At 35.1% G+C, this 72,089-nt stretch overlaps 1 non-coding gene across 1 annotated transcript; it reads left to right on the forward strand.

The window, feature by feature from the left end:
* Positions 1-24,288: 24,288 nt before the first annotated feature.
* LOC129400676 (U1 spliceosomal RNA) lies at positions 24,289-24,445 on the forward strand. Its single transcript, XR_008627863.1, has one exon. It is a non-coding gene; the product is annotated as a U1 spliceosomal RNA (small nuclear RNA).
* Positions 24,446-72,089: the final 47,644 nt, after the last annotated feature.

The following is a 72,089-nucleotide window of genomic DNA, read 5'->3' on the forward strand; positions in this document are numbered from 1 at the left end:
GATTATTTTAGAGGAAAAAAAGAAGGAAGAAAAGATATCAAAAAACGATGGTTGTGCCTTATTTCACTCAGCATTAAACTCTCCATGTCCATCTGTTTATAAGCAAGTGTCATGACTTTTTCCTGGTGGCTGTATAGTATTCCATTTTGTAAATGTACCATAGTTTCTTTATCCAATCATCTGTTCTTGGGAATGCAGGTTGTTTCCAGATTCTGGCTATTGTGAGTAGTGCTGCAATGAACATAGAGATGCAGACGGCAGTTTCTGCTGAGACAGAAGGAGAGAGACAGACGTAGAATGATTGCACTCATTTGTGGGATGAAAATAAGAAAAAAAAAGAACAGTTTGGGATTAATATCCAAGGACAGTAGAAATAAGCACCAGGAAAACTGTTGGGATTTGTCCTTGAGCACAGAGCTAGGAGTAGTCCTTAGCACCACTGGGTATAACCCCAAAACTATCACTGCCACTGTCACTGTCATCCCATTGCTCATCAATTTGCTCAAGCGGGCACCATTGTGAGACTTGTTACTGTTTTTGGCATATCGAATACACCACAGTTAGCTTGCCAGGCTCTCCGAGAGGGACGGAGGAATCAAACCGGGGTCGGCTGTGTGTAAGGCAGACGCCCTACCCGATGTGCTATGGCTCCAGCCCAAAACAAACAATCAAAAACAGCAAAAGTAGAGGAGAGAGTATGGTGAATAATAGCAGCTTTTGAGGTCTGGGAATATGTTACATAAAATAGATGAGATTTTTGAACAATTATTCTGTGCTTAAATTTTAAATCATAGGGTTTTCTTGATTTATATTTTTTAAATAAGGAAGCCATGAAACTTGATTAGAATTTTTAATACTGATCACATGATTACAGATACATAGATAGGAGATATAAGAAATCAAAAGTAGGACAGGTATTTGGGGGCATTTGCAATAATGAAAAGCTCATGATGGAAAAATAAAGACATATAGATACAAAGAAAGTGAGTGAAGTGAATGCTCCTGAGATTTGCAGGAGCTATGGGCCTGTCATCCAATTTAGACATTTTCAAAAGTTTTACCATAGTCTTTTGGGAAGACCTTTTTAGAAAGTTTACTAAATTCTTTCATGGTGAAACTGAGGATATATATATATTTTTAATTTGAAAAATATTCCAGGTATTTAAAGTGCCTAAATCTTCTGAGGATTTATGCGATTTTGTTACTAACCAGTATTATTTTTTAGTGAACAGTTTCACAGAAGTTAAAACTATTCTGTGGAGACAATATTCTAAAGTTATTTATAATAAATTTTTCCTTGGTGGTAGTTTATACAAAATTTCACACATTAATACGTTTAAATGCAAAAATTAATGAGACTCGGCATTCAGATGTAAACACAAATGTTGATTGTCATGAAATCTTAGGACAATAATGAAACAGTTTTTTTCTTAAAATCTATCTCCAGCTGTCCTTCCACAGTGCCTGAAAAACCCACTTCCCAGACTATTAAAGACTTAGTCCCCTTAATTAAGGTATTACATTTCTAGAACTGCATTCATCCGTGCAACAAACATTGATTGCCTACCGTGTGTCAGGACTCTGCAGGTTCCTGGGGATACAAAGATGAATGAAATGAGATCTCTGTATTCAGGGATCCATTGCCATACCAGGGAGACATGCATACTATTATTTCTGTATGACATGATGTATATTTCTATTTTCATTTGGAGTACATATGAAAATGTACTAAGAACGGAGAAAAGAAGGAGGTGCTAAAGGAGTCCGGGAAATGTTATGCTGATATATCCTGAAAAATTAGAAAATCCTCAAGGTTAGGATCAGCTTCATAGCTGGAAATGTATAGAATAAAAAAACATAGTAAATAATTGGAGAAATCCATAAATTTATTATTGAAATTAATAGAATAACTATTTATCCCTGTTTCCCTGAATCAAATCCAGTTTTTAATTGTTTCATTATTAACTCTAAAAAATCTGGAGAATAATTTTACTTATAAAGTTAGTGATATCTATAGTAAAATTATCTATGAACTAATTGTCACTAAGTCTGGTGGAATGTAAATTATCTATAAGGCAAGATGTAGTTATAATAGTAGAATTGAGAAGCAGTCAGTGGAAAGAAAAGAGAAAAAAAATTGGAAAGCCAAGAGAAAATGAATGAATACAAATTGACTGGGAGAAACTGTTTATCTTCAACATGAAGTAGTGTTGCTACACATTCTTAATGGGATTTGAAAGGAATAAAGATTTTGATTTTGAGCAAATAGAATATCACACTGAACTGATGGTGGTGGGGGTGCTTAGATAATATTAAAGGCCTTAATCATCATATTAAGGAACATCAAACAATAGCAAATATCTACTCTGTCCATTTTGCTCTAGATAGTTCAACAACATTTAACTTGACTTGAATATTTGTAAAATTCAAAATTTATATAAAGATAAATCATGACTACACAGAATGAGAAGTAAAGATCTTGGCAAATGAAATTACCATTCAATTGCTCAGACCTTAGTTGTCTTTTGATAGATTAGCCCATCTCAAAAGAAAAAAAAGCCCATAGAATTTCGTAATTACTTCGTATACAAATACATCTATTCTTTCTGCTCAATACATCATTTAAGTCTATAATTCATCTTTTTTTAGATGTTAATTATTTGTAGCTTACATGGAGCTTTTGTAGGAGTCTGGCAAATTTAAACACTAGGGAGTTAAAGTTACAGTCAGATTCATCTCAATAGTATTTAGGAGGTTTTTGCTCCAAGTAGATATGAAATTGTGACAGGATCTGTGTCTCTAACTCTTTGTACGACCAGACCTAGAGATTTGGGAGGCAGGTACCTGCTTTTATTTATTCATATGAGCGGTTATGGAATACAGATGCCAGTGCTGACTGTGAGTTAAAGAGAAGAGAAAAGTTTAGGCTTAACCTACAGGGGACCTGAGGAATAAAGAGCCCCAGAATCCAGCATGAAGAAGAGAGAAGAATAGGGAGGGAAAAAAAGGACAGAAAGATCAGGCCTAATGAACCTTTTCCTGAAGTCAATGAAAATGGGAAAATGGTGCCACATACAGAAAGACCATGCCCAAACAAAGCGGGGATGAAGTGGATCAGTCAGAGAATCACCATGTTTGGCAAGAGTTCAAAAACCAGCAAATCAAAAACTCCAGTGGAAGAGAAACATTCATGTAGAGCCATACACTATCTTCATTATTAAGGGGAAGATATGTCAGGAAATATACTACATCAACAGTTAGAGAAATCTGAGGACAGAGAGTTTTATGTTTACAAGTGAATCTAGGTTTATGGAAAAGAGAATGCTATTACACACTTTTAATTTTTTTAATTAAAAACTGAAAGGTCTGTCCTGCTAAAGAATCAAGTTGTAGAAAATGCTGGCTTTGAAATTAACTTAGGGAGAGGCAGAAAATGAAGAGAACCTGGGCAATGCAAGTGAAAATCTTCATTCTTACTCTAAGGATGAAGTAAATAGACACATTTGCCAGAAGTCAGCTAAAAACTCACTTTCTGTGGCAATTTTAATTATTGGGAATTGCCAACATGCAACAGTTAATTTTAACTAGAGAAAATGTACCTTTTTGTCATATTTGATTTGTAAGCAAATGGCAGTAGGTTTTTTATGAATATAACATTATGACTAAATAAATTATCATCCACTCATTTTTGTAGAGTTAAAAACATGACCATTTGACTCATATTTTTTTCTCTACAAAATGTGACTCATAGTAGAAATAAAATGCTCTTTAGTTTTATTTTTTACCATGTCCTTTTCCTAAATTATTTTTGAAGTCTTTATTGTTGACTTCATTGAGCTGGTCAGAGATTACACATTTGGGGATATAAATTAGAATTTACATGTTCATTCTTAGAAACTACATAACACCAAAGGAGCTCATGCCAAATGCATACAATATTGTATCACTGACACATGTGAATTTACTGGGAAGATGAGAAATTAGCAGGACAAGCAGTGGAAAGACCAAGACCAACTTCAGAGATCATCGGATTGAGCTGGACTTCTCTTAGGTGAGTATATAGTATTAATATTCCAGACGATATCGGGCTTTGCTTGTTTCACAGGTTCATGCTAAATATAATAAAGCAGGAATATTGAGCAAACAGGAAGAAGTAAATTCCAGTCCTGGCTTTACCATGCTCATTTAACAAACCAACTTAAGAAAGTTGGGCAAACCCTAAAGAATTGTTTTCTCATCTATAAACAAATCTAACAAAGATTATATTTAGAAACTAACAGTCTATAGTTTTAGTCATTTCTTCTATATCTTTACATGACTACTGTGATTTTTAAAGTAGCACATCTGAAATTGCTAATGTGTGCCCTTTTGACTGTGTATTTGGGAAGTCTGTGATGGTGTAAGGTCCCTGGACAGCATATATTCTGCCCTAAGTACTTTGACATAATCCTTTGTAAAAATCACTCTTTTATGTGTTCCCTTATGCTTTCCTTCTCACCACTCTATATTTACCTGGTACAAGGGAAGTCTATTTGAGATTCCAAGAAGATGGAGTACAGAAGAAAGGGAAAGTATTGCCTATTGTGAGATTTGGATTCTCATTTGAGAAAACACTTGGGCAAATAACCAACTTCATCCTTTAGCCAGTGCTCTACAATCTAAAAACAAACAAACAAACAAAACAATTTAAGCATATGAAGAGCAGGAATCCAGCTTATATTTAGGGGAATGTCTATATTTATCATAAGGGCATACATACTTTGGAGGCTAAAAGAAACCCCCTACTCTAGGGGAAAGCATTTCTCTCTTTCAAATAATAAAACCTCTTCTCTTCCAGTCAATATTGTTATTGCTGTGAAAGTGATGATTTGAAGATAGTGTATAAAGTTTAATGTTTTCTATACATGTGCAACTTGAGTTTTGTACACTCAACTCTGGTACTTGCCAGGGGTAGCAAATCACATTTTGACACACACACAGTTGGTGCTCACTGAAATTTGCATTCTTATTTGTGATGCTGGGGATTTCCCTCTCATCTCATATCCGCAGATAATGCTGTGGTACTCACTGGTTGCTGATGCATTACTTACATGCATGCTAGCCAGAACTTTTACTTCCTGGCCTAGTGCTTGCACACCTTTTTAGTTGCAGTGCCCTTTTGGGTCATACCCTTTTGTGGGCTAACATAAATCTGACGGTGGTACATCAGAAATCCCTTATGGCATCTGGAACTGGAGAAAGCAGCTTCTAGTCCCAAATAACAGGGCAGCAGGATTGCACTTAGTGTATGTAGAATACTAAATAAGTTGAATTTGTGACCACACACTTGCAAATCATGTGCTCTAAGACTGCACAAAATTTCCAGGTCCTGAATATCTTTTTTTTTTCAGTAACTGCAACTATTTAAAAATCTGAATAACATCTGAAGTATCTGTTAAGAATAGTATTTCCCAAAATGGATGGTACATTTACCTGGAGGATACTAGAAATATAGTTGAGGTGGGTGCTGCTGTGTCTTCAAGTGCAACTGGGCTGATTTTTCTTTTCTTTTATTCTTTTTAAAGTTTCTCATTTTATTTATTTATTTATTTTTTTAAATTTATTTTATTGAATCACCAAGTGGAAAGTTACAAAGTTCTCAGGCTTATATCTCAGTTACACAATGTTCAAACACCCATCCCTTCACCAGTGCCCATATTCCACCACCAATAAAAACAAAAACAAAAGCAAAAACAAAACAAACAAACAAACAAAAAAAGAAAACAGTATACATCCCACCCCTCACCCCCCAACCCACCCCGTACGTGAGTGATAATTTCACTTCCTTTTCTCTTTACCTTGATTACATTCCAGATTCCAACACATAACTCACTATTGTTGTTAGAGTTTCAAAACAGACTCACTATTTTTGTTGGAATTTATCCCCTAAGAATACAGCTCTATTAACAGGGAAATATTTGAGAATAAGTTTTCCACTGATGAGAATGAAGAGATAAAATGTCGCGCGGCCGCGATAGCAGCCGCGCGGTTTCCAATTTCTGTATTATAGTAATTAAGTCCGCGAAGATTTAAGTTTGAAAATGAATCATTACCCTTCCTGAAACAGCATGTAGCCAAAGTTAGTTCACAGTCTCCATACATGGGTGCAAGCACTTGTTGGAACCCCAATTCCTAAAGCTGTCTCTGGTTCCGGCTTGTTCCACATCCACTGGCTCTGCAGAGGCATGGGCACCCGGGCCGAAAACCCAGCCGGCCGGAGCCGAGCACCAGCCCCGGCTGGGGCTGGCCCTGTATGGGGGCTGATTTTTCTGTTTGCTTAAAGAAGGTAGGTTTTCAGGAGACAGAAAGGTGCTAAGTGATTTCTGAAAAGGGTACATCATGATTTGGGGAACTTCTGATTTAGAAACTAGAAATCCTCCTTTTCTATTTCCTAATTCAACTATTGATTGATAAATCAGTTTTGAGAATTTGCTAATAAAAATCATGACAGTAATAGCTACCATTAAGGCTGTAGCTTTACGTGCTAGGTTCAGGCACTTTACATAAAGGATTTCTAATTTTTATTAAAACTCAATAATATAAACATTTTACCCCTATTTTGTAAAAGACAAATTGAAGCCAAGAGAAGTTTAATAAGTTGCCTAAGGTCATAAGTCTTATTTGAACTTGCTTTTTATCCCTGATTCTATAGCCCGTGTTATTCTTATTGTTTTTCTTCTGTTCTACACTGACTTCTCACAAAATTACAGTTATATTTTATAAATAATACCTTCATAGAAGAACCTTAATAACATGGTTAACTTGATAGATAATCACTTAAACACTTTTTTCACTAGTAAATATTAGTCATCCTCAAAAAAATACTGAGTGCTTTTCATTTATTTCATCAAATAATATTGGCTACCTGCTCTGTACAATGTACTACTATTGCCATATTGGGAATATCAACTGGGAAATAAGCAGAACCTAGAGTATTGTAATAAAATAACTAAGCATTGCTACAGCAGTTATAATAATAATAATAATAAAAGGTGGTTGTATAAAACTTGCTACATAAAAGAAAGCAATCTAAAGAATTTTTGGCAAGACACTTTGGTACATGTATAAATCAGTGATTTGAGACTGCTAAATTGATAAAAATGAGTTGATAAAATAAACAAAAATACCTTAAACTTCCAATTAAATGACAAAAATTATGCTGTTAGAAGAGAAAAGAGCACTTTAAGAAGAAATGGTTGATTAATGAAGAGCTGAGAAGTTTTGAAACCAAAACAGCACAGTAGGCAAATTATAAACACAATGGAAGCAACAATTAGCTGACAATTATTTACCTAAGTGGTGCTTAGTTACTTCTTTCATCAGAAATATTTTTAGAGCTATCAGCATTTATTTTCTACTAAAGTTGATGAAATAAAAATATAAAACTAGAAATTATATTTTGCACATTTTCAAATTTGTGTAGATTCAGTCACAAAAAGCTTTGTTTCTTTGAAGTATTCTAAGAATACAGGGAAACCTTTTGTTATTCCCGTGCAAAAGACACAAATAAAAAATATCAATATCTGAGAAGCATTAGGCACTGTTGAGAGAGAACTAAATAATTTCCTTGTCTTATTCAGTAGAAAATGAATTTTAATAACCAACTACTATCCTTTACAAAATCTGTCCTTATGTTATATGAATGCCATTTATGTAAATATCAATCATTATGAAAAATAAAAAATAGAATGATTTTTGCAAAGGGCAGAGAAGAATAGGCTGTTCTCTTGCTGCATGAAGCAGTAGTTAGTAAGACTGTTTTCAAATTTCAGATAATGAAATAGTACAAAAACCTAGAATCTGCTTTCAGAAAACCATCAGAAGGGAGAGGTGTATGTAGTGAAAGACATTGCTTGCATTTTAGGTTATGATGTTCTGACACCTGTGAGTGTCTGACTTAGTGGACTTATTTTTTAAAGTGGTGCTTAAAAGTGTTAGTAGGGAACATAAGTAGATAATGCAAATATGTTACCGACCCCTACCAATAGTTGCAATTATGCAAATTTTAAAACCTTCATATTTTATAATTAGGTGTAGTGGGCTTATGTGCTTAAGTATCCACTGGTCAGCTCAAATTCTCCAATCTGCTGAACATCTTTTCCCATAAAAATATCATGTTTCAAAAAGACAAATAGGCAAATAGCAAAGAAATGGCAGAATGTTTATGATAAAAAGAAAAATATGACATCTTGCCTAATTTTTAGTGACAAATACCTTATTTAGCATATAAAAATATTTCTGATGTACTGAGATGTTTGACATTAAGCATATTGCTGAATTATATAGAAATATTAACTTGGATTTAATATCATTAAACTAAAAGAATGAACTTTTTTTAAAATAAAAGTCTAGAGGAAAGTAGATTGCCAATAGTAAAAAAAACTTAAAATCTAAGGTATTTAAATTTTAAATTATAAAGTCTAATTTTAAATTATACATAAACCAAAATACCTAGCTATTTTAAGGTGTTAGGTAGGTATTTTGGTTTACGTATAATTGGATGCTAAACTATATAGTTATCCACATACTAAAAATATACATTATATTTATTCGTACTTATATACCATGTATATGATTGTAGTTTTAATTATATGTGTATATATTCTCAAAACACATATTAAATCTTATATATCTACACAAAACTTAAGAAATTAAATATAAATCTTTTATTCTGTTATATTAAGTAGATTGCAGGTTATATTAAGTATGGGTGTATTTTTAGTTAAGAAATTATATTGACTTAAATACATTAGAATTTGTAGCTACAACTTCTCTTTCGATGATTAGATCTATCTTGTTCAACTATATTTTGAATAAATTGCATACTCTGTCTTTATTTATAATTTAATGACACGCTAAGTTTAGGAATTTAAGGGTCATTCAACAGGAGGTAAAGAAACGTACAAAAAGATTGGTCTTTCCAAAGAAGGAAAGGAAAACAAAATAGAAAAGAACTAGATCATTAACACAAGGTGGCACTATGGACCAGTTTCTTACAAGTGAGAGTACTTAACGTGTTTTCTATCTTTCCAAGACTGGTGTATAATATTGTCTTCTCCATTTTGTATGCGATATTGCTCTTAAAAATCTGGTGAGAAAATAAGATAAAGAAGTTCATTAATTTAAAAAATTAAAAAATTTAGAACCCTGTTAGACTTTTAGAAATATAAATAGTAGTCACAAATTAAAATGTTAGATATCCCTGCTTCATTGATTTTTCTACAAGAGGATACTGTGCATTTATTATTCTTATCATCTCTTTAATGCACTGCTCTTCTTTATGAGCTTTGCCATATTTCTAGTCTGATTTGGCTAAAAATCTAATTTTTGAGCCTAAACTCATCATTTATCGAGTGATGTGGATATTTTACTTAAAGGCCACTTTCATGTTACCACAATGCCTACAATGTTTTTCAATCTAGTATATTCTGTGGACAGTTAATTATGTAGTCATTTAAATACAAATTATTTTTTAACTTTCCACTCCTTTCCATCTTAATTACAAGAAAAGAAAGTGCATAGAATGTGAGAACTTATCTCTCCCTCTCTCCCTCTCTCTCTCTCTCTCTCTCTCTCTTTATCTATCTATCTATCTATCTATCTGTCTATCTATCTATCTATCTATCTATCTATCTATCTATCTATCTATCTATCTATCTATTCACATACATACACTCAGAGGAAATTTTGCATCATATTTCTATCCAGACCAATTCCATTATTTATTTTAAAATAATATGAGAACTCTTGTCAGTTATAAGTCTGTATTAATAACTCATGTGATATCTACTTCCTCTAGAATAATTGTTCACTAGTATTAATCAGTTTTTAAAAGTATCTTTAGAGGTTCATGATGAATAAGACTAAAATAAATCATGTTCCTCCAGGGAATAAACCTATTTTGTGTTACTGTCACAAACACTCTTTTTACATGAGATATTTAGAAAGTATTAATAAAAGAAGACTTTTATTTGCAAAGCATGATGCAATTTTGGTGAAGCCTCTTTTTTTAAAAATTAAGAATATTTAGCTTTACTGCTTTATAATTCCCAAACATTTTAACCAAATGGTGTAACACAGTTGGTATTTTATGCTACTTCAGGGAATGAGCATCTTAGTCCAACTCCTATAACAGCTTTAAACTGTTTGGGTTGCTATATACAGACATAAATATAAGCAAAAATTTATATAAATGTGACTTTTCTAATTCTATGAAATATTTATATTGTAATATAAATATAAGATACATATATTATGTAGGAATCAAGGATAAGCATATTTAGAAGTAAGTACAAAAGTCAATATTGTCCTTTAGCATTTATTGAAGTCCTTAATCATGAGTGGTACTCAACAGAATGCAGAATTAGATAAAGATCTAGTGAAACAAGATTCTGATCTTATTTCTGTGCTTCAAACAATAATGACAACATCAATGTCAATAACATCAAAGTGTAAAATATTTCAGATCATATACACTTAAATTTTATACATAATAAATGGCATAATTAGCACATGTACATACACAAAGATTTAGATACTGCTTTTAAGATTATAGATGAAAAGGTCAAATGCCTCTTAGTAGAATTTCCTTTAAATATTTAATTACATATACAAGTGAATGCCCATAACAGAAAATTATATTTTAATTTAGAAACAATTTACTCTCACATTCCATGAAACAATTTCATTTAGAAGCTACTAATGTATCTTCAATAATTTCTTTGATTTAAACTGTTAATCTTTGTTATTTAGGAATATTTTCTAGAAAATGGGCTTTTTATTCTGAAACTACATTGGATAAAGAACTTTTTAACCATTATATAATGTTATTGAAATTTTGATCTGAGGCTAGGAGTTATAAAAAATGTTAGAGCACATGGCTAGCATGTAGCAGTTCCAGTTTCTGTGGTACCATGTGATCTCCTGAGTGTCACCAGGAGGGCGGCTATATTCTCCAGAACCATTGGGCCTAGCTGTATTGTATTCTCTGGATTTAGCTGGGAATATTTCCTCTGCCCCAGCCTTCTGAACTCCTGAAGCTCTCTGGGAGTTCCTATTATTCCACTATCAAAGAAACTTTCATGAAAAGAGTGTCATTTGCATAACCTAAGGAAAATGCATATTTTTGTTGTTCTTATTATCTTTTTTATCTGCTGTTTTAGAAATGGAATTTTATAGTACATAATCTCTATAATGGAATAAGTTACTGTTTGACTTTTTTCAAAAGAAGCTTATAAAAAAAATATGTACAATGGCTTTAAACAAGACAAGGAGGCATTAGTCCCAACGGTAATAATTAAATCTGGATTTGTTCCTTATAAAATTATAGACATTTTAGCTGACCTCTACTAACATCCAAAGTTAACATTGATACTGGAATACTAGAATACAATTATAAAACATTTCTCTTTTCTAAAGAATTTTAATAGATTATTTTAATTTGTCTTTGGATACACTTGATTGTATTAAATCAATGAAATCACAATTCTAGAGTTGTCTTTGAAGAATGCATTCCAAGCAAAGGAGTTAGTCCTTTACATTTAGATGAAATTGGTCTTCAATGAATAAATAATTAACTATATTTAATTTATGTGCACAAACACTATTCATTTATAATCACCTGAAAATATGAAACTTTATATACATAAAGAAATGGGTATTTGTTGAATAACTATAGAAGGAATTAAGTACAGTTATCTGCTCAACTAATCTTAAATTAGTCTGCCTGAAATTGGGTAACACTTCTACCACTTTTTGTCCTCTGCTCTTGGGCAATTGTCACCTGCTCTGTGCATCAATAGTTATATCAGTGTCATTGACTAGTTACTTAGGAGATCATAATGATCATAATGAATACTTGGTTACAGTAAATGCTACAAAAGTGTGTGTGTGTGTGTATGTGTTTGAGATGCTGTGATTTTAAATACAAGACAATGGTCACTTCTTGCACACATCATTTCAGTACCATTCCCATCACCAAAGTGCCTGCTTTCTTCCACAAATGTTCCAAAGATCTCTCCCATACATTCCTCTGCACTCAGTTCTGTGGACCGATTCTCTATATTTGTTGCCTTTTACATTGCATTGGTTCCTGGCTGTTTGTTTATATTCCACATATTAGACAGATCTTTCTGTGTCTGTCCCTTTCCTTCTAGCTGACTTCACTCAGCATGATACCCTCTAGTTCCATAGAGACACACATAATATATATATATATATACATATATATACACATATATATATCACTGTATCACTGTCATCTTATTGTTCATCAATTTGCTCAAGCAGGTGCCAGTAACATTTTCATTTGTCCCTGTCACGTGCTAGTGTAGCCCAATGGTGTTTCCCCACTCCAGGAATACGAAGAGCACAATATTGCTACTGTTTTTGGCATATCAAATATATCATGGGTAGCGTGCCAGGCTCTGCATATACATATATAATATACGTATATATTCATATACACATATATACACATCATCATCATCATCATCATCATCATCATCCCATTAATAGTCAAATTTCTTGAGTGGTCTCAGTAACATCTCCATTCATCCTAGCCCTGAGATTTTAGAATCCTCTTTTTACTCATCCTTCCCAACAACGCCACATTGGAGGCTCTTTTTTGGGTCAGGGGAATGATACCCATCATTGTTACTGGTTTTGGCATATGAATGCATCATGGGGAATTTGTGAGGCTCTCCCATGTGGGCAGGAAACTCCTGCCCACATGGGAGCTTGCCAGGTTCTCCCAGAGAGAGAACTAGGCTATAAGATGTCCCTTTGGGGAGCTTGGTTTTATAGTCTCTGGATGCTGACGATTGACAGGATTACACAGGGCTGGGGGCAGTCCCTGGGTGTGACCGCCTAGCTACTGGAAAATGGGAAATCTGGGCAGAAGAGGCCCAGTCCCGATGCGAGGTTTGGAGGTCTCAGTCCTGGGTCCCACACACCTGGGTTCCTCTGCCGGTCCCTTCATGCGTCCGAACATGTGGAGAGGGGTCTTGAGCGTGACTGTCGCTATACTCCGGAGGTCTTTGGTCGAAGGAGATCTGCTAGGGATGGGGAAGGAAACTGAAGCCCACCCCCTCCCAGGGGTACTGGGGAAGACAGCCAGGTGCGGGGGCAAGAGACTGTATACATATACACATATATACACACATATAAGAAAATATAGACAGAACTATACATTGGTGGCCATTTACTGGATAGTTCTATCTCTATTTTCTTCAAAGTATTTATATATATACAAGTATTTTGTTGGGTTCTGGTCTAATCTCAAGTTCTTTAATCTATGTTAAGTTGATTTTTGTGAATGGTTAGAGGCATGGTTATGTTTCTTTTATTTTTACATTTTTACATATTACTATCCAGTTTTTGGCAGAGTCTCTTGCCCGTGAACCTGGCTGTCTTCCCTGGGGCACCTCGGAGGGGGTGGGCTTCAGATTCTCTCATTCTCTCCCCGCCCCAAGCAGAGATCCTGGTGGCCGAAGACCTCTGGATCCTAGCCACAGCCATGCTCAAGGCCCCCTCCACATGTTCGGACGAACTTCAAGCATGAAGGTACCGGCAGAGGAACCCAGGTGTGTGGGACCTAGGGCTGAGACCTCCACGCCTGCTCAGATTGGGACTGGGCCTTTCTGCCCAGATTTCCCATTTTCCAGTAGCTAGGTGGTCACACCCAGGGCCTGCCTCCAGCCCCGTGTAATCCCATAAAAGGCCAACATTCAGAGACTTAGAAGCAAGCTCTTGGAGCACGTGGCCGCTTTGCGGCCATGCAATATCTTATAGCCTAGTTCTCCCCCTGGGAGAAACTGGCAAGCTACCGAGAGTTTCCTGCCCACATGGGAGAGCCTTCCAGACTCCCCATGATGTATTCATATGCCAAAACCAGTAACAAGCTGGGTGTTATTCCCCTGACCCTGAAAAGCCTCCAATGTGGAATTGTTGGGAAGGACGAGTAAAGAGAGGCTTCTAAAATCTCAGGGCTAGGACGAATGAAGATGTCACTAAGACCACTCGAGAAATTTGATGATCAACGGGATGATGATTATGATGATGATCAAGTTTTCACAGCACCATTTGCTGAAAAGCCTTTACTTGCTTCACCCATAAATCTGATGGTTTATCAAAGGTCTCTCAATTCTGTTACACTGGTCCATGGATCTATCTTTGTCCCTGTACTGTAGAGTTTTTAATTATAATAGCTTTATATTACAATTCAAGAAAAGCATTACCCCCCATTTATTTTTCTTCTTAGAATTACTTAGGCTATTCAAGGAGTTTTATAGTCCCCCATTTTTTTTTTCTGTTGTTTAGACCACACCTGGCAGTGCTCAAGGCTTACTCCTGGCTCTGTGCTCAGGAATCAATCCTGGCAGGCTTAGGGAACCATATGCAGTGCCAGAGATCAAACCTAGGTTGACTGAGAAAAGGCAGTAACTTTACCTGATATAATTAGTTGTCCCAGCCCACTGTCTCAAAATCATTTTAATGAAGTTTTGTCCAAGTCCTTGAAGAATGTCATTAGGGTCTTAATGGGAACTGAATCGAACCTGTAAAATTATTTGTGTATTATCATTTTGACAACATTGATTCTTTCAATCCATGACTCAGAAATATTTTCTGGTTTCCTGGTTTCTTTTGCTATTCTTTTCAACAATTATTTATAGTTTTTACTGTATTAGACTTTCACCTGTGTTGTTAAATTGATTCCTAGATATTTGATGTATTTGAACATTAGTAAGGGGTTGTACTTGTTTTTTCTTTTTTGGGTCACACCCAGCGATGCTCAGGGGTTACTCCTTGCTCTGTACTCAGGAATCACACCTGGCAGTGCTCAGGCGACCATATGGGATGCTGGGAATCAAAACCTGGTCAGCCACATGCAAGGCAAACGCCCTACCCGCTGTACTATCGCTACAGCCCCTGTTGAATCATTCTTTGATGCCTAGAATAAAGCTCACTTTATTATGGTTCATAATTCTTTCAATACTTGTTGTATTTGCCTTAATAAGACATTTTTTGAAGATAACCAATTTTCAACAGGAATGTTGTTCCTATAACTTTCTTTTTTGGTAATAGTTCTGTCTGCTTCCGGTATTAAGATACTGTTGACTTTGTAAAATTGTTAGGGGAAATTGTAGTCAAAATAAGAAGTGTGTTTTGAAAATCACCTTATCACTATCACTGTCATTCCCATTGTTCATCAATTTGCCTGAGCAGGCACCAGTAATGTCTCCATTACTCTTAGCCCTGAGATTTTAGCAAACTCTCTTTACTCATTCTTCCCAATGGTGCCACATTAGAGCCTCTTTCAGGGTTAGGGGAATGAGACCCATCATTTTTACTGGTTTTGGCATATTGAATATGTCACAGGGAGCTTGCCAGGCTCTGCTGTTCAGGCAGGATACTCTCGGTAGCTTGCCGGGTTCTCTGAGAGGGAGAACTATACAATAAGTGGAGCTTTGTTTTAGTCTCTGGGTCTTGGCCATTGATGGGATTACATGGTGCCGGGGTGGGGGTGTTGGGGGGGAGTTTGTTGGTGTGACTGCCTAGCTACTTGAAAAAGGGGAATCTGGGTGGAGGAGGCCCAGTCCTGATTTGAGCAGGTTTGGAGCTCTTAGTCCCGGGTCCCCTACACCTGGGTTTCTCTGCTGGTTCCTTCATGTGTGAGGCTTGTCCGAGCATGTGGAGAGTGGCTTTGAGCATGGCTGTGGCTGGGTTCCAGAAATCTTCAGCTTCTGGGGCTCTGCTTGGAACGGGAAGGGAAGCTCAACCTGCCCCTTTCCCAGGGTCCCCGGTGAAGACAGCCAGGCTTGGGGGCAGGAGACTCTGCAGTGCTTTGAAAATAAATAAATAAATAAATAAATAAATAAATAAATAAATAAATAAATAAATAATAGGCAATGGAATCATGTATTTGTACCTGCTCCCTTCCTTAAAATTGAAAAGTTGTTATTTTGGGAGTATTGAAAAAATGCCAGAGAGACAGTACAATCTCTGGTAACAGCGCCACATGGATCTCCTACTCCCTGCCAGGAGTGACCCTAAGCACAGAGCCAAGAAAATGCTCTAGGCACAACCAGGTATGCTGGCTATTTCCTTCCCCCACCCCAAAATGATAAAATTATAAATAAGAGAGGTTAGAGAGGTTCCTTTTACTCTTATCAGCACAGCATATAAGTACCTTTTCCTCGTTGACTTTCAGGTCACAACTGGCAATACCCAGGGTTTACTTGTGGCTCTGCTCTCAGGAATGACTCCTAGCAATAGATAGGGGACCTTATAGGATACCAGGGGTGGAGCCTGGGTTGACTGGGTCCAAGGCGAGTACCCAACTCACCATACTATCTCTCTGTACTTTGTATATTTTAAATATTTTTAACTAGAATCCTAAGATTTCAACACTTTTAAAATCAAATAGTTATTTTTCTAATGTGACTTTATGTTGCCTTTGCTGTTTAGGGTTATATCTAATGTAGAGATTGAGGTGGAAACACATGTCTAGCATGTGTAAAACATTTGCCCTGAGTTTGATCCCTGCAGCTGTATGTTCCCCATACTCCTTATCCAATGACTGTGGTTCTGGTGTCTCTTACACAACCCTTGGCAAAGAAGCATGTATGCACAGACAGATAAGCTGAGCACCAGACTATCACATTCTGATAGAACAGACTCTCTGAAAGTGGCCCAGGCCCTCTGAACACCAGATCCTCTAGGAGTAACCACTGCTAAAAGGTGAAACAGCGTACCTTGTGAAAATGAATTTAGACCATGAACCTTATTTCTTTTATTGGCATAACCAAAACATGAAGTTTGATCTTTTTCTTTTTTGTCTACATATAATCACTGTCATTCTGTTTAAATAAATAACTCATCAAAACCATAAGTACTTCAGACACTTAGATAAATAGGTCACCTTTGCTTGCTACATTTTATTCTAACATCTTAAGTAACTTCTCCAAGCACTTTTCAATGATTCATTGTCTCTCTTATTTTTAATTAGCACTTTGTTATTTTTTTGTAGCCTGGATTCTACAGATTTTAAAAATAGCACTTGGGTTTTTAACTGTAGGCAAATATGCCTACCATACAACAGGAAAACTGGTAACTTTATCCTTTGGCATATTTGTATTGAAATAAGTTTGATATAGTTTCTAAAAACTCTTCACTACACAAGATTCAAAGTTGGATTACATTTGTAAATAAATGGCTTATTTACATATGTAAAGTGACAGGAACATTCAATATATAAAACCAGTGAATTATTGGTATGTGATCTTCTAGTTCACATACCACTTAATAGTTTTAAGTGATTAAAACTATTTACTGTCTCTGTAATTGCTAAGGAGTTAAAAAGTTTCTTTTATTTCTTTCTTTACCATTCATGCAGACTAAACTCCTACAGCTAAAGGGCCTTTAACAGGACTCTAGACAGCTCCTTAACTGTAGTCAATTGACTCTATGAACTGAAGCCATGATATACCACACACCATATGAAGTTGTAAAAGGGAAGGAGAGTGTCAGAAATGTGTCATCAATCCCTGATAATGCAACTGATTGTCTATCCTTACTACTTTTGTCTATGTTTGTAGGCACTCTCTTCAGACAGGCCAATTTACCCAGAGGGATTGATAGATATCTAACTAACAACTGTTCTGTATCTAACTCAGTCATAATTAAACCCTTAATGGCAATCATGAAAATTTCCTCTCACTGGTTAGGTAATTGCAGGCACAGAGAATGAAAGCTTTACTATAATTGTAGGCCTTTTTGCCAGCTGAATATTGAAATGTGTTAGTATTGTGATTATTTAATGTCCCAATGTGGCATGTGGCCAATGCTTAAAGTACACTCCAGAAAACTATAAAGAAAAGCATAAACAAAGCTTAACTCTCTAATAGTATTTTAATTCTGCTTGCAGTGAGAATGCACAAGCTTTGCTATTGTAAACTTAAGCCTTGGCAAAGGGCAGATAATGATAGAAACTAATTTTGAGCTAAATAAGTGTCACACATTTGGAAATGAAACCATCTACACATCCTGGCTCTATTTTTGCCTTTGCAAGTAACGTTTATTTTAGTTCATTTTGTTATTTCCTGTTAAGCATATGTTAATAAACTATTTTTTTTGTTTATTTAAGAAAACATTCCAAACTCAGTGGCCTAAAACAGCCATCATGTATTCTTGTCAATGTATCTGCCAGTTGACTAGGGTTTGCATGATTCAAGATAGGCCCAGTGGATAACTCTGACACATAAGCTCAGTTGAACTCATTCCCACTGTCTGATTCTTCTCGAAGTTTTCTTATTTGGAACATGCTTTTTCCAGAAGGTTGAAATGCAATGCCAAACCCAATCAGACAACTGCATTTCAATCACTTTATAATAATTCATCTACTAAAATCCATTGTCCAAAATAAGTACTAAAATTGGTCAAGACTAAAGTCAATGGTTAAAGAAATTTAATCTCTCTCGATGGATAAGATGAAAATTTACACAAAAATAACAAAAATTGGGGGATGGGTGAAAAACTAAAACCAATAACCTACACAAGGACTAGATATTTTTTTTCAAATTATGGCTATATAACCCAAGGTTATATAACCTTGCAAGAAGGTTACAAGATTTCTATCCATACCTAATCATAGTCAGATAATATGCATTAACTTTTTTTTTTTTTTTTTTTTTTTTTTTTTGTTTTTTTTTTTTTTTGTATTATTTTTTTTTTTTTTTAATTTATTTATTTTTAATTAGAGAATCACCGTGAGGGTACAGTTACAGATTTATACACTTCTGTGCTCACACTTCCCTCATACAAAGTTTGGGAACCCATCCCTTCACCATTGCCCATTCTCCACCACCCGTAAACCCAGTGTCCCTCCCACCCTCCCCAATCCCATCTCCCCCCCACCCCACCCTGCCACTGTGGCAAGGCATTCCCTTCTGCTTTCTCTCTCTAATTAGCTGTTGTGGTTTGCAACAAAGGTGTTGAGTGGCCGCTGTGCTCAGTCTCTAGCCCTCATTCAGCCCGCAACTCCCTTCCCCCACATGGCCTTCGACTGCAATGTAGTTGGTGATCGCTTCTCTGAGTTGACCTTTCCCCGGAACGTGAGGCCAGCCTCGAAGCCATGGAGTCAACCTCCTGGTACTTATTTCTACAGTTCTTGGGTGTTAGTCTCCCACTCTGTTATTCTATATACCATAGATGAGTGCAATCTTTCTATGTCTGTCTCTCTCTTTCTGACTCATTTCACTCAGCATGAAACTTTTCATGCCCATCCACTTAACTACAAAATTCTTGACCTCCTTTTTTCTAACAGCTGCATAGTATTCCATTGTATAGATGTACCAAAGTTTCCTCAACCAGTCATCCATTCTGGGGCATTCGGGTTTTTTCCAGGTTCTGGCTATTGTAAACAGTGCTGCGATAAACATACATGTGCAGATGTTGTTTCGATTGTACTTTTTTGATTCTCTGGGATATATTCCCAGCAGTGGTATTGCTGGGTCAAATGGGAATTCAATATCTAATTTTTTGAGAGTCGTCCAAATTGTTTTCCAGAAGGGCTGAACCAGTCGGCATTCCCACCAGCAGTGAAGAAGGGTCCCTTTCTCCCCACATCCTCTCCAACAGCGGTTGCTTTTGTTCTTTTGGATGTGTGCTAGTCTCTGTGGTGTGAGGTGGTATCTCATGGTTGTTTTGATCTGCATCTCTCTGATGATTAGTGATGTAGAGCACTTTTTCATGTGCCTTTTGGCCATTCGTATTTCTTCCTTGGTAAAGTTTCTGTTCATTTCTTTGCCCCATTTTTTGATGGGGTTGGATGTTTTCTTCTTGTAGAGCTCAACCAGTGCTTTATATACCATTGATATCAACCCCTTATCTGATGGGTATTGTGTAAATATCCTTTCCCATTCTGTGGATAGTCTTTGTATTCTGGTCACTGTATCTCTTGCGGTGCAGAAGCTTTTTAGTTTAATGTAGTCCCATTTGTTGATCTCTGTTTTTACTAGATTGCTTAGTTCCGTGTCACCTTTGAAGATACCCTTATCTTCAATATCGTGGAGGGTTTCGCCGACCTTGTCTTCAATGTACCTTATGGTTTGTGGTCTAATGTTGAGGTCTTTAATCCATTTTGATCTGACTTTTGTGCATGGTGTCAGGTCAAGGTCTAAACCCATTTTTTTGCATGTGGTTGTCCAGTTGTGCCAGCACCATTTGTTAAAGAGGCTTTCCTTGCTCCACTTCACTTCTCTTGCTCCCTTATCAAAGATTAGATGGTCATACATTTGGGGTTGTGTGTAGGGATATTCCACCCTGTTCCATTGGTCTACGGCTCTGCCTTTGTTCCAGTACCATGCTGTTTTAATTGTTACTGCTTTGTAGTAAAGTTTGAGGTTGGGGATGGTGATGCCTCCCATCATCTTTTTCCCAAGAATTGTTTTAGCTATCCTTGGACGTTTGTTATTCCATATGAATTTTAGGATTGCTTGATCCATTTCTTTGAAGAATGTCATGGGTATATTTATAGGGATCGCATTGAATCTGTATAATGCTTTAGGGAGTATTGCCATTTTGACAACATTGATTCTCCCTATCCACGAGCAGGGTATATGTTTCCATTTCCTCATGTCCTCTTTGATTTCATGGAGTAGCGTTATGTAGTTTTCTTTGTAAAGGTCTTTTACTTCCTTGGTTAAGCTGATTCCGAGGTACCTGATTTTCTGGGGCACGATTGTGAATGGGATTGCTTTTTTCATGTCCCTTTCCTCTGCCTCATTGTTTGCATATATGAAGGCCATGGATTTTTGGGTATTGATTTTGTAGCCTGCAACTTTACTGTATAAGTCTATTGTTTCTAAGAGTTTCTTAGTAGAGGTTTTAGGCTTCTCTAGATATAGTATCATGTCGTCTGCAAATAGTGAGAGTTTGATTTCTTCCCTTCCTATCTGGATGCCCTTAATCTCTTTTTCTTGTCTAATAGCTATCGCAAGTACTTCCAGTACTATATTGAAGAGGAGTGGTGAGAGTGGGCATCCTTGTCTTGTGCCTGATCTCAGAGGAAAGGCCCTTAGTTTTTCCCCGTTGAGGATAATGCTTGCCGTAGGCTTGTGATAGATGGCTTCGACTATCTTGAGGAAAGTTCCTCCAAACCCCATTTTGGCAAGGGTTTTCATCATGAAAGGATGTTGGATCTTGTCAAATGCTTTCTCTGCATCTATTGATATGATCATATGGTTTTTATCTTTCCTTTGCATTAACTTTTTAACACTAATTTTCTGATTTGTATGAAGTGACATTTTCAGATTTATTGTAGTAAAAACAATAAGTATACCTAAATATCTTAAAAAAATTAAAATGAGAGCATATGTCTATGTACGAACATATATTGCATGGGACCATATAATAAGCAATTTCTAAATAACATCTATGACAATGTACAAAATCTTTCTCATTCAACCAAAGATATACATAGCTCAAGAAATAGTACTACTTTCTCATTTATCATCAATCTTCTTTAGGAATTGAGAAGGTGTCATCACAGGGATTCTGACAAGCAAAGGAAAGTTTTTAGTGTGTATTTCAGGACTGTGTGTCTGAACAAATATTTATGGAACAAATATAGGAAAGTAGAGATATAACGATTTTTTAATATTTTACTGAAAGTGATCTCAGTTAATAAATAATCATTTATTGAATAAATTAATGGATTTTTTTGGGGGGGTGTACATCTATTGATGCTCAGGAATTACTTCTGGTGGTGTTTTAAGGAATCCATATGTAATCCTGGGGATTGAAACTAGTTTGACTGATGCAAGGCAAACACCTTGTCCACTATACTATCTCTTTGACCCCAGTTATAACAGAAACAGTTTAGAAACTTCAATATCTTATCCTTTTTTTCTCAGATAATTTGTGGACACGTGACACTGCTAATGAGTCTCTCTTCTTCCCAAGAATAAATTTAGAATATGTCCCCTAACCTCCATAGCATTGGCTTAGGGCTAGAATGGATTTCTGACAAATGGATTGTAAGCAGAAGTAATATGTGACAATTCCTTGGCCAAAATTATTTTTTAAATCAACATTTTTCTCTAGATACATTCTTTCTTTTCTTTTCTCTTTCTTTCTTTCTTTCTTTCTTTCTTTCTTTCTTTCTTTCTTTCTTTCTTTCTTTCTTTCTTTCTTTCTTTCCTTCTTTCTTTCTTCTTTCCTTCCTTCTTTCTTTCTTTCTTTCTTTCTTTCTTTCTTTCTTTCTTTCTTTCTTTCTTTCTTTCTTTCTTTCTTTCTTTCTTTCCTTCTTTCTTTCCTTCTTTATTTCTTTCTCTCTCTCTTTCTTTCTTTCTTTCTTTCTTTCTTTCTTTCTTTCTTTCTTTCTTTCTTTCTTTCTTTCTTTCTTTCTTTCTTTCTTTCTTTCTTTCTTTCCTTCTTTATTTCTTCCTTCCTTCCTTCCTTCCTTCCTTCCTTCCTTCCTTCCTTCCTTCCTTCCTTCCTTCCTTCCTTCCTTCCTTCCTTCCTTTCTTTCTTTCTTTCTTTCTTTCTTTCTTTCTTTCTTTCTTTCTTTCTTTCTTTCTTTCTTTCTTTCTTTCTTTCCTTCCTTCTTCATTTCTTTCTCTTTCTTCCTTCCTTCCTTCCTTCCTTCCTTCCTTCCTTCCTTCCTTCCTTCCTTCCTTCCTTCCTTCCTTCCTTCCTTCCTTCCTTCCTTCCTTCCTTTCTTTCTTTCTTTCTTTCCTTCTTTCTTTCTTTCTTTTTTGTTTTTGCTTTTTGGGTCATACCTGGCATTGCACAGGGGTTACTCCTGGCTCATTCACTCAGGAATTACTCCTAGCACTCAGGAATTACTTAGCGGACCACATGAGATGCTGGGAATCGAATCCAGGTCTGCCACATGCAAGGCAAAAACCCTACCCGCTGTGCTATTGCTCCAGCCCCCAATACTTTCTGATTCAATTACTTGATTCAAAAAAAGGGAGGGAAAAATGTTAGTCACATATGAAAAGAATGTTACATATGAAAAAAGTTTTTGTTGTGTAAAGCTCCATACCAAACTATATTAGATTTATATGTTTGGTGTTTTTAAAACATCCAAAAATTATCATCAATGGGCTTAGATAGTTTGCAATGTATAGTGAAAAACTGATCAATATTGGCAGTCAATAGGTTTGAGGACATTTTTAGTATTCTTCAGACAAATATTTGGTAAAATTATGTTTTAAAAGATACCCTTATTATTTTGTACAAGAATATCTAGGAACATTTCTTGGGAAGAAAATTTAGCTATGTGGGTCTTCTGTCCTCTGTTGGTGACTATGGAACAGCACTAAATGAATATAAAGAATAAGAGAATAATTTGTTGGTTTACAAACAGAAATGAAACTTAGCTGAAACTAAGTTCTGGATCTTGCTTATTGGCATCAAATAGTAAGAGAAAGCATTGAAAAAAGATTGAGTAATGAGAACTTAGAGAATTATCAATTGAAGAAAATCCACACAGCATATGACATACTGGAGAGTTTTGTTCTAGTATATCTCAAAGTCAGCATCACTAAAAGAAGCAAGGGGAAGTGGGGACATGGGGGAAGCAAGAACTTTTGAGAAGAATATAGTCAGTTCTATGCCAATTATGTTTTTGTAAAGTCCCTCAAAGATATAAAAAGTCAATATTCAACAGAAATTTTCTTTATTTTTGGAGTAGCAAACATATATTTGAGGTAGCCACTTTTGTTAGTGACTGGAGAACCAATGGACTGTATGCTGGACTCTAACATGTAAAGCATGTACTCTAAACACTTGAGCCATTTTCCCAGCCCTATTTAGGGTATTTTACAAAAATATTACTGATTATGACAGCATATATCGAAGAAATTATTTTATCTATATCTATGTAAAACCCACATGGCAGAGCTACCCGTGGCGTGCTACCCGTGGCGTACTCGATATGCCAAAAACAGTAACAATGATGGTCCTCATTCCCCTGATCCTGAAAGAGCCCCCAATAGTCCATCAGGCTACACTAGCATGCAACAGGGAGAATGGAGATGTTACTGGCACCCGCTTGTGCAAATCGATAAACAATAGGATGATAGTGATACAGTGATTTAGGGCATTTGATTATGATATAAAACAAAAGTTGGGCAGTCAAGCCTCCTGTACTTTGAAGCAGTCTGTAAAAATCTTCACAGCCTCAGAGGACATACTATCCATAATCCATCACATATATAATCATGGAAAAATACTGACACAATACTTATTTGGCAGGGGAAATACCATGATCATGAAGATGGTTTTCCCAGGATGAGACTTATTCATTGTACTCTAGATGTGCTCATCCCTGTGATTTCCCCAAATGTGGGAAACTACATAATTTGTGGTAGTGGAAAAATGTGTTCACTGTCTCCCCTAGGAAAAAAGAAAAGAAAAGAAAAATACTGACAAGAATAAATAACCAGGGGTCAGAGGGAAGGAACACCAAAACCTGTGGCAAATTAGTTTTTTCAAGGTAGCATGATCAGAAATGACTAAAGTTTAACATTTCTATTGCCAGGGTGTTTCAGACCTGCCCATTAGGTGCGGGAAAATAAAATCTTACCCATTTAGTACATAAATCAGTAGACAACTGTACTAATGAATACTATCCCTCCTGTAGAGAGTCTAGGAATATCACCATATCACCGATGCACATTTAGTCAAGAGTTCTGACTTGAGAAGATGAATGCGTGCTTTTTTCTGTATGTTGAAAATATATTTTATGCTATAATGACTGACTATGGCAATGTTGTTAGTTCCTACTACTATACCTGTGGCTCATCAGTAGACTGTATTGCTCAGATTTCTTTGTAGTTGTGGAAAACCATAGCTGAGATGGAGATTGAAATAATGTAAAGAGAGTAATATGCCATCTCCAGAGGTAGTTTCTTTAGAGAAATAATACCTTTACCCTAATCTGTTTTTGCCTCCATATTGTAAAATGTAGAGGAAATTGGACTCTGGAAGATGTTGGATCTACCAAAGGTAAGAATGCCAAATCTCCCCTACTGTTGCCGCCGAGATGTGATCCCAGGGGCAGCACGCATGTGCAGCCTCTCCGCAGCTGCACGAGCGTGAATCCAGACACAGCTAAACCACTTTTGACATGGGCAGCTCCTTGCAGAATGTCTCCAGCCTGAGAACTAAGGCGCAACCCCATGCCCGCCCAGGAGGGGAAAGGTATTTCTCTCTCTCGCCAATTCCCTTCTGGGGATGAAGGGCGTGGTGACCGCCATATTATGATGACCACAGATGGGGTTTACAAGCTTGCAATGATCCAATATCCGGAAGAAATCTCCCTGGACTTAGCTGTTAAAGTACAGAAATCCAAAACCGCGTGGCCGCGGCAGACCTCATTTCTCTTCACAACAGGTCTGACTCTAGTGGGGTACTCCTAACAATAATGGTGAGGTTTGTGTTGAAATATTGAATGTAACCAAAGTAAATAGAAAGTAAAGTGAAATTTATCAGTTACAAGGCGGGGGGGGGTGCAGGGGTGGGCGGGATAGGAGGTGTACTGTGGTTTTTTTTTGGTGGTGGGATATGGGCACTGGTGAAGGGATGGTTGTTTCAGCATTGTATGACTAAGACATAAGCCTGAAAGCATTGTAATTTTCCACATGGTGATTCAATAAAATAAAATTCTTATTTTAAAAACAAAGAATGCCAAATCTTTTATATCACAAATTGATATTTAATGATGGGATGGAAGCGCATTGCTTTTTGTATTAAGAAACTATCTGATCTGGGGCCGGAGCGATAGCACAGAGGGTAGGGCATTTGCCTTGCACGTGGCCGACCCGGGTTTGATCCCCGGCATCCCATATGGTCCCCCAAGCACTGCCAGGAGTAATTCCTGAGTGCAAAGCCAGGAGTAATCCCTGAGCATCGCTGAGCGTGACCCGAAAAGCAAAAAAACAAAACAAAACTATCTGATTTATTTTAGCAATTTTTACATCTTGTTTTAGTATTGTTAATTATCTTAAAATTGTATTCATACTTTCAGTTGATATCTTAAATTTATGAATTATATCTAATCTCATACTTTATTTTATAATTTCATAATAGTTTTGCTCTAAAAATAATGTACATATTCAATGTAAGGTCAATAAAATCCCAAAGGAATGTTTTATGACAAATATTTTTTTTTCTTTTTGAGTCACACCAGGGATGTACAGGCATTATTCCTGGCTCATGCACTCAGGAATTACTCCTGGCAGTGCTCGGGGAACCATATGGGATGCTGGGAATAGAATCCGAGTCAGCCTCATGCAAGGCAAATACCCTACCCGCTATGCTATCCACTCCAGCCCAAATATTGTTAAATTACCAAATAGACACTAGCAGTTAGTGTCATTCAAATGTCATTTATTAGTCATTTAAAAATGACTAATTGATTAAGCTTTACAATAAGATCACATAATAAAAACTATATGATGACAATATTTAAATAAGCAGTAAGGTAACAGAAGAAAAATATAGCCCAGAACAGACTCTGCAAAGGGGGCTGGAAATTTTAAGATATGAACTATAAATCAGAAAAAAAAACTGTAGCAACTGTGCACTTATTATCCAAAAGCAACCAAGACCTAATTATTCTGTTTTTCAATTGTCAAACTATGTTGAGAGGGAGTAAAACAATCACTACAAAATCTCACATCATGTGAAAGTCTCATTAGAAATATTGTGGGTTACTCATTTCAACAGTTACAGAAATGAGAAGACTTCATTTTATTCCCCCTGAAATATTGAGAATTTTGATGAAATGCTTCTGTACGTTTTATTTTCTTATTGTGGGGGTGGTGTGGGGTGCAGGGTGTAAGATGTTGGGTCTGTGGTGCTCAGAGTTTACTCCGTAAGTAGCCCGATGGTGCTCAGGATTTATTCCTGGCTCTATGCTCAGGGATCATTCCCAGCAGTGTTTACGGACCATTCTGGGTTCCAGGGATCAAACCCAGATGGACTATGTGCAAGGTAAGTGACCTATTCGCTGTCCTATTGCCCTGGTTATCACCACTGCTGAATTAAGACAGAGTTTAGCGTGATGGATGTAAGAATATCTCCTGCTTCACACTAAGAAAATGCTAAAGAAGAAAGAGAAATTAAATCTGCTTACCAGAAACTATAGATGTTTAGAAATTTTTCTCTCAAAAAATCACATTAGGGGCTGGATTGATAGCACAGAGGGTAGGGCGTTTGTCTTGCATGCGGCCGACCCAGGTTTGAATCCCAGCATCCCATATGGTCCCCTGAGCACCGCCAGGTGTGGTTCCTGAGTGCACAGCCAGGAGTAATCCCTGTGCATCGCCAGGTGTGACCCAAAAAGCAAAAAAAAAAATTAATTTTTTTTATTAATTCAGAGAGAGTTTATCTTTGCTTTGTATAAATCCTAAGACAAATGAACACATTAAGCATGTAAATAAATGGACAAATAACAGAAGTGTCAATATTCTTAAAAGATAATAAACAAAATAAAAATAATACATGACCAGCTTTAATTTGATGTACAATGGAAAATAAAGAGTTGATGTAAAAAAATCTTGATGTAAAGTCAAGGAAAGCAAAGCTCAGCAAGTGAGAGGAGAAAGGATTTGAACAAGAAATTTGCAAATGTATAAATATGACCGTACTAATATTTTATGTGAAGAATACAAATTTGTGTAAAACATATACAAAACACTTGAGACATGCATTAAAACATTAAAGATGCTGAAACATTGACCTATCATTGCAATAATTGGATTCTGAAAAAAGTAAAAAAATTATCAAACATCACAGTATTCATGGTAGAGGTGATAAAAATTGAATTAACAGATGTTGGGGAACTAGTAAATAAATTAAAATTGAATATTATACAATGTAAAATGAAATTAGAAATAAAATTTAATAATTTTATTGGATTTAACAGTACATAAATTATGGTGATATTAATAAACAATAAAAAGGAGCACAAAGAAAAGTTTTTTTTTTCTAAAACAAGATGTGCATTTTAGAGAACTGGAAGAAAATATCTGTCAAATACAAAAGAGTCAATATTGCTAAAAATACTGTATATAAATTATAAAAATAATATATTTAATTATAGAAGGGTAGTAATTTAATTTTTATACTTCTCCAGCTTTGTAAACTGTACATTATTTGAAAAATCAGATAATTTTTGACGTTTGTCTCCCTCAAATCAACACTACAGATAAACATTAAGAATTATGAAGTATTTAGTGAAACTAAGGTTTCATGTAATTATAATCTATTGAATAACTGCATTCTAGTGTTAATAATAAAGGACATAACAAAAATTTTGTAATGGATTTTTCACATTTCTAAACATCGTGTTTAGACAACCAATAGTTGCTTATATAAAGACATATACAATAGAATCATAAATTAAAATGTTCTCTGTCTTTTGTTTAAAGTCCACTTCCATTAAAACAGTATTAATTACCATTTTCCTTACTAAAGCATAAAATTTAAATACTTTATTTTGTGTATCAAACTGTGTTTCAGAATAGGCTGCACTTAATTATAGTTTGGTGGGTATTACTGAAATCCTGTTATGGTTAAACACATGGTGTGAAACATGTGTTTATCCAGTCTCTTTGGTTTTGTAATCTTTACCATATTGTCTCAAATAAGTTAAGATAACTACATACACTTCTTACTGTTCTTCCAGTTTCTTCATGTTAGAAAGTTTATGTGCAAAACCTCTAAACAGAATTGACAATCCACAAAGGAAATATTTTACTATAGAAAACCATAGGGTGGGTGGGAACAGATGGAAAAAATATTCATACTGGTATTTAAAGAACTTTTAATAACCAATGTATGTTTATATTATTTCCAGACTGCTTATGTGACATTGGAAAAAAAAGAATGTCAAAGTTTAGAATGATTCACAGCTAAGTATTATCTCAAGGACAGAACATTTGATAAGATGTAGTGATTTTAATAAGTCATTTATTAAAAACTTGAAGATGTATAAAAGCTTATGCTTAGAAAAAAGTTTGATTAAATATCTCTTTCTCTGATGGAATGTAAAGCCGTTTCCTGTGTTAAACCAGAGTAATATTTTGTTTGTGATTACAAGACTTCACAGAGCTTTTAAAGGCTAATGTGCAGCCTACATTTCCCCAAAACTTAACCTGTTATGTTCTTCCAAAATTCTTATTTTAAAAGTTTTGAAAACTTGTGTTCCTCAGAAAATTGTTTGCAAAATTCTTATCCTGACAATTATCATATTGCTATTTTTAGTGAAAAGATTTTTTTAGTCAAACTTTTAACTTTTCTCAAAAATACAATTGAAAGTTATCAAATCCATCTACATACCACTGAACATGATTGACTATAAGCAGTGTCCTGCTTCTTGTTTCATAAGAACAGCTATATACTCTAGCTGTGATTTATTGAAAAGATAAATGGAGAAATGAGTTAGAGGAAAACAGATGCCTAACTTGGCTCACGTAACTTGAAATTACTTTTAGAAAACATTCACAGGCGCACATCCAGGTACCATGGGGAACTACACAATAGGGTAAAAACAGCTCTAGAGAACTAAGTGATCCCTTAGCACTTGTCGCCCTTTTCTCACTGCTTTAGAGTTCCACAGGATGCCAGCCCGGTCAGTCTTTTTTGCCTTCTGCAGCTCTTGCTGTCACTTACAAGCTGACCCTCATTATTCTTCTCTCTATTGAGGCATTTTCTTAACTCTGAGCCCTACATCCCCATAGTTTCTGCTTACTGCTTCCTTTCTATGCATCTCTCAGCAACTCTACCCTCCTATTGTCTTCATCCTTTCTTTGAATGTCCCATTCAAACTTCACAAAAGAGATGAAAATCTGATTGGGTCTGTCAGTCTCATCCATTTTATGGTAACCAGTTGGCTAAAGTGTTCTCTCCAGGACAACATACATTCTGCTGGCCAGACTCTGTGTGGGTGCCTTTGTGTCTAGCACATACACTGGGACTAATTGTATATGGTAAGACTGTTGGCGTCACCTGCGTGAGGTTCCCTCTGTGGGAATGCAGGCACCTTGAAATGACCAAGGAAAACCATGAAACTGGCTGATGACGTATGATACCTCCTGTCAATATTGCTTACATCTTCTTTTGTATTTAATGTAGTACATCTTAACAAAAAATATTTTATTTACATAGCCTGATAAGGAATTAAAATGTTTTTGCTTAAATTTGTATAAATACATACATGGAAACAATAAACATAATAGATGAAATCCTCCTAGAAACCTCAATAGATATGCAAACTAATTTGGGAGATACACTGTCAAAGAAATTGAAGGCATATGTAAGGAAGACTGTTTTATGGACAAATGTGAGTCATGAAATTGGATAGTCAACCAGTTGGTGAAATAATACATTCATTAGATATTCTTAATAATAAAATATGGAATGAAGAATTATACCTTTAGTAGTATCTGTGAAGCTTTAAAGGCTACATTTGAGATTCAGGAAGAACTTTACTTTCCTTAATCTTGCAGAAGAGAAGACCAGAGATGTTGAGACTGAGAAGATGCATTACCCTCCAATGCAGAACGTCAATAAGGTGTATGCACTGAAATGGGTTGGAAACCATTGAAGGCCAAGAAAATGACAAGCAGAGAATGTAAAGAGCCTTGTGCTCTGTCATCAATAGTTTGAATGCTCTAGAGAGGTCAAGACCCATAAGATTAGCCCCTTCTTCTGTCACACAAAAATTGAAAGGCTGGTTTAAACTGTGCTTTTATAATAGCACTATAAAGTAAGGTCATTCTTCCATGTATGCCAATAAGAACATTCACATCTGCAGCAATTTGTGCTATGGTAAGCCATAAAAGCAAAAGAAAGAGCACTTGGTTATATATATTCTTAGGAAACAGGAGTGCCCAGAATCAATGAAATAGGAAAGTCACTGAGTGAGCAAGAACACACCTTGAAAAAGTAGCCATGGCATTGGAATCGTGTTAATTGAGTTCCTTCTCTGGCTCAATTTATACCATTGGTAGCAACATTTCCTCTGAGGGTGCAGGAGATCAATAATGTGACTGACAATGGTAAGCAAAAAGAGTCCTTCTCTTCTAGTGGCATTAGAGCTGAAACTGTGGTGTTGGCTCCATTTATTTTTAAACCTGATAATTCCACACAATTTTATTCCCTAACATGTGTGCATTACTGGAGTCTTATATAAATTTAAAAAGGCAAAAAGTCTCACAAAAATATAACATCTTTAGCAAGCCAGAACAAATCAAAGTTGTAGAAAATGCTCCCCCCCCTAAAAAAATACAAAAACCAAAAAAGAAAACTGTGAATGCATTTCAAATAATTATAATTCTAATCTGATTATACTATTTTTCAAAATTTGATAATATATTTGATATATTTGTATATCAATCAAATGCTTTGCTATCCCCCCCAATACAGTGGTTATCAGTAGTAGGTTTATCTGTCACGATTTATATTTGAATTTGACAGACTTTCAGTGCCTAAATTGACTCATGTTTAAAGATGCCAAGAATACTTACACATCATCCTAGAAAGAAAATATACATCTGTACTTTCAAGGACCTACAAGAAATTTAAACTCCAAATTTGTTTAAGTTATAAAGAATCTAAAATGGCCTTCTCAGGATGAGTATCTGAGGGATGTTTGAGGAGTTATTATTCTCATTACATTTGGTCATATTGGAGGAGTGCAGTTTGTAAAGAAGAAAAAGATGACTTTTTTAAATGTTTATAAAGTGAGTTGGCAATTTTAGCATAACTCCAGCTCAACAGGTATGAGAAGCACAAAACAATCCAAAACAAGCAGCATTATTCTCTCCAATAACAGTCTTTTAGGAAAGTTAAAGCAGTTCTGAATAAATTGAAAAGAGAGGAATAGAATCCTTCCAGTATCAGAACACAGAGAGTTGTGGTTCACTGGCTCTGTCTCAAAGGACTCAGGAAACTGGGAGGGGCAGCCACTTTCCACACTCCACAGGCCACATGGAAGCTCAGTGGATGAAGAAAAATCCCCAGGGCTAGTGACTGGTCAATTACGAATTGCAATTCAACTGTCTATACAGTTGCCAGAGAAACCAACTTGGGACTGTGGTACCTTTTGAGACATCACCAAAGGATGGCCATGGCTGGTTAGAATATATGACTAAGAACAGCGTTTGATCCATGTGCTGCAACACAATACGGGCGATTCCTCACAGTAATAAAATGCTTTACTAGTTTTAAAAAAAACAGGAGTAAAAGCATATTGTTGTATCAACATACAACCACTCCCTAGTTCACAATTATCTGGTGTGAAACTGAAAAATCTAGCCCTTCTGTCACATTTCAAGGAAATGACAACTATTGAAAACAGAAATGTGGAAACAAAATAATTCTATATAGCAGGTAAGCACCTTGACAAATATGAAGACTTTCAATCATGTCAAACTGTTCTAAAAATGTCCACTTGGCCATCCCTCTCCAGATACTTAATGTTTCCTAACACAAGAATAGAATAAATACAGGAGAGAAATCAATACTCTGCACATCCAAACTGTTCAAGCCTGCCATTGCAATCAAACTTTCTTTTTCTTTGCAAAAAGCTCAGAGGTAGTTTCTCAGTTCAAGGATGAAACATTCTCACCGCTCTTTCTCTAAATATATATAGAGGTAGAGAAATAGATAATAGAAACATTAATTTCCTGAGAATTTAGCTGAAAAAAGTTTTAGTTGTGTTCTCAGCAGTGGTATTTTTTTGACATGGTAGGATTCCTTTATAAATGACCTTGTCATTAAAGCCCCTAATAATGGTTAAAATTTCAGTACTTAATAAATGTTAGGGAAGGTCTTTCTCATGATTTAGTGAAAAATAACTTAATGTACACTCTTAAAAAGGGCTTATTTTCCTTGAACTCTAATACTTATGAAAGCTGTTAAATTAACAGCCCTAGAGACTGGAAAGAAACTTCCATTTAGCCTCACACTCAGTAGCAGAAAAAACTTTCTTAGAAGTTCCGGAAATGATAATAAAGAGACTATATTCATCAAGTCCAAGGCAGGCAGGCAAGAGGTTGGCAGGAGGGTTTTAATAGATCCAGTTTGGGGTTTGAAGAAACACACCTTTCCAAATAAGCACTGTCCTTGAACTCATTTCCAAGAGGCCACCTAATTATTGCCTTGTACCAAGTCATCTGAATAGTCTGTGGGCTTCCTTCTCCAACCTGCTTCCAGAGTCACTGATGTTTTTCCACATTCCTTGTCTTTTCTGCACTTAAAAAGATTTCATTAAAATCAAGCTGGGTTCTTTTTCTTTCTTTGATGATCACTGCTTTTCAGAATAGGACTCAGGGCCTTTATCCTTAGGTACCCTTGTGGTCCTTGGACTATTCCCTCCTAGAACTCTTATGAATTTGACAGCTGGCTCCAGAAGACTGAGACTTCTGAAGACAATATTCATGGTTAGGTGGCCTGAGCTTATGAATCTTTTGAAAAGAATTTATTAATACCTATTGATTTCTAACAATGTTATATTTGCTAAGACGAGAAGCTAAAATATTAGCAATTTGGTTTTTTGGCAAATATTCAAGAATATCATGTATATAGATAAGAAGGTCAATTTTGTCCTGGATAAAAAGAATTTTTCTCTTTAGTTGATTTAAAATATGCTTAGTATTTTTTTGCTCTGAATAATTATTTTTTAACTAAATGACTCACGAAATTATATTTTATATTCAGTTACATTTTAATTCTGTTTCCAGATTCATATATATTATAAAATTTATAGATCATCAAACATTATATAATATTCTATAATCAAAAAATACAATAAATGTTTACTTATTTCTTTCACTTGGTTAAATATTTGAAGGTTTTAGTTGTTAATTAAAATTATTCCTCATTGGGGCTGGAGTGACATAGTACAGTGGGTAGGGCAATTTCCTTGCAGAAGGCTAACCCTGATTCAATCCCCGTCATCCCATATTGTCCTCTGAGTAAAATAACCAGGAGTAATCCCTAAGCACAGAATCAGGAATAATCCATGAGCACCAGGCAGTATGTGTCCCAAAAGCAGAAAAACAAAGTGAATAAAAAGAATAAGGTATGGAGTAAGTTCTAATGTTTAGGCAAATTTGAGAAAAGTGACTGTTCATAGTTCAACAGAACTGAGTTGGAAATGAATTGATGCCATGAGTCAAGTCTAACCTTAAGTTTTGGCTTTAATCACTATATGAATAAAATAAAGTTAATGAACCAGTCAGCAGAGCAGAATCAGTTGGGGAAGACAATAAGTTCTATAACAAAGTGAGATACTGTTGCAATATTCATGTGATAGCCAAAAAATATACTGAGTAAAATCTTTCCTCATTTAAGAATGGACATACTAGGGCCACTTCATTGAGCTCATGAGAATTTAGTTTCTCCCAGTTATTTTTTATCATTTTTATTATTGGTTTCTAGGTCACACCCCACAGCGCTCAGGGCTTACTCTTGGCTCTGTGCTTATAGAGGGCTCAGGAGTGATGGGGTGCTGGAAATAGAACCCAGGTTGACAGCATGCAAGGCAAGTGCCCTGCCTTTGTACTATCATTCTGAAACAAAGTTTCTCCCTGTTTAATGTTGGAGCAGGTAAGAGCTCAAAAAGTGTATTTGTATTTAGAAAATGAATTATTATGTAAATAGCATTCATTTTGACATTTACTATTTTAACTGAAATTTTTCTTGTATCTCTATAGTGCGATTAGTGGTAACTTTTTTTAAAGACATAATCTCCAAAATTAAGCACATAAGAATTGGGTCGAATATATTTACTTAGTAATTATTTATTGAATCTGAATTACTATAGGAGTTAACCTTTGAGATTGTCTCAGATTCAATTTTTAATAGTTCATCAATGATGGGGTGAATTAGGCAAGACAATTTAGGGAAGACATTGACTTTATCCAAATCATGAAGCACTTTGTTAGTTTGCTGGGTTGCCTAAACAAACAAAATATAAAAATGTCACTGTCACTGTCATCTGTTGCTCATCAATTTGTTCGAGTGGGCACCAGTAATGTCTCTCATTGTGAGACTTATTGTTACTGTTTTTGGCATATCCAATAGTGGATATGCCACGGGTAGCTTGCCAAGCTCTGCCATGCGGGCTCCATACTCTCGGTAGCTTGCCGGCCTCTCTGAGAGGGGCGGAGGAATTGAACACAGGTCGGCTGCGTGAAAGGTGAACGCCCTATTGCTGTGCTATCGCTCCAGCCCATAAAAATGTATAGCTTAAAATTATTTTTTCACAATTATGGACACTAAGAATCTTAGACAAAGGTATGAGCAGGAAAGATTTCTCCCTAAAGTCTACTGGCTTAATTTATAGATGACCATCCTTCTACTGAGCCTCCATGTAATTTTTCATTTATAGGAGTCCATGTTAAAATATCATCTTTGATTAATTTACTGCATTGATGAACTCATCTTGATTTAATTGCCATATTAAGAATTTATGTATAAATATTGTCAGATTTTGAAATAATAGGGTTTGGGACTCAACAAAGGAATTTGGGAAATACAATTTAACCATGTGAACCGGTGTAATTTGGAATTACTGTAATCTGTATGACATCCCCAGAATTTCCCTCCCCCCATTTTTTTTTGTTTTGTTTTTGGACCACTCAGAAGCGTTTGGAATTTACTTCTGCATCTGCACTCAGCAATCACTCCTGTTAGAGCTTAGGGAATCATATATGGTACTGGGGATTAAACCTGGGTTGGACATATGTATGGTAAGTGCCCTGACAAACATACTGTAAATCTGAGCTAGAAAGATTAAATGAACCAATATTTAAAACTTTCTGGAGGCACAGGGGGGCAGTTTGGGCCACACACGACTGTGTTCAAGGCATATTCCTGGTTCTGTGCTCAGGATTCATTACTGAAGGTACTCAGGGGACCATATGTGGTGCTAGGGATTTTAAACAGGGTAAGTTGCAAGTGAAACAGGCACTTTATACTAGCTCTTCAGCACTATTTTATGTATTTGTAAGTAACCTTATCTATAATTATCATAATGCTTTTGTCCTTAAATATATCCTAGGCCATTGGTGTTCTTATTGCAATTTCAATTGGAGATGTCAGCAAGTTGATTCAGATTACTACAGGGAGTAGGAGGGCAGAGTGATAGTATAATGGGTAAGACACTTTTCACATGGCTGATTCATGTTTGATCCTTTGCATTTCATACGATCCCTTAAGCACTGACAGGGCTATCCTTGAGCACAAAGCAAGGAATAAGTCCTGAGCACTGCAAGTAGGCCCAAAAACAACAACATAAAGGTGACTACAATGACTTTAGATTTTTTTCCCTGGGGTCAGAGCAATAGTACAGTGGGTAGAGCATTTGTCTTACATGTTGCTGACCCAGGTTAGATCCCTGGCATCCCATATGATCCCCTGAGCACCACTGCGAGTAATTCCTGAGTGCAGACCCAGGAGTATTCCTGAGCATCGCTAGGTATTACCCAAAGACAAAAAAAAAAAATTCCCAAGTACAAATCAAAGTATCTAAACATGCAAAATGGGAATTGTTAAGATTATATATTCTGATAGTTTAGAAAATCAAGCTATGAGACAACTAGATACTTCAGTCATAATTCATTTATTTTTTCTATATTTCAACGTGGAAAACATAATATTTTTAAAAACTATGCAAAGCTATTAAGAATAATTCTCATAATAATCATGAAACATGACTTAAGAAGCAAGAATTTTTTCTAAAAAATAATGCATTTTCTTTCAAACCAACCTTGGGCAGACATTTATGCTTAAATTGAAATTTCAGTTGCAGAACTCTTTAACTTATTCTAAAACAAATGTGAAAAAATAAAAAGAAAAATCAGCTCAGTAAATTTCTGGAATGGAAGAAATAAAAGGAAGAATTGGACATGTTGGGTAAGTCAACTTCTTTTGGAAGTTTTACTTTGGAAATGATTTTCCAAGTCCAGCAAAGGAAACCAGTGAGACACATGAGAGATGTGAAATTAAATCTAACCTACAATTTTGTAGTTTTTTTATACTTAATTGTTGATTATTCTTTTTGTCCTCAAATGACACAGAATATGCTTCTGGGATACTGAGTATACACAGTATATGCTTCTGGGACACTAAGATTTGGGAGAACACAGTACATTTAACTTGCAAGTAATTTAGACTAAGTAAATTTAAATGCTTATTTAATATCATGAAAATGATTTCATTTGTCCATTAGCTGGTAGTAGAATAGGTAAGGAAGTTTATTTTAAAGTCCTTTATTTTTTCTTTTTTAGCATTGTCTAAAACCTAACCCCTCTCCACACAATACTAACAAAAAATATAAACAAACATTTTCAAGGTTATGCTACCCTTTCAAACCAAGACATTTTCTTCGTAAGTTTATTGGCATTTTCTAGTGTAGATAAATCCTACTGTGCCTCAAGTAAACATTTTGTTTGTTAGATATTAAGGATAATACTATGGCTTTCTGCCCAAATCCACCACCTTTTAAGAATTTTGTCTCCTCTGTGCACATAGACTTAAGTATCCAGAGCAAGTTTGAGCACCAAAACTCAGATCCAAGTTTTAAAAAGCATGAATTTATTTCTACTTATCTTTGATGCATAGCTTTGGATAAAAGTACTTAAGGTATGGGCAAGAACAATAGTAGAGCAGGTAGGTTGCTTGTCTCCTTCACAGCCAGCTCAGATTCAATCCTAGCACCCCACAGAGATCCCTGATCCTGCCAGGAGACATCCTTGAACTCAGTGCCAGGAGTAAGCCCTGAGCACTGCCGAGCGTGGCTCCCAAACCAAACCCAAACCAACCAACCAACCAACTAATCAACCAACCAAACAAACTAAAACCCCTTAAGGTCACTAAGTTTCTTCTGTTTAAAAATCTATAATTGAATTTTATAGTTTAAAATCGCTCATTTCCTTCTTATGTTTAAAATGCCATATTCACACAGATTTTTGAAATCTTTAAAGTGTAAAAAACACCATAATGCCTAGTGTGGTTCAAGTAGAGAATAATGCCTACTTTCCCCAACACAGACTGTAAAGAATTGAAGTATGTAGAAGAGAGGCAGATAACTAGATTTTCACCATGATGAGAATGGATTCATTGGGAGTCTCTCTAACTTCTCAGACCCAATCAAAAATTAGACTCACTGCTGAATTTGAAAGCCTCTGGCAGGTCATCCGTGTTGAAATACAGAAGTCTTTTATAGTCTAAAGACCATGGTGTTAAGTCTTGTTTATACTTGATCTTTCTTACAATGTTTTCAGTTTGTCTTATTAAATGGCCGGACCACATTTAACTCTACACTCACTTTGTCCTGGCGACAGTGTTTGATCATAGATTTATAGATCATTTAACACAAGCAACTGCTATCTCACCAACAGCCTTGCTGTCATTAAGCAGCAGCTACTGTCAAAAGTTCAGGAACAGGCCCAGCAGGATGATGAAAAGAATCAAGACACAGTTCCTTCCCAACTGTTACAATAGCAGTGAAAAGCATCTGGTGCCCAGAACTGCTCACAGAACGGGCACCAGAAAATGGTGAGTCTGACTCAATAAGGCTTTTTGGAGTATTGGCTTCCACTTTTCAACTCAATGCCAAGGGACCCTTTAAAGTTCCAAGAACACAAATTAGAAAGTTATTTAAGGTGAAAGTCCTGTAGAATCTCCAGTGTCAAAATCAGAGGATGCTTTCCTAAATATTTTTGAAAAAACAAATAAAACATTCCTGCAAGTATGGACTGACAGGAAAAAATTAAAATAAGTTTGTCAAGGGGCTGGGGTGAGTTCTGGGAGGGAAACTAGAAACATCGATAATGGTATCATGATACTCTGGTGGTGGGAGCGGAGTTGGAAATTACATATCTGAAATTCTATTGCTAAAAGTAGTGCAATTCATAGTACCTAAATAAAAATTACTAATAATAAAAGTTATGTTATTTATCTTCAGTTTTTATTCTCCAGCAAAGCAGTAAGTTTAATTGAACACAACTGAGAATTGGAGTCTTCAGAGTCTTCTGTGAAATATTCATGGATACATTGGGATGTGTGTGTGTATGTGTGTGTGCATGTGTGTGTAAAATCAATGAGTGAAGGCTTAATAGGCTAGTTGGTTAAGAATGATGAAGAAAGAAAAGATTCCACACACACACACACACACACACACACACACACAAGTCAGAAAGGACAAAACGCAATAGAGAAGGAGGAAAAGTTAAATTTGGCTGAGCTATCAAGTGTATCAAGTGTGAAAAATTGACAAAGACAAAAGTATAGTATTTACTTTATTCTAAAGTGCGGATATAGTAGAACTATTAATAAATTACTTTAGTACATAAAACCATATAATAAAATGCACATAGTATTGGAGCATGGTGGGCAAACATTATAATGGATTAAGAAATCTTACAAGTGCTAATAACACCATGGCTTCTTCACAAGGACTGAAGTTGCAATGTCTTAAACTTTAAAGTGAATATTAATGTCCCAAATATTTTGTAACAATTATTTGGTAGATATTGATTACTTTTCCAGTACTTGTCAGTTATCTTTGGTTGAATGAGAAATCTAGAAATAGGATATTCCCAGGTTAGTTCATGAGCTCAGTGGCCTCATCTAGAATCTAGATTCTATTGAACCTTCTGCTTTAAGTTATTTTCTGACTCATTACTTCACAATTTCACATACTGGCAACAGTCATGTCCTCACACAACCCCATTCAGAGGTGGAATGAAAAGCAGAGCGACATACATGAGAACTTAACATAGGAAGTACAAAACTTACTTCAAAAGACTCAGAGCCAAATTTCCCAAATATCTTATTAGTCATAAACATCTCTTAGTGACATATCTGTCTGCAAGAGAAACTGGGAAACAGAAAAGGTAGACATTTTTCTTCTCTGTAGCAGAGGATAGAAAGGAAGAGGGAGTTGAAAATAGAATAACTCATGTATGGCCAATAGACAAGTTATCTATAAGATTTTTATCATTATTGTACCCTGGGTGCATGATTTATTCTAAAACTGTGTAAAATAAATAACAGGATAGATTATAAATTAACCAATTAGTTGAGTTTATTAAGTCATTTTCATCCATCCTGTAAACATGCAAGATATCACTGTAGCATATTTATGGCAGAAGTTAGCAGATGAATTAGAATCACCAAATTTAAACAGAAATATTTAATTCATAAGTTTAATATCTTAATTTTCACATAGATAGTAGCTAGATTTATCTAATTTTATGTAATTCCTCTTGCTTAGTTGTTCAGTGCATATTACTAGCTTATCCACTTAAAATTATTATACACCAGAAGTATGAGTTGTTTTACAGCTTATTTGTTCAAAAGACAAACAGGTAACAAAATTGAATCAAAGACATGATGAGAATTCACAGTTGCTGAAATAAATAGAACAGATGGTTAGAACAAACTACAGGCTGTTTTAGGTGTTTTCAACTCTTTAGGAATTTGTTGGGTGAAAATATATGATGCCTGAAATTCTTCAATTTAATGTTTAGGTCAACAATTTTTTTAACACAAAAGGAAAATTCAAAGAAATTATCTCTATATATGATAGATAATAGGCAGAAAGAATTATATAAATAAATAAATAATATAATAAAACTGATCAAACAATAGGAAAGTAAACTTTTGTACCAAATAGCTTAACACTTTCATATAATGGCTTCACGATATTTATTCAAATTATTTAAGAAATTATTTAGTTACTAAGCAGATATCTAAATAGAAGTTGTCAATGGAAACAAAATTCTCAAAGTGATAGAATTAACATAGATATTTTCTAATTTTTTTCTTCAGTGCTGCAGGCTAATAAATTCTCTTTACTAACTGATAAAACTTTATGACTAAAAGAAGAATGGTATAAAAGTGAGTAGAATAAGAGGATAATATGAATTTATTTATTTTTAATCATAATTTTAAGGCAGATGTGATGCTTCACTAGATTAAAGTAAAGGCAAAATATTCCATTCAAGGGTCTAGAATTATGTTCTTGAAAATACCTGATAAATTATAACCTATGTATTATGTTAAATACCTTTTCTGTTTAAAAACAAATTTGAAGCAGCCACTGTTAAAACAATTTTTTAAAAAACAAAACTATTACTTTTTTTTGGCTACTATGTTCTAGAATAAAAGTTTGAGTTATGTAGGCAAGTATATAAATAAAAATAAGAAAGAAATACAAAAAATCTCAGTTAGCTAACCCAGCAAAGTTTTTTTCTCCTAATGATTCTAACTCCATCTTAGAAAGTTTAGCAGTTTGTAGGCACTTGGAAAACTACTGTAATGAAGATTTTCTTCAGTTATTAAAGATCTTTATTAAATTGACTTTTTTGTTTGTTGTTCTGGGCTATACTCAGCAGTACTCAGGGCCTACTCTTGGCTCTGTGCTCAGAGATAACTCCTGTAAGGGCTCATGGGACCATATGTGGTCTGGTTCTGAGGATCAATCTGAATGACCATTGAGCAAGGATAGTGCCCTTCTTCTTTTTTTTTTTAATTTTATTGAATCACTGTGAGATAATTATAAGCTTCTGGAAATATATCCTGAGGATGCAAAAAAGATAGTAGAAATGACATCTGTACTTATATGTTCATTGTAGCATTGTTCACAATAGCAAAAATCTGGAAACAACCCAAGTGCCCTAGAACAGCGGACTGGTTAAAGAAACTTTGGTACATCTACACAAAAGAATAGTATGCAGCTCTTAGGAGAGATGAAGTCATAAAATTTGCTTATAAATGGATAGACATGGAGAGTATCATGCTAAGTGAAATGAAATAGCACCCTACTTCAATGCTATTACTCTGGTCCTCAACTGATTTTCAAAGGTGTCAATACTATTCAATGGTGGGGAGAATAATCTCTTCTGTGAGTGAATCTGGAACATGCGAATAAATTTTCCCCCTCATATTGCATATAAAATTTAATTCAAATCAAAATGAAAACCCAAATACAAGTTGTAAATATATAAAAATTCTTACAAGACTATATAGGTATAGGGGCTGGAGCAACAGCACAGCGGGTAGGGCGTTTGCCTTACACACCGTCGACTCAGGTTTGATTCCCAGCATCCCATATGGTCCTCTGAGCACCACCAGGAGTAATTCCTGAGTGCAAAGCCAGGAGTAACCCCTGTGCATAGCCAGTTGCGACTGAAAAAGCAATATATATAAACATATACAATATTTATATTATATATAAATATATAATATATGTATGTATAGATAGTTGTGACTTTGGTTTTGGTGGCAAGCAATTAACTATGATGTAAAAAAGAAAAGCAACAAAATAAATAAAAAACTGCACTGTAGCACTGTCGTCTCATTATTCATCAACTTGCTTGAGCAGGAACCAGTAACCTCTCCATTGTGAGACTTGTTGTTACTGTTTTTGACATATCGAATACAACACGGGAAACTTGCCAGGCTCTGCTGTGAGGGTGGGATACTCTTGGTAGCTTGCCGGGCTCTCTGAGAGGTACAGAGGAATCCAGCCTGGGTCAGCCGCGTGCAAGGCAAATGCCCTACCCACTCTGCTATCAGTCCAGTCCAAAAAACTATAAAATTTTAAATTTTATATTAAAACTCAAAGAACAAAATTATGCAATTGGCCATAATATAGATGGAATTACAGGATTTCCTGCGAGTGAAGTCAGGCAGATAGAAAGGAATAGATGCAGGAATATCTCTCTTTTGTGGGACATAAAGCAAGCAAGAAAGGCCCAAAGACAACAAAATGGGAAAATGATTCACACAACTGAGTCGGGGGGTGTTTCTGAGATAGAGGTCTTGGAGTACTTGGAAGAAGGAAGGGATACACTGGAGTTGGATGTGCTGTTAGAACTATGCGCATGAGAGTTATCGTTAATGTCTTTGTAGACCACAGCATATCAATTTTTTTAAAAAAGATCCTACCCAGTTTCTAACAATATGTGAACTTTTTTTATTTGTTGCTTCTAGGAAGATAAACAGAAAACAAAAGATGAGAACATCATTAGTAATTAGGCAATGCAAATTAAGACTGCAAGATAACACCATTGTATACTCACTACAACAATAAAAGTAATGGTAATAAGTAATAAAACTAATAAACAGTAAAAAGTGTTGAGAGGAATGAAAATGAGGACATTTTTATATTTCCAGTGAGAACATAAACTAATTTAGTTACTGCAGAAAACTTTTTGATGTTTTCTCAAAAAGCCAAACATAGCATTACCATCCAAACTAGCAAGTTCATGCCTATGTATATAACTTAAACTGTTAAAAAAGAAAACGGATCTGGGAGTGGAGGGGATGGGAGGGGAGCCAGGAAAGATAGTAAAGAGGTTAAGCAGCTGGCCTTTCCAGTGAAAAGTAAATCAAAAAATACTTGTAGGTAAATCTTTTATGCATCATAGCCAAAACATAAAATCCCCCAAATTTCCATTTGAGTCGATAAAATATAGCTATATATTTATATATTTACATATATAGTAAAATATTATTCAGCCACAAAATGAATGAAGTATTGAAAGATATTACAATGTAGATGAACCATGAGAAACAATACACAAAAGTTATATATTTTAAAAAAAATTATATTAAATATGTAAATCTGCAGAAACACATTAGCAATTGGTGACTGCCAGTGTTTGGAGGTAGAAGTGCATATGTGATTTATAAATAATGATAATCTCTAAGAAGTCTATGGGAAGTAAATTTCTTGCCTAGACGTTGTTTCTCAAGTCTGTTTCCCGTTAAAGGTTAAACAGCAGGTTTACCAGAACCAGGGCCTTGATGCTTACTAAGAAAATTTTCTAATCAATAACTTTTATAGGATTTGCTAGAAACCAGATAAGAACCTACATAGAATTGTACTTCAGTCTGATACTCTTTTAGCTTACACTTTACTTCTCCTTTTCCCTTCACAGGTATCAGGCCTTCTACTTTGTTTAACAACTTTCCTTACCTAATCCTATTTTTGCTTTTTGCCTTGACTAGTGTCTTCCCAATAAAAGTCTTGCACGCCTACTTGCATTCTAGGCCTTGTTTATCAGATGACATGAAATAATAGCTTATAAGGGACTGATAGTATAAGAGAGGTGGGAATGTGAAGACAATTCTCACATGAGGAGAATTCTCCTTTGCTTAAAATGATGACCCAATTATCAAATATTTTCCTATTGAAGACTAAGGAAAATATACGAGTGAAGAACATATCTTTATTGGTAGAGACATCTGTGTTTTTGAAAAATAAGGAAATAAAATGCCTAGGGCAATGGAATTTTGTAGAAAATACTAAGCATTTCCAGAGATAGAAATTTTCTAGAAAATCCAGCAGATAAAGGGAAACGTACCTATAAGCAACATTTAAAGACTAGGAATTAGGACTGGAAGGTATTAATTCTAGACTAGGGGAATATTTTTATTGTAGTATAAAGGTATTTATTCTAGGCTAAATAAATGGGCCTTTGTTCCCTGCAGTTTCGGAAGAGATAGAGCTGAAAAGCACAGAATCTGTTGGTAAATGAACCAGAGTTCCAAAGATATTTACATACTTAGTTAAGCTCATTCTCTGTCTTGGATATTATGCTCATATCACAACCTGAGTTGCAGAGAAATTTTTCCTTTATCACACTGGAGGTGCTCTCTATTGTTCCCTGAAACACCCCCCCCCAAACCACTTCCCCTTTCCCTAAATAAAAATATTTTACTAAAAAACAAAAAATAAGGCAAGTTTGTTACACTAAAGGAAGAATGTCAATAAGAAAATCTGAGAATCTGAAATGAGATGGGGTCATAAGGACTTATATTCCTTAGGTTTGGATGCTCCTATTATTTAATTTATTTTTTTACATTAAAATTTTTTTTGATCATGGGGCTGCAGTGATAGCACAGCGGGTAGGGCATTTGCCTTGCACGTGGCTGACCCTGGTTCGATTCCCAGCATCCCATATGGTCCCCTGAGCACTGCCAGGGATAATTCCTGAGTACAGAGCCAGGAGTGACCCCTGTGCATCGCCGGGTGTGACCCAAAAAGCAAAAAAACATTTTGATCATGCCTGGTGGTCCTCAGGGCTTACTTCTTTGTGTGCGTTCAGGGATCAATTCTGTTGGGTCTCAGAGAAACATTTAGGGTGCCAGGGAACCTGAGTGTTGATTACATAGATTATACTATCTCTCTGGTCCCTCCATTTTTAGAACAGCAACTAAGGTTGAATTTTAACATAGTTTGCTATGGATCCAATGGCCTTGATAAAGAAAGTTACAACCTGAAGTCTCTGAAGAAATGAATAGCCATGCATGGTTATTAACTAGAGAAGTAATCCTGGGATAAGGTCTTGAGGGAACTTGATGAAGATTGCTAGAATGTAATATTTAAAAAATGAGAAAGATTCTAATTTGAATGCTCTCAGTAAAATTTTAACCTCAGTTCTATTGTAAACAGTTTTTTTTCCATTGGGTGGAGAGTGGTAGGGATTTTATGGACCACAGTGGAAGATTATTGGCAGTTTGGATTTGGGTATTTTGTGGTTATATTTCATCCCTTAAAACATAAGGGGGTTGAACTCTTGTAAACTACTTTTACCTCAATAATTGATTAAAAGTAATTACAAAATAAAGAAAATCCCACAGGGAAGAAGAAACACTTGCTACATAAGTGATTTTTAGAAATAGAAATAAATTGATAATATATGTTGAGTAAAACTGAAATTTATGAGTTAATCTGAAACACGGTAGATGTATTAAGGAGTGAGGAATGCTTGAACATGTTTCACAGAAGGGCCTGGCCTACATATGCACATATGTATATGCATCATACACATCATGCACCAAGACCATGCAAAATGTGCTCATTAGAAGAAAAGTTTCATAATCGATCTCCTTTATAATCCAAGGCTTTTGTAGTAATTCACAGATTTGAGCTCATTGACCTCTATGAAGATAGAACCCCCAAAAATGAAAGATAGGCATATTGCTTAATCCGAAAAAGAGAGGGGCACAGTTTCCAAAAAATTTAAGAAGACTTTAGGGATCTTGAAAAGAATTTGACTCACATAAATCTTGAAGGTGGTTGAGTGTGCTAGAGGCAAAATAAACAGGCAACAAGTGTAAATACTGATTAGCATCTCCAAACACAGACATGGATTTAAAAGAGTAAGGACTTTGCCCAAATAATTGTAATTTTATTTTTTGCTTAGAAACATAATTGAACTGGAAACACATTTATATCTGAGTTTCCTGATAGAAGAAATATCTAGATGTCTAGAAGGGATGTCATTATAACACCTTAGTAAGAATACATTGCAATGATAACTCAGTACTTTAACTAAGGGACCTCCATTTGTTAAAAGGATAGTTTTAAGAATAATTTTACACTATTTGAATCAACACTGAATTCTGGAAATCCACAAATTTGTGGTCCCCTTTTTAAAGTCAGTATTTAGAGGGGCCAGAAAAAAAATGCACACGTGACTAAAGCTCAGCATGCATTTAATCCAGTATTCCTAGACATATTCCCTTAATTTGTTTCTTAAATGGTTTCTAAGAAAAGAGAGATGATATTCTGCTATTCTGACATAAACATTCTACTCATGGTCATGTCCTTTCCTTTATACATCATTGGAAACATACCGAGAAGAACAGAGACTATACTTAACCTAAATGGGTGAGCCATACTGTGATATTTCCAATCTTAGGAACAATAGCAATGTCTAGTTTTGTGGTCCTCAGGAATTTGGGCTAAATGATTACTAAAGCTGACATTGTTAGAGTTAGAGTAGACAAAACCCAGTAATTTGTAACCCTCACATTATAAGAAACATTATGTTCTGGTTATACTGACATCTACTCTTCTATGATTACAAGATTCATAACAACCTGGACTTACCCAGTGACCACAGGGGGAAAAAAAACTCAGTCCATAGATTTTACTGTCTTAATGAGAATATTGATAAAAATAGTTAAACTTTCTATAGTTTACATAGAATTGGCCTTCAAACTTTTGTTTACCCTAGATATAAGGGCTAGAGATGTTAAATGAATTTTTATTTGGCTCAGAGATAGCAAAGAGTGCACTTCTTCCAAAGCATGAGTCCACACCTTTTAACACTAAGGCAATAATAAAAATTAACATAGGATAATCAATATGAATCCCAGATGCAAATTCTACATGCCAGCACTCATGTTTTGTTTTGTGTGGAGCAACATCCAGCAGTGTTGAAGGACTGTTTCCTGCTTGGTGCTTGGAGCACTCTTGGCAGAGAACTATGTGATATAGAGGATTAAACTCCAGCCTGTTTAGCTGACTCTCCTACCCAGAATCTATGCACTCATTTTTCAAATTAATTCCTAGAAAAATCTTAGGAAGGAGATAGTATTATTATACCCATTGAAAAGAATCTCTTGCCTGAGCGCCTGACTGTCTTACCCGGGACCCCTTGAAGGGGATGGGCTCCAGCTTCCCTCCCTGCCCTGAGCAGAGCTCCTGCAGCCGAAGACCTCTGGAGCCTTAGCCACTGCCATGCTCAAGGCTCCTCTCCACATGTTCGGATGAGCCTCACGCATGAAGGGACCAGCAGAGGAACCCAGGTGTGTGGGACCCGGGGCTGAGACCTCCAAGCCTGCTTGGATTGGGACTGGGCCTCTTCCACTCAGATATCCCATTTTCCAGTAGATGTGTGGTCACACACAGGGACTGCCTCAGCGCCGTGTAATCCCACCAATGGCCATCATCCAAAGACTTAAAACCAAGCTCCCGGAAGCGGGCAGCCAAGAAGCAATTTTATAGCCTATTTCTCCCTCTGGGAGAGCCCAGCAAGCTACTGAGAGTTTCCTGCCCACATGGGAGAGCCTTGCACACTCCACACGATGTATTCATATGCCAAAACCAGTAACAATGCTGGGTCTCATTCCCCTCACCCAGAAAGAGCTTTCCTTATTGGTAAGGACGAGTAAAGAGAGGCTTCTAAAATCTCAGGGCTAGGACGAATGGAGACGTTACTGAGACTGCTCGAGAAATTCGATGATCAATGAGATAATGATGATGATGATGACGATGATGATTGAAAAGATGAGTAAACTGAAACTGAAATAGCTAAACATCATTCCCTGTTAGGAAGAAATTATGGAGCTCAAATTAAAAGTCCATACTGACCAATGCTAAACACTGATTATTTTATATTATTACTTGACATTCATACCTCAGGGTTCTTCATAGAGACTTGAGCAATTTTAGAGGAAAGGCAAAAGAAAGAAACAAATCTAAAGTAATAGTGGCCTCAAAGAGAGAATGAAGAGGACCAAAGGTGTGAAAAAAATTATTATTTGTGGGTTTGGGGTGTGTGCATACCTGGCTGTGCTCAGGGGTTACTCCTGATCTGTATTCAGGGATCATTGCTAGCAGTACACAGGGGAAGGTATGGGGTTCTAGTGATGGAATCCGGTCAGCCATGTGAAAGGCAAGCACACTATCTGCCATATTATCACTCCAACAATCTTATATTAAATAATACCAGGAAAAAGAGGAAACAGACTGGGAATGATGCTACCATCACTTCTGTAGCTTTTCAGAAACACATCATTGTTAGCACTTTGCCTTCTTTTCGGAGATGAGTCTTCATCGCCCTTTTTTAAAATTAATTTTTACATTTAATTCATTGCTGATTAATAATAATTAGTACTGATTATATATGAACAGACACTTGTCAGGACCACCTTCTTCTAACTTACAATCCCATGCATGCTGACCATTGTTAGATTACTTACTCTTAATTTATTTATTGTAATTAATGATCAGACTGTAAGATGTTAGAGTGCAAATTTCAGATTATTGTCAATAGAAAGTTAAAACTATCAGAATTCTCATAGCCATATTTTCATACAGAAAAAACATTTTAAAATTTGGGGATGTCTTTAAACATTAATCATCCAATGTTTTCCCATTTCTGCAGAAAACAATGTCATATACATCTTGTTCTATATATTACCAAAGAGGTATACCAAACATACATGACTTTGCAAATACTCAGTTATGCAATATCTTGGTAACTTTTTCTTTGCTTGTTTTCTGAGCTACATATGGCTGCCAATGACTTTGTCCTAGCTCTGTGTTTAAGGATCTCTCCTGGAGGGCTCAGCTGACCACCTGGACTATAGAAAATCCGACTTGGGCCAGGTGTGTGCAAGGCAAGCATCTTACCCACTTTACTGTTTCTCTAGCTCCTTTAGTGACTTTTTTCTGTAGCTTTTCTCTTGCTTTGGACACTCTTCAGCTTCTATAAATATAAAATTTCTGCTTATGCTCTACGCTCAAATCACTGAACTTTTCTTAGATCATCTCTCAATCATATCAATTCAGCACTTTTTCCTGAAAATACCCACAATATTTTATATAAGGTTACAATAGTTAAAGTATTAATTTCATTTAAGTTAAATGGCAAAATCCTGAACTCCAAGTTTTTAATATATTCATTCAATAAAATCTAGGTGGAATTTCTTAAGGTAAGATACTTTAATATTACCCAATTATGTAATTTTTTGTCTCTTACCTTTTTGAAGCTATGAATTCTTAGTTTATCCTATGACTATTATCACATGATATATTACATTTTATTAAAATATATTTATATTTTCTATCATGTGCTAACCAACTGACATGTGCTGAATATTTTACCTTATTTCAGTGTTTAGTTAATAATAAAGAAAATTTTCAGTGATGATTATTAAATTTACTTATAGATTAAAAATATTAGTCCAGGAAAGATTGGTTTGGCTAAAATAGCTCAGAAAAAGGAGAAGCTATAGGAGAATCTAAAAAATTATGGTAAGAAAATAAAAAGATCATGAAGCATTTGTGGCAAAGCCCTGATTAAATTTTATGTGTGCAGAAATGTTAAGCCAAAAAAATTTGGAGAGATTGTATGTGACTTTCTCCCAAATACTCTTTTCCCCTCTGGAGAAGCCCATGTTCTCTCTTAAACATATTTGTCTGTCTCTTTTGCTCTCATTATACTTTCTAAATTTCTTTCAAGAAAAATGGTTTGACACACACACATGCATGCACACACACACAAACAAATATCTGGGATTTTAATTCATTTCTGGTTGAAGGAAAGGTTTTATTTTAAATCACTATCTAGATGAATGAATTCTCAAAAAATAGGTATAAATTAGAATACTCTGTGAATTTTACTGAATGTGGCACCTCTAAGGAATGATCATTTGTCATCAAATAATTGAATTAAATATGTGTATAAAGTGCAATATTTGGTGATATTGAGATAATATCTAATTACACTTAAATTAAATGTTATCATACAAATAGTCAACTTTTAAAACTAAATTACTTTTTTGTAAATCTGATACATTGTATCATAACTACCATTCAACTCAGAATTCCTTTAGAAATTTGTTCTAAATGCTCACTGGAAACCAGGGTAGAATAAAATGATAAGAATAAAGAAATTTAGGAGCAGTAAGCTAACCAGTTAGAAAATCGTTAAACAATCTATATAAAGACCTCATCAATTAAAAAAAAAACAGTAAAGATTACATTAAGTAATAAGGTTAAGAATAATATGGTCTGAAAAAATTGAGTATCTTCTAATAACTATAAGTACATGAGTTTCTAAAATGCCATACATAATATCCATGAAATTATGTTGCATAATGTAATAACACGTTATGCTACTATTAATGCACTATAACTATGTCATTTGGAAGGCTAATTTTTTTGTGCAAAACCACTTAACTACATAAAATTGAAAATAATGATTATTGTAACTACTTTCACATTTTATCTTTAGAAGTTCAGGATTAAATACTCCATAAGCAGTTATTTTATGATGATGTGTATTTTTTATGGAGTGGTCATATAGTGTTCTAAGTAATAATTGTCTTTAAATCCTCAGAAATATAAATCATAAGATCTTTTCACATAGTAACATTATGAGAAGTCATGTAAATCATTTAACACCTATCTACCAATGCATAGAGAGTTGAGCATACACTTTAGACAAAATCTAAAAAGAAAGTTACAACTTTAAAGAAAAACATATATCTTAAAAATAGTCATTGTAAAGTTTAACTTAGTAAGCCTAATTATTTTAGAAGCATTTATTATTCTAAGTATTGTTATTCAAAACTATTTTAATTTTAATTAACTAATTTATTTTAAGAAAAAAGTCTCATTTAGATTGGTTTTGTCAAGATTTCATCAAGTAAAAGAGAGAAAGAAGAAAAAGGAGGGAATAGAGTTTAATGGCTAGACATGACAATTAATAAGCAGGTTTTATTTAAAAACAAGTAAAACAACATATAATTTCCTCCATTTGTAACAATAAGATGTCTAAGATTCAGAGTTAAAATTTTTCTGTATCTCAACAAATGGCACCGTCAAAACTGGATGTCCAGTTGTGAAAAAATAAAATCTGAACTTTATCTAACACCATTCTCAAAAGTTAAAATGAGTTAAAGACTTCGAATTAGACCAGAGTTCATAAAATACATTGAGGAAAATGTAAACAGAAGTCTCTAAAGAAGTGAACCTCATGGTATCTCCCACAATCTGATTTCAGGGGCAAAACAGAAAAAATATATAAATAAGACAATATTAAATTAAAATTTAATATTTTAATTTGGACAAAAAGTCTCAGTCTTTTTTTCTTTTTTGGTTATCACTTTGTACTTTTTTTTTTGAATCACTGTGAGATACAGTTACAAGCTTTCAGGTTTGAGTTACAATCATCAATCATACAGTGATCAAACACCCATCCTTCCACCAGTGCTCATTCCCCACCACCAATAACCCCATCCAAAATTGTGGAGACGAGATGAAGAAACTCTTCCCTAGTGAAGACATGCAGATAGTTAGTAGTCATAGGAAAAAGTGCTCATCAATACTGATTACTAAGGAAATGCAAATCATAACAAAACATTCCAATTTAAAGACAGTATAGGAATTCAATATATAATGTTTATCTGTAGTATGAACATTATGAGTAGGAGAACAAAAACTTAGAGATGTAAGAAAAGAAATAAATAATACTTCATTTAGACTTTTCCTTGTGGTTTTATTTTCCTCTTGACTTTCCTCTACCACTTTTGATCCCATGGCTAATTAAACTTGATTACATGGTAGAAAATATCCTCTATGAGCAAGAAAACTTGATGGGATGATATACCTTTTCAAGTGTGTTATAATTAAAAAAATTTAAACATTGGAATATTAAAAACTAAAATATTAAATATTTTAATAAAAATACTAAAAATAATTTAAAAAAATTATTTGTATTGAAGAAAGTTTAAGCAGAATTTAAGTTAAAGAAAGTCTACACATGACTCTGATTGGTGAACTCTTACCTTAGTCTTCACAATGATCTCTCAATATCTCAATCACAAAGATGTCTGCATCTTTTGTTTCTAGGTTTCCTCTCTGAATAAAATTAATTAATAATCCATATATTTAAAATATTAAAGTATCTCAGAATGGCCAAGCATATTTTCTACTGCATTTAAAGTTGTAATATTTGTTATTTCACATAAGTATTGTAATTTTTTAATAATTTATTTATTTTCATGGTTTAATGGCTGTAATTCTTTATCTATTATTTTATTTCCCTCTATTGTATTAATATTTCTTCATTGTTTTCTTATAATTCTACACATATATTTATATTAACCTAATGTACTTTTAATATATATTATTTCTTTTCTTTTGGGGACATTGGAGTTGGCAACATTTTTCATTATTATCGGCTGTAAATTTAATTAGCATGCTGTTTATTTCTTCTTTCAGATAATTAATAAAGTTGTTAGAGAAAACTTGGATGAGCATCAAGCACCCCACTAGACAGCTCCCCTAAGTCAGATGCTCTGCTATTTGTAATTACCTTTTTCTTATGGTCCTTAAGCAAATTTCAGTACTCATTCCAGAGCCAATTTAAATTAATTTGGAGGGAGCTACTTTAAGAAACACACCAACTGTCTCAGGCCCCTTCTTAGGACTTTGAATCTGTAGAATATTTGTATTTTATCAACCATGCCAAAACTATACTAATGAAATTGAACATTTAAGTTCAAGGAGAGCAAAGTCTGAAAGATCTCAATGAGAGAGCATGGTCGCAATAAACATTTAAGACAAAGCTCTAATTGCATTATTTATGAGTTAAATGAGAACATGAAAGAGGCATTTACTTTCACCTTTTGTGCCACTGAATTCCCATTTCACTTAACTTAATGAAATTACTAGCTGAATTCAACTTTTATTAATCATTTTTCTGGCATATAATATATCCTATAGTGATATGTTGAAAATGATTCTATTTTTTCAAAATTGATGTTTCAAGTAAGCTTTAAGTTATGAACACCTCAAAAATTTTCAAGTAAAAATTTTTAGCATTAATCTAGTGGCATGGTCGAAATTTTAAACACACATATAAACAATTTATCTAAACTTAAATATCTCACATTTTGACATCATATTAATATATAAGTATATGTATATATATATAGTTGTGTATGGTATTATCTTTAGTCTTAAAATAAGAACCTTAAAGCTAAGCCTCTAGTTTTTACACAACAGTAATCCCTTAATTCATAATTAAATTATAAATCTTCTCATTTAAGAAGAGAGCAAGAGGGTTGGAAAGCTAATATAACAATAGTGTACTTGTTTACATGTGGTTCACTTGGTTTTAATTCTTGGTACCACATATGGTCTGCTGAACACTACTAGGAGTAATCACTGAGGCACAGTGCCCTGAGTAAGCCAAGTACATCCTTCAAACCAAAATAAATAAATAAATAAATAATTCAATTAAACAGGCACTAAATGTAGAAATGGTTACTAGGTTAGAATGGTTGCTGTAATACTATTCCATATGGAACCTCTCTCTTTGATCCAGATCATAGCAGTTTAGATATCTTAGAGGAAGAGATTAAAATATTTCTCTTATTCTCAATGTCTTGATTATGGTAGCACTCCAGAACATCATTGTTCATGTTCTGTGTAAATTTAGTAATCAAGTCATACTTTTTCCACCAGAAGCCAAGGAGACATGAGACCTGAAGATAGCATTGCAAATAGCATTAATATAATTAGATTGTTATAACACAACAGATCTATAGTACGTGGAGTTATAGACTGCCTGCTCAATTACTGGAAATGAACAGATATGCCAATAATAATTTGTCATAGTTAAATTCAAGCTAAGGGTATTTATTAATAGAGGAAAAGTTCCAGGAACTCTAGAAGCAGGGCCAATTAAGAATCTTAATATCCAATAACCCCTTGCACGTCAAAACACAATAGGAAATCAAATTTACAGGGTTTAGCTTTCTTTTGTCATAACTCACTAAACAATTACATGCTTAAATATCGATAACAACTAAAACATATCGGGGATTTGGTTTGCTCTTCTCTGCTCTGTTCAAAATACATCTGTTACCTATTCCATATAAATTCCTATATATTAATATTGCAAAAGTTTTATTAATGACAGGTGAGACATGACTATTACCATCATGAGGTGCAAGTATAAAATAAAATTTAATGTAAAAATACTTTAGATTCCAGAGTTAAAACTTATATATGTAAATAAGAATAGGCATTTTATTATACATTTTATTATATTGTATTAAATTGTGTAAATTTTCTTATTTACTTAGGTCAAAATCATATAGCATTCATAATCATAAATTATACAGTAATTTTACTGATATATTTTCTGATCAATATATTTACCATTTCTTAAAATTTCATTGTAATAAGCAATATAATATAAATTTGTTATGTGCCTTAGGGGGCAGGTTGGATTGGGAGGGAAACTAGGGATATTGATTCGAGGGAAGGTCATACTGATGGTGTTTGAACAGTAAATGCTTGAAACAATTGTTATTATAAACAACTATGTAAAGCACAGTGTTTTTAATAAAAATTAATTTTAAAAATAATATATCTGTTCCTTCATTTTTAACATGAACCAATGACATTTCTAAATAAACTACTTAGAACTTTTATACTAGTTTTCCTTAAGTGTGAGATTCACTGTTGCAAAATTCTTCTTCTACAGTTTCCCTAAATACTAAGTTGATATTATGGATAATTTTTATTTACAGATATATCATAATATATAATATACTATTAGCCGAAAATTTGATTATCTAAATGCAATTAATTGAAATTAACTTATACAAACAAGGAATATACTTTTTTAGGTGAAAAATAAGTATTCTTAATTTAATTGCACAGATTATTGTTGAAGATGTTAAGATGTAAACCAAAAGAAAGATGTAAGAGAGACAGCAAGGTTAGAAAGAATAGATGCATTTGTAGGATCTTACAGCCTCCTAAGACTGAACCAGAAGGAAAAAAAAATTATATCAGACCAGTTATGAGTTAAGAAAATGAAACAATAATTAAAATCTTCCCCTAAACAAAAGTCCACTTGCAGATGGATTTACCAGTGAATCCTACCAAAATATCATAACTTATTACCATTACTCTACAACCTCAACTAGAATATCAAAGAAATAATAATCCTTTCTAAATAGCTTGTATAAAGTCAACAATATACTAATACAAAAACAAGCCATATAACATGGAATAAATTCATATAATTGAATTTTTCCTGGAGTACATGGCCACATTTGAGATTGTGCGACCTCTATATTTTAATTTAATTTAATTATTTACTTATTTTTCCACATGGCAGAGCCTGGTAAGCTACCTGTGACATATCTGATATGCCAAAACCAGTAACAAAAACGTGCTCTTCATGTTCCTGGAGTGAGCAGACGCCATTGGGCTATACTAGCATGTGACAGGAACAAATGAAGACATTACTGGCACCCGCTCAAGCAAATTGATGAACAAGGGATGACCGTATGGTGATAACATGGAAAATATCAAGAACATTAAAATGATGTAAAACTCAATACAAGACATTATAAATACATTTCTTTCATAGTTGTGACTTATAATTTTCAATTACTGTAACAATCAAAAATAAATATCAAAATAAACTGAATCTAGCTCCAAAGATTGGAAATATTTTTCTATCCTAAATGCAACAAAGATTTCCAAAAATGAAGAGTTATAGCCAATAATATGGTTTTCTAAAATATAATTAATACCATTTAAAATGATTTTTCTAATAAATAATTCAATATCAAAAACATCTTCATTAGCTACTCAAATTTTTTAATTCATTTATGTATTTTAAATATATTTAAATATACTATAGAAGCATGTGTATTTAATTTAGATGTAAGTGTAGATCTTTTAAGGTCTGCTAGCACAAATGTTTTACTGTTGGAGGTGAGAAATATAAAAATTTAAACTGAATGTAAGGCACCCGCCAATGTGGCACTTATATAATGGGACCCTAGTGGCTCAAAGAGCAGTATCTTTTTCTAAGTACCTAACAGGCTGTCAGGAAACTCCCTTGCTCAAAGAAAAATAAGCTTATCTATTGCTAGACTAAGATAACATTGTGCTTTACTTGCATTTCCCCACAAGTTCAGATTCTGTAAAAAAGAAAAAGGAAAGCAGGTTTTCTTATAGTTTTGATGTGATAATTTACTAGATATATATTTAGGCTTTAAAATATTTGGTCACTCTAGGTTACATAATGATATTGATCTTAAGCAAGAGGAAAAAATGTACAAAGTAGCATTTTAATTTACATATTGACAGCTAATAAAGATAAAAAACTTTTTGCAAAAATAAAATTTTACATATAAAATGTAAAACTCCAGAGGACAATTATCATATGATGTTCACTTGATCCAAGGTATCTCAGCAGACCTTAACAGGGCATTCCATGGCATTTCAATGTCAATGTCAATGATAAATAAGAAATTCATATCTTAAATAAGCATTAATTTTTCTATTAGACATGCTAGGAAAGCAGACTCTAAAAATGTGACATTTCTGCACTGCAAAAGAAACTATCAAGAAAATGAAAAGGCAACCACCTCACAGAAAAATATATTATACATAAATAAATAAAAATTACATAAATTATATACAATAAAATTATATAAATAAAATAAATTTAAAAGTATATCTCTGAAAGAGGGTTAATATCTAAAATATATAAAAAACTAATACAACTTAATACCAAAAATTAAATTAAAAATATATCAAGTAATTGAAAAGTTATTTCAAAGAATACTTAAAGATGGTCAACAAACACACAAAGAACGGCTCATCATTAACTATTAGGAAAACCAAAATAAAAATGAGTTATAATTTTATACTGTTAGCATGTCTTTAAAAAAAGATACAAAAATTGGAACGTGCTGAGGATGTGAAGAAAAGTGAACTATGCACTGTTGCTGGAAATGTAAACTTATGTAGACAACATGCAACACAGTATGGGGCTATTTCAAAAAAATTAGAACCATCATATGATCTGTAGAAAGCATCTCTTCTTGGTATGTATTCAAAGGAAACAAAACACTAACTCCAAAATATATTAAGCATCACCAAAGTTTTCAGTAAAGCATTCTTTAATGGAGCTGGAGCAATAGAACCTCAGGTAGGGCATTTGCCTTGTGAGAGGCCAACGTGGGTTCTATTCCCAGCATCCCATATGGTCCCCTGAGCACTGCCAGGAGTGAGTGCAGAGACAGGAGTAAGCCCTGTGCATTGCCGGGTGTGACCCGAAAAGCAAAAAAAATTTTTTAAAAAAGCATTTTCTACAATAGACAAATGAATACATACTAATAAAGAGGCCCTCTATATATAACACCATATAGCACTGTAAGCACTGTCATCCTGTTGTTTATAGATTTGCTCGAGCAGGCACCAGTAATGTCTACACTGTGAGACTTCTTGTTATTGCTTTTGGCATAATGAATACACCACGGGTAGCTTGACAGGCTCTGCCATTCGGGTGGGATTCTCTCGTAGTTTGCCAGACTCTCCGAGAGGGACAAAGAAATCAAACCCAGGTCAACAGTGTGCAAGGCAAATGCCCTACCTGCTTTGCTATCATTCCAGTCCCAACACTGTAAAAAACAGTCTTATATATATATATATATATATATATACATATATATACACATATAAATATACATATATATACACATATATACACATTTATATACACACAACATACATACAAATATATTATATCCTTATACACACATATACACTGATATTATCTAGTCAAATGTTTAGGAATTGCAATTGTGTCAACCAAAATGGTCTTCGAGGACTGTCATGATAAGTGACGGTAAGAAGAAATATTACATGATCTAACTTACATGTACAATCTAGTAACCGAAGAACCATCACAATCACCACCACAAAACCTATATATGAATACAGAGAAAATTGATATTCACCATGCATAAAGAAGTTAAAGGAAGGAGGTTACAAATAAAGTTCCGGTTTTAAAATAATAAGCCATGGTAATATAATTACAGCATTGTGGTTGTGGTTAAATTATACTGCATCACATTTTTGCAAGTTTGTTTCAAGCACTTGTATCACTTGTCATCCCATTACTCATAGATTTGTTGGAGCAGGTGTCAGTCACATCTCCATTCATCCCTGTCCTGTGCTAGTGTGCCCAGTGGTGTCTACTCACTCCAGGAACACAAAGAGCTTCAAACCATTCGTTCAGGGTCTTGACAAAGAAGTCTGAGCATCTCATAGGTCGGTGGACAGGTGTTCTTTTGACGTCCGAATCCAGTCAGTAACAGCTCTAGTCCAGCGATCATCTCCAAATCACATTATGTGTTCGGCCTATCTGATTTTTGATGGCTTGTCAAATGAGGCAGCGTCCCTGATCCTCAATTTTCAATGGAGGTGGAAATTCCAAATTCCTTCTCTCACTTAAGTAAAACATGATACTCCAAGCATAGCTCTTTCGATAACTCTTTGTGAGACCCAAATAGCACCCTCATCCTGTTTTCTGGGAATGACATATCCATCCTGCGGAATTTGGTATGTGGGCAGGTGGACATGGCTATTGAAGAGATCTGAGGAGAAGTTATGAAAAACCTTCTCCATTGCCCTCCTGGAAGATGTGATAGATCCATCAGGATGTCTGCGGGCAGTCATCTTGGTCTTATAGTTGGCAAAAAACAGGTGGGTGTTGCAAATACTTTTCTTGGCTTCTGCCACATCACCCAACACTGCTGCTTTTCTCTCTTTGAGGTCTTCCTTTATTGCTTCTCTGCACAGCTTTGCAAGCTCAGACATTAGCTTATGATTGCCTGAGGCTCACGCCAAATCCTGTTGACAAATGAGCTCGAGAGTTTCCAAAAACAGGCGTCTTTTTGTGGCTTTCTCACTTTCGGCATTCCTCGCACAGTTATGGTGGTAAAGAACCAGTTGATCATATTCCTCGTTGATGTTGTCAATGATGGCATCTTCCCATATTGCCACAATTGGTGGTAGTTCTGGGAGTTCTCTTCTTAGACTTTGCAGCCCTTTCTCCCCACTCCGTGAAGTAGAATTTCACAAGAAGGAGATGGTGGTCTGATCTCATTTGGAATTTTGGGACAACAGCGACATCGGTCAGACAAAATCATCAATTGAATATGATATGGTTAATTTTGTTGTGGAACTATCTACTGGGAGACTGCCATGTCCAACATTTAGATTTGGCCTTCTGGAACTGCAAGTTACCATGGATGGTCTTGATCGACATGATGAACTCAGATAGTCTCTTACTATTCCATTCTATTCTAGGCCATGGGTCCTGATCTGGAGTTATGCAGGTGACCTTCTTTGTCATATCTTAGCACTAAAATTTCCAACAGTGACCTTGTAGAAGGTGTAGTCTTCTTTACAGAACTTCTCCAGCTCTATGTAGAACTCAATTTCTTCCTTGTCGTAAGTTGGATGTTGCTGCATAGATGACAAGGATAGAAACTTCCGGCAATGAGCCACATCTATTCAAACATAAGCATCCGATTCGGGTTGTTAGGCATTTGAAGAAATTAATGCTCATGGTCAAGTTCGTGTTGACAAGGACTCCAACAGCACCAATGCCTGTACTATTGCATATTCTGAGGAACAGTTCTTCTCCAGTGTTGAAAACAGCATGATGCGATCGATGCCTTCTTGTCTTGGTCATTCCAATGACTTCATACTTGATCTTTTGCTCTTGCACTACCAGGTCCTCAATGGAAGCTCAATGCCAGCATAGGTACGTTGAAAGTACAGATAGTCGTTTCAGTCCTTCCTTTTGGCAGCCTAGTTCGGCCCTGAGATTTTATCAGCCTCTCCTTGTCCATCCTTCTTAATGCTGCCATGTTGGGGGCTCTTTCAGGGTTTGGGGAATGAGGCCCATTATTGTTACTGTTTTTGGCATATCGAATACGCCACTGGTAGCTTGCCAGGATCTGCCGTGTGGCAGGATACCCTAGGTAGCTTGCCAGGCTCTCTGAGAGGGACAGAGGCTTTTAGGGTATCCTCTAATCATCCTTACAGGTGCTTCCAGGCTACTGAATGCAAATTTTTGGTTGACTGGCATGTTGTAACTATCTTCACACTGACAAACATGCACCTGCCTATGTCTCTGGACAGCACCTGCTGGTTTATTATTTGCCGGTTTGCACCATTGCCACCCCCTGCCACAATGAGGAGGTGAATCATGGAGGGGTTTCAATGTTTATGAAAAAGAAAAAACTAATTATGCATAGAGAATGTTTACTAAACTTACCATGATCATTTCACAATATTTATAAATACAAAACTTTATGCTAAAGTCCTAAAATATGTCATATAGTTTATAACTAATTTTATAAAGGAAGTATTTGGGGCTGGAATGATAAAATAGTGGATTGGGTGCTTGCCTCATATGCAGCTGATCTGAGTCTGATCCGTGGCACCCTGTATAATTCCCGGGCCTGCCAGGAGCACAATGCCAGGTGTAATGCCTGAGCACTACCAGGTGTGGTCACCAAACCAAAAACAAAAGGATGCACTTTTCTTGATATTTTATCACTACAAGTAGTAAAATGTTCAAAATTTCTTTTTTCTGTTTCAGCATATTGTTGTGAAATGCATGTCCTTTGTTCATGTCTTTGGTATTTTTCTCTTTCCTCTTGGATTGTAGATTTTGTGAGAGAAGTGAATTGTTCATATGTTGGATAGCTTTCTACAGAGTTGTGATTTGCTCAAAAACTTTCCTGCTAAAATCTTATTTCCCCCACTCTTTTGGCAGTGATTTACCAAAGAATTAAGATAGCATGGTACTTTGGAATACCAACTTCAAGAAGGAAAGGATTTCTTGGTGACAAAGTTTCTCATCAGATCTAATATAATTAAATATAATCCAATATATTAAAATTAATTATATTTTAAGGAATTGTTTACTGTTTACTAATTTTTCAAATAATGAATTCAAACTTTCTCTCCATGTTGTCAGAATTGGGTTCAGAATTCTAGCTTTCTCCTTGCACCATATTCAACAGAAAGAAAGGTCCATGGGCTAAGATGCAGGTAGATACTCCTTGGTTTTAGCTCTGCTAGCTGTGAAGTTGGGCTAATGCCTATCTCACGGGGGTATCCAGAGGATTAAAAAAAATAGATTTTTATAAAGCTCTTTGGAGATCCTTGGATAAAAGGCGCTGCTGAGGCACACAGCGTTCTTATCTCCCCAGTTGCCAGTGAGCCTGTGATTTCCCATGGCATGTTGTATCAACCTGAGAAAAAGCAAGGGTGAGCTGTGGAAAATAGGAACATTGGCAACTGGAAGGGACAGATAGCACTTGCCCATGTGAACTGCATGGCTGCCTCCTGGGAAGCTAGAAGATAGTCAGGATTGTAATTAATGGATAGGGATGTTGCTTCTCTTTCCAGGATAACTGTGACATTGCAAATTGGTGAAATTACACAGTTTGTATTCTGTAATTTTGTTTGACTAAAAATTTTAAATAGTAAAATAGCCTCTAGGAAACTCAAAGAAAGCATAGCATCAAAATGTGTAATGTGAACGCTTAGCACTGAACTTGAAAGGTATCCTGCAGTTAACTATTTCATTTATAGGCTGGGAATTTCTACAAACCAAGTTAAGTGAGTGTGCATTATAAAGATCCTGCTGCTTTTGCCTATGGATGAAGACATTGAATAAGGCATTGCTAAAGGGAGAATTCTTTAACTTAAACTGTACATTGTTTTAAATGTCAAAATACAGCCATAGTTTGAAATCTTTTCATTCAATTTAACCATATTTGGGTTTTACAGAGCAATTAATTTCTACTGCCTCATTTTATAAATACCACTTCTGAAAATCACGTATTTCTCTTCTCTACAGAAAAACTAATTAGGTGTTCCATATTGGTATAATGTGACATGACATTAATTTATTGTACATATCTAAGTAAAAAAGTGAGGCAAAATTAGTAATAATGCTATTTTCCTTGATGGCACTACAAATCACTGAAAGAAAGTAAATGCAGGAACTAAATAAAAGTAGGGGGTAGAGAGAGAGAAATCAATAAATATCTAAATTATTTAAAGGAAGGCTACTACCGGGTGTCTTCCTGTCATGCATCATACCCTGGATCTGAAACCAGACAGGTGAATTGTCTCCAGCCTGCATTGGTTTGGACACTCTCTCCAGTCTGCTCATTAGCAGCTCCTAGTCTAGGCTCCCTGTTAGTAGAAAGGCAGGGATCACAGCAGGGAAGTTATATCTCAGGCTTCTCACATTCCTGCTCTATCTTAGCAAAGCTTTACAAAGCCTTTTCTGGCAGCTCATTAGTAGGTTCACTGATGCATAAGAGACAGTCATTAGAACTGTTTTTCAACATTGGCTTTTGATCAGGTGACTAGTAGCATTGCAAAGACATTTACTTACATTGTTTTCCATAAGAGATTCTGTTGCTATATTGAGAATGACATACATAAAAATGTTGAAACTAGCTTGACCTTTTTATGACAAAAAAAAAAGAAAAAAATTTCCATTAGTTCCCTGAATCTTGCCTTCATAGTGTCAACTATGACGTAATAGATATATGGGCTACGCCCTTAGTAACGACTCTGTTTTAGCTTTAATAATCTACACCAAGTTCAAATATGTCATTTGATTAAGAGTTATGACAAGAAGGATGCTAGTGCAAGCAAATAAATATAAATTATGATAAACTTTTAGTGTCTCCACATTAGAGGAGATATTTTTAAACAAAATATAAAGGCTGACTTTCTAAATAAGGGCAAAATGCATCACACACAATCTAGTAAAGCACTGTAAAAGTTAGACCAAATTCAGATAGTTGATTAATCTTTAAAAAGCACTTCACTGTAAAATGTGATAAGGATCCAGGATCTATTGTTTTTATAAGTAAAAGCATTAGACACTGGGTGTGAAGCAAGCGCATGTAAGTGAACCGCTTATTTACATGAGTACACATTATCGAATAAAACTAAATGTGTCACTCCTTTAAAAGTGATATCTTTATAAAATTAAAATAAATTACTAAGGTAATTTTACTTTCATTAGTAAGTGCTTTCATTGGTGATTATCTTTTACCATCACCTGTTTCCCTGCAAATACTGATTTTGTCAGGCCTTAGTTAGATGAAAATTTATATTTGATCATTTCAGAAAGGAACATTTTAGCCTTTGATTCCTTATAAACAGAAGAAAATCATGTTAAGCACATACCCTGACATGTAACTCAAAAGGATGAGAGGCTTTATTTGTCAAACTTTACTGAAACAAAGCGCATCAGCTTAATCAGGTCTTTTCTTGGCAATGTAGGAACATGACATGCCAATTACATAAACTTTCAACTAAGTGAAGACTCCTGCTGACTAATTCAGTGTTGATTGTTTTCCGCTACTTGGCTTTGACTGCTTGTTAAGACTTAAGGGGAAAAAAAAAATAAGATGGGAGAAAGGGTAAAAATTGTAGGAATTCTCTCCTTCCGTCAAACATTCTTATGATTGCCAGCAATTAGTTAAGCTTCTTGGCGGTAAAATGACAAGATGGAACTTGACCAAACACAATGTGTGGAACTCACAGGCATCTGCCCCAGCTGAAAGACATTACAATGTTTGTTAACCTTACGGGTCATTCCTGATTCACTTCTGCAGACAGAAAACAAGATTTATATAACACAGATCAATACTGCCCTAAGACTTTCGCCATTGAGGATGCTAGATTGAGGCACTTCTCTTTATCAGTTTACCATGACACTAATGTATTTTGCCTGTTTTGCCTGGGCAGTGATGAATCTGTTGGCAAGAGAAAACAAATAAGTTTTGTTGTTGAGAGACATGTTGTCCATGATTTGTCTCAGCAGACATGCCAACTTGCTGGCCAATTCATTTCCTATTTAATTTAAGTGGCATATCTGTCTTCCCCTTTCAGGTATGTCTTTTGTCTACCGCACAACCACACTGGCAGTGCTCTGAGAGACTGTGCCGTAGATCTTTGCAACTAGATTGACACAGAAGAGCCAAGAACCAATCTATAATTTTTAGAAGAATCTCTCAGAAATATAGAAGCACAGTCTAACCCTATGTCTAGCATGGCAGCTTCTGTTATACCTCTGTCTGAGATGAAGGGATATTTTAACAGCATAGGTTTTACAGCTAATTCATGACATGAATTTAAAGCTACATATAAATATAAAGAAAATGTTCTTTTTAACATCAGAGCTTATTATCTATCTAAAGAAATGTTTCTCTTATTTTGTGAGACCAAGAATTATTATTTGATTATAAAATAGGTGAGGCATGTTTCTAGTCCCAAATATTTTTAATACAGCAATTACTTTTCCTCTCCACTCTAACCTTTAACGTACTAGATAGTATTTAAATAGCAGAGAAAGAAAGCACAGATGATTCATTTTTGAAAGCTTGTTTTTTAAATAGCTTTTATAGTTTAGTTTTAAATGAATCTTCTTTTAAAAGAAAGATCAATTATCCTGTCACTGGTCACTCATGACATCTAACAAAATATTAATAGAAAAGTCAGGAAAGAAATGACTTTACATTTCAAGTCATGACCAAGCTGATGCTCTAGGAAAATGTGTTGAATGGTAAAATTCTAAAATAGGAACTCCTCAAACTCTGACAGGCCTTAAGCAGTGGAACAGTTAACAGCACAGCACAGTCCACAAATGTGCCAACTAAATCTCTGTGTCAGAACACATTAATTATAGCAGTCAGTTTACCTTTCTCCTTCATAACGTTTTTGATTAAAATTTCACACATTACAATGATATGTGTCTTTTCTACAAGCTGTGAAATTTACTAAGCCATCAATGGGTTGGGATTTTGTTCCTAAGAAGCTTATAGTACATAAAAAGTTGACTTATGATCTCTGAATAGTGAAATCAAGGACAGTTTCTTTTGGGTAAACTTAGAATTTTATACCAGCATTGGTGTCGCAGAGCAAGACATTCATTAGTAATACTGTACCCCCCAAAGCAATAACTTCTCTTTTAATATGTTGGCTTAAAATTTATAACTGCAAGGCTTAATTAAGCTGTAGATTATGTTTTGAAAGGTATAGTCAATGCAATGAATCCCTGAAGATGAAAAATAAACAATAAAAGATAATCAAAACATTTATCTATTTAATGGATTTATATAGTTGTGTTGGAAACGTTATTTAACAGATGTGCAAAGATTAATAAAATAATGCAATGATGATTGTGAGCATCTTCAAATAATTAGTGTCTAATTCAACATGCAATAATTGTTTCATGTTAACGCTTGCATCAACAGAATATAAGTTTATAAGTCTATCACCTTGAAATGCTATTATAACAGCTAAAGTACTGCAGTTTTATATTCTGTATTTTTTTATTGGTTATGTAACACAAGGCTTATTCTTCATTTTAAAATTAAGGATTTTATAAAGTATACTGGAAACAAGATTTCTCTATCCATCATTTATCAAGTCTAAACATTTCATATACTACATTAAGTCCTGAAATTGCACTTTATGAGGTTTTGCTTTTAACAACAATTTAAGATTTGAAATAATGTGCATATATAAATTTTTATACATATATAAATATATACACGTTTACCCACCCTGTCATCAAAACAGGAACACATATATAATTTCAGTTCTAGGATTATCAAAGAAACTAAAGATATATGTGTGTGTATGTGGTGTGTACATCTATGTACACACATTTATATGTACTGTTTGAAACTTTAAAACAATATGGGACCAAGAAGATAGTATAGGAGTTAAAGCATTTGCCTTGACTTGTTAACTCCGTTTGATTGTCTGGCTCAAATTCATTGCAACCCATATGTTCCCCCCAAAACCATCAGGAGTGATCTTTGAACACAGACCTAGGACTAAGGCCTGACCACCACAGATGTGACCCAAGAATCAAAAGAGCAAATAACAGGAATAAAAAGGAAAGGTACTTGGAGCTTGTGGGACGGAGGGGGCATATTGGTAATTGGTGTGGTGTTTGAATCATGTACACAGAAAAGTATAACAGTGCTGTTAATCACAGTTCCTGAATCAATTTTAAAATCAAGTATAAAATGTGAACAAAATATTCCACTGTGAATGACATCTATTTTCTTACTGAAACAAGTTTGTTGTTGCTTTTTTAAACTACAAATTTTATTTATGGAAATGGTTAAACTTAAAAAAAATTTTTTTGGCTTAAAATGCATTTGGAGGTGGACTGGAGTGATAAATGCAGTGGGTAGGGTGTTTATCTTTCATGTTACCAGCCCAGGTTTGATCACCAGCATCACAAATGATCCCCAAGATCCTTGAGCAAGTTCTGAGAATTGCTGGTGTTGCCCAAAACATCAAAAACAAAATATTAAAAAATAAGTAAAATGAAAATGGATGAGATGAGATAGTACAGTGGGTCAGGCCATTGCCTTTCATGCAGCGGACCTGGGTTTCATTCCTGACACCACATATGGTCTCCCAAAACATACCAGGAATGATCCCTGAGTATAGAGCCAGGAGAAATCCTTGAGTATTGCAAGATGTGGCCCTCAAACCAAAACAATTATCACCACTACCACCACCACTACCACCACAACCATCACCATCACCATCTTCCTCCTCCTCCTCCTCCTCCTCCTCCTCCTCAATGCATGTGGATTTGAATTTAATTCCGAGCACGCCATAGCCCTTATAGTACTTCTGGGAGTGATGCAAGAACACAGAGCTGGTAGTAATCCTTGAGCTCTGCAAAGTGTGGTCCTAGAAATAAACAAACAAAAAATAATAAGAAAATAAATTTAATGTATATGGATTTAAATTTTGTTACTGTTACTTGTTTTGGCATATGCTATGTTTTTGGCATAATGAACAGTTTGAGGCTCTTCATGTTCCTGGAGTGAACAGACACCATTGGTCTATACTGGCACATGACATGAACTAATGAAGATGTTACTGGCACCCACTCGAGCAAATCCATAAGCAACGGGATGACAAGTGATACAAGTGATGGATTTGAATGCCAATGGGCATCTATAGTTCTACATATCATACATGGGTATTTCAAATATTTTCATCATTAAAGAATATCCTTTTTATCAGGGAAACTAAATGGAAGTTCATCACTTTTCTTAGGCTTCAATTATATTTTTACCAAACGTGGCAGTTTTTTTTTTAAATAAAAAACAATTTCAATGTGCAACCATTTAAACATAAATGTTTAGAAATAGTGAAGAATGTAATAGTAAATTATAAAAGAGAAACAAGGAATTTGTCTCAGCAATAGGTCACATCTGAAATTAATTAAATTCCATATTATAAGTTGACTTTTATTATCATTGTATACTTAAATTTAGCAGTTTTTTTTCCTGTAGAACTTGTCATTTCCCATGGCATCTTTCCATTTAACATCTTTTCTAAGAAAGAGTGGAAATTCAGAGTAACATCGCCACCAGAACTAGGAATGAAATGTATAGGTTTTCTTCTCTCCAAGTAGCTTTCTAGTTTTTTAGGGAAGATATCTAATTCCAAAAATAAGAGGCATTTCACATGTCAGAAAGAAAGGGACAGGTGCTGGAGCGATAGCACAGTGGGTAGGGCGTTTGCCTTGCACGCAGCCGATCTGGGTTCGATTCCCAGCATCCCATATTGTCCCCTGAGCACAGTCAGGAGTGATTTTTTTTATAATAAATTTATTTATTTTTAATTAATGAATCACCATGAGGGTACAGTTACGGATTAATACACATTTGTGCTTATGCTTCCCCCATACAAAGTTCAGGAACCCATCCCTTCACCAGTGCCCATACTCCACCACCAGTAAACCCAGCATCCCTCCCATCCTCCCCAATCCCATCTCCCCCAATCCCATCTCCCCCCACCCCACCCTGTCACTGTGGCAGGGCATTCCCTCTGTTCTCTCCCTCTAATTAGCTGTTGTGGTTTGCAATAAAGGTGTTGAGTGGCCACTGTGCTCAGTCTCTAGCCCTCATTCAGCCCACAACTCCCTTCTCCCGCATGGCCTTCGACTACATTATAGTTGGTAATCCCTTCTCTGAGTTGCCCTTTCCCCAGAATGTGAGGCCAGCCTCCAAGCCATGGAGTCAACCTCCTGGTACTTGTTTCTACAATTCTTGGGTGTTAGTCAGTCAGGAGTGATTTTTGAGTGCAGAGCCAGGAGTAACCCCCGTACATCGCTGGGTGTGACCCAAAAAGCAAACAAAAAAAAGAGAGAGAGTGACAGACATAGAATGACTGCACTCATTTGTGAAATATAAAATAACATAATATGAGACTAACACTCCAAAACAGTAGAGACAAGGGCTAGGAGAATTGCTCCACAGTTTGGAAGCCTGCTTCATGTGTTGAGGAAAATGCAGTTGGGATGGAGAAAGGACCACTAAGTCAATGATGATTGGAGGGATCACTTGGGATGGGAGATGTGTGCTGAAAGTAGACTAAGGACCAAACATGATGGCCTTGCAGTATCTGTATTGCAAACCATAATACTCCAAAGTAGAGAGAGAGAGTAAGATGGAAGGTGCCTGCCACAGAGGTGGGAGTGGGATAGGGTAGGGGTGGCCAGAGGGATACTGGGAACATGATGATGAAAAATGTGCACTGAAGGAGGGATGTTCAATCATTGTATGACTGATACTCAGTCATGAAAGCTTTGCAACTATCTCTCATGATGATTCAACAAAAAAATTTAAAAAATAAATTGATATCAAAACATAAAAAGAGGCATTTCACAGCTAATCCCAGTTCTAAGGAATCATTTATTCAACCTACATCCTTTCTTCTAAAATTTAGAGTCATCCCTTGATTGTCATTGAAGGGATAATTTACTAATGATTCTTTTCCATAAACTTTAGGTAAAGTGATTAGGCAGTTTCAGTTCTTCCTTCTCCATACACTTATCTAAATATCCCTAACTTTTACACAAAGCTTTGAAATCCCCTATTTAGTTCTAATCTTTCCATCTTATTGTCTTCAGTTTCCCCATAACTATCTTAACATGCAGTTCTCAGACACTAGTATACTCCAAGTTGAATACCTCAGCATACAAACACCCAATTAGCCATAATGTTCAAACATATTAATAACTAGAGAAACATTATAATAAAAATAAACTTCAGTACAGCCAATTTGCACACATTCTTTAAACAAAACAAAGTGTTACTTATCTAATTAAATATATTAAATTTGGAGGTCACTATCTGTAGAAATCACACCTAGGTTTTTATAAAACAAATATATAACAGTAATTTTGAACTAGTGGTATACAATAGTAATTTCGATGATCTTTACAAACTCATAGTCTGTGTTGAGGCTATTGAAATAGATGTATGTCATTTTACTATTATTAAATGTTGTCGAGGGACTGGAACAATAGCACAGTGGGTAAGTTCTTGCATATGGTCAACCTGGGTTTGACCACAGGCCTGAGCCCAAAGGAGGGATCCCTGAACACAAAACCAGGAACAAGTCCTGAGCACCACCAAGTGTGATGTCAATAATTTTTTTTTCAGGACTGAGAGATAATCAAGTAATAAAACACATACCTTGCAAGGGTGAGGCCCTGAATTCAAGTCCTAGCACTGTTTCTGCCACTTTCTTTACCCCAGCACCACTGGGTGTGATATTGACAGCTAAGTGACCCTTTCCTAGGAGTGATCCCTACTTAAAAAACAAACCCATGCTTGTATGTATTATTAAATATGATCTGCAAATCACTCCATTGAGCTCTGAATTTATTTTAATTAATGACTAGAATTTGTATAACTTTCATTTTACCAAATAGACTGAAGTAGGGGACAAGGATTTGTGTGCAAAATATATATATATACATATATATATATGTATATATATATTTGCAAAGTCATCTGGAAAATACTGAGAAAATGGGAATGTAACAAAGAGGCACAAGCCAATAAATTAAAAAGTGCAAAAGTGAACAGACTCCACTAAACCCCCCTACAATCTATATTAATGGGCCAAGGAAAGATGATAATAATTTATTTTATCAACAGGAAGACGTTCCTGCACCTTATTATATGCAGACTTAGTTTTTCACCATGACAAAGATTTTTAACATTTCTTAAATATCCCAATAATATTACATTTGAGAATTAACAATAGTTTTCCCCTGCCAATTTTTGCATCAAAGCTGACCAAGCTGCTCCTACTCTGGAATTTTAAACAAAATCTAATTAAATCAACAAAGTTCGATGGATGGGGTTAGGCTGTTTCCTGAATGCACATGGCTCTGCCGCTCTGCCTGGAAGAGCTCTCAGCCTTGTTCTCAGCTGACTTTTTCTTCTGGCAGGCCCTTGATCACACTTAACGATCCCCAGCTGTATCAGTTCCCTGCCTGCCTTAACCCCAATTGGCCTGGCCTCATATCTTTGCAGGACGGAGAACAAAAACTGAAGCCAAAGTGACCAGCACCTCCTTAATATACTCCCAAAGAATAGCTGCTAACATTTACATAATGTCTTCTGTTAATCTACACATGCTATGAAAATTAACAATTTGCACATTTAAAAATATCTAAGAGATAATACAGTGTACCTGTCAATCTGGTTGCAGCTGAGGCAGTGCCCCACTCCCCTGCCCCTCCCCCCACCTCCCTCTTTCCACTTCATTATTTTAAAGATGTTTACAAACCTGCCAGAACAGTGCAGAAACTATGGCTTAAAGGTCTTAAAAATCTGCTCTGAATTGGTTACAGATGTGTCCAGTCTTAAGGCCTGCTGTATGCTCCCTCCATAATCAGTATATTTCTAAAACTGAAGTGTTTCTCCTCAATACCTATTTATAAAAAATCATAGGTCACGTCATTAATAAACTATATTTTAAAGAAAAAATAAAATAACTTGAAATCAAGTTTCAACATCAAGATTGGCAAGGGCTACGCTCGTCATACTTGGCTATCTAATTCTTAGGATCCTCCATTCTCTAGGCAGATATTAACAAAAGAAACTTTAGCTGAAGGCTGGGAAGTTAAATGTAGTTTGAAAATTCTTAACAAGGAATCAATATTTATGGAGATATTGTAAAAGCCATGTGTTTCAGCAAGGATCAATTGTCTAAGCTAAAAGTTTTATTAGATTATAGTTGTTTTGGCACAGTCTTCAATGTAGTTTCTCCTTAGATATTGTTGTTTGTTTATTCAAATTATATTTGTAAAAGAAAACTTCAACAATATAAAGGAAATAGAGGTACTTTGTCACTTTCTCCAGCTTAGGAGAAAATCTTAATCTGCAAATAATTCCATGGACCAATAATACTCAAAAAATGTCAGTTTCTTTATGATTACCTTTAGCCACATTTTTTTGAATTTCTGAGTACTGACAATGGTGATAAGCATATTTTTAATGAAACTTACAGATAGATCTTATTTTTCTCTGAGAAAAAAAAATAAGTTATGTTTGCTAAATTCTAGTTTTAGGTATTTTTAGTTTTAGGTAATTTTAGTATTTTTAGTTTTAGGTATTTTTTACATTTATTTTTACAGATAGTCATTTGTGGTGTATGTATATATATGCATACACATGATACACAAGAATGACATGCATCTCTTTTATTTTACTCT

The sequence above is a fragment of the Sorex araneus genome, chromosome X, assembly GCF_027595985.1.
Source record: "Sorex araneus isolate mSorAra2 chromosome X, mSorAra2.pri, whole genome shotgun sequence".
Classification (NCBI taxonomy): Eukaryota; Metazoa; Chordata; class Mammalia; order Eulipotyphla; family Soricidae; genus Sorex; species Sorex araneus.